A 72,089-nucleotide genomic window follows, 5' to 3' on the forward strand; every position below is an offset into this window, starting at 1 on the left:
CACTCTTTTTGAATTTAAGTATTAGGGGATTTACACAGTGCATTATATTAGATATCATTTTGGGATTCCACTGCATTAATTAAGTCATTCACGTATGACCATTTCCATGAGATGTAGTCATAACTGACTAATTTCTCATGATTTTTGAATAGTTCACTTAGGACTCATTGCATCGGGTGATGCTCATAGGGTTGAAGAAGTGGGATTGAAACTAGTGAAAATGAACTGGCTCAAGCACGCTTAACTGTGGAGTTTTCCCCGCAATCAAGCCCACTTAGCTTGCTACCCCATTTGCAAAACCTTAGCAAGTATTGTGCCTCATGAACCATTCAAGTAGAGATCCATTCACTCTTTTTAAATTTAAGTATTAAGGGGTTTACGTAGTGCATTATATTAGATATCATTTTTGGATTCCATTGCATTAATTAAGTCATTCATGTATGACCTTTTCCATGAGAGGTAGTCGTAACTGACTAATTTCTCATGATTTTTGAATAGTTCACGTAGCACTCATTGCATCGAGTGATGCTCATAGGGGTGAAGAAGTGGGATTGAAACTAGTGAAAATGAATCACACAGTGTCAATCATCACTTTTGGGGCTTCCACCTGGTAACCAGGACTTCCCGAGAGGTCACCCATCCCAAATCACCTTTGGATCAAGCGTGCTTAACTGCGGAGTTTTCCCCACAATCCATCCCACTTGGCTTGCTACCCCATTTGCAAAACCTTAGAAAGCATTGTGCCTCATGAACCATTCAAGTAGAGATCCCTTGACTCTTTTTCAATTTAAGTATTAGGGGTTTACACAGTGTATTATATTAGATATCATTTTGGGATTCATATACTCTTAGAAATCATATACCTATAGGCAATTTGGAGGGATTTTGTCAGTAGCACTTTGTTGTGTTAGGAAATTATATATTACGGAGCAATGGAACACATAAAATATTGCAGAAATATAAACACAAAAAACGCACAAAACAAGAGAGACACAGATATACGTGGTTCACCCAGTTTGGGCTACGTCCACCCCGAACAGCCATTCCTTCCTTTCTATTATCCAGAAAAATGCAGAGACACAACCTACAGCAAATCTGCTGTAATATCCTCTGTTTTCTCTCACAGTCTCACCTCTCTCTTTCTCGCTCACACAGAATACACATCTATCACAAAGCCTCAAATACAATACCCTCATAGAAAGAGAGGGGTTGCCTTCTAGGGCAAAAAACCCTAAACAAACATAAGTTCTACCATCAGATCATCCGCCTAATGAACGGACCAGATTGACTAGAAATTACTATACTTTTAAAAGGCAATTTTACATTTATTTTTGGCTTCGGGGGCGCTGCCCCCGAGCCCCCGCCAGGGGACCACTAGCCCCCGGACCCCCCAGCCGGGGGGGGATGGGCCCGCCTGGACCCCCGCGGGGGGGACAAGTCCCCCCCGCATGGAGGGGTGTACAAAACTTCCTGGGGTATACATCCGGCTGAAACAAAGACCTCTGAATAATCATGCTCCACACACAACATGTTGTTGTATTTTGTTATATTTAAAGATTATTAGTGAGACATTGTGGTCAATCTTTTAATTCTAGTCATTTGATGGCTATAATTTTCATAATTTTGGTCTTCATATAATTTATTGGGTGGCATTTTTTTCATTACATATTTTTTGATGTAGGAATAAAGTGTGGGTTATATTATGGCAAGTGCAAAAGGATAGGGAAGCAAACTCAATAAAGATAGAGCAAGAAGAAGACAAGGTACCAAAGGTAAGAAACCTAGTGAATTGGGTAAAAACAACTCATCTTCTTCATCTTCTAATGTTCCTTTGAGAGTTGAAGTGAAGCTTGAAATACCCATGTTTGATGGACAAGTTAACATTGAAGTATTAAATAGTTAGTTGAAATAAATGGGAGTTTATTTTGGCCTTTATCAAATCCAAGAAATGTGGTAGATTTTTGTTGATTGGTTGAATATAATTAGACAGCTCTATTGTGTTCAAAGAGCTATGTGGTTGCATTGAAGCTAGGAAAGAATCTCATGCTTACAAAATTGGAGGACTTCAAGAAATTGATGACATTATACCTTTATCCCATACGATATGGAGAGAAACCACTCATGAAATGGTAGTACCTTAGGTAATAATATTGATAAGTGGTGCAAGAATGAACTTTTGAATTTAGGAGGCAAGACATTATGTTGGGTGTCCCTTTGAAAGTTCTAAGCACTAGCTAAGACACCTAACTATCTTCCAACATTTGTCCTTAGAAATAACTTGTTATGCATAGCTTGCAAAAATTGACACCAGTGATCAACTAATAACCTTCTCTTTTCCAAATAAATTTTTCTGCTGACTGTTATATCATGCTCCTTATAATAGCAGTCTCTAGTTATTGTCAACTCAAAAAGGTAAGCTGTTGAAACATCCATAAATGATATTTCAATGATACAATGAAGATGATGCTTGTAGTGAAGGATATGAATGCCCTAGACTAGATGTAAAGTAATATATATAAAGGGAAGCTTCATTGTAGTTAGCATATCTTGGAAAATTATATTTTTTTTTAATGCTCAGGCACCCATCATATATTCAACGTTAAGAGGACATCGTCATATTTTTGGAAAATGTAACTAGGTTTGGTCTTCATTAAATGTATTTGAGTCATATTGTAATGTACTTGTGAAAAGAATAAAGAAAATAATTATTATTATTATTATTGTGACTTATTAAATCATGGGTTTCATGCTTGGGTCACCATGTTTTAGGTTAAAGTCCCCATTGAGGACTTCTAGGATTTATTTTGAGTCAATAGACTCATTCTACTTTTAAAGAGACCCTTATTGGGATTTTGAATCATCTAAAAATGTTAAGTATTGTGTCAAATTTAATTTATGTATCCTCTACATCAAGTCTGCCTAAGGACATCAATTCAACCTCCCTTGAAGCCTATAAATAGAAGCAAGTTGAATTCATTAGGAGCACACTCTCTCACAAGAAAAATTGATATCTATTGAATTCAAAAGACGTGAGAAGTACAAGAATAAGGGGAAGGAATTGCGAGTTGGGTGGAGTCTAAGAAGAAGAAGAAAAATGAAATTTTGATGCCTCTCTCTCTTTGTTTCATGCCCTAGTTTGGGAGATCAAAGTCTTCCAAGTTTTGTTGATGCCGGAAGCTACTACATAGTCAAATTTGCTGGAACAAAGGTCAATTATTTGGGAGGCTGACTTGGTGTGGAGGGAAGGTTTGGTATTTTTCTAGGGTGATGAGTCTCAAAGAATACTATTGAAAGGAAGAGAATTTTAACTAGGTTTTCCCCTCGAGGGGGGTTTTCCCTTGGCATAGTGCCTATATCTAGTGTCCATTGGTTTATGTTCTTTTGCTTTGGCAATTGCTTGATGAAATAAAGACAGAAGATATAAAGAAAACTTAATAAGAAGTTAATAACATCACAAATAATTATCAAGTATCAGAAAATCTTTCTGCCTTTTTGATTTTCTAACACAGATATGTAACAGTGTACTAACATAACAAAGTTTAGGAGCTCTAACACTCTCGTCACAAAAACTTATTATAAAATCGATCATCTAACACTAAACCATTGGAAATATGACTCCAAACCAACGGTAAAAACCATCATACCCATTAGACTAGACTAATAAGGCATCAAATACGTGATGTCAATGTGTCGGATGTTGAAACTCATTTTTTGGATCTAGGGTGGTAGATATCTGATGTTTAGCCCATTGCATATCTAAAGCATGTTGGCATCACAAAATAAACCTCAAAGCATTGGATGATTAAAGAAAACTTTGGCCATATTAGGCATCGATTATTTGACATCAGTCCCATCAAATATTTGACACTTAATAAAGGGTTGACTACACGACAAAATCCCATCGATGAAAATTATGACTCCATTGTGTCATATAGCCAACAAACATAATTCAAATAGAAAAAAAATATACATCTTATTTTTTCCCCATTTGTACTAGTTGAAAAGAATCAAATAAATTAATCAACACCATGCATTAAAGGCGAGAGAATACAATCGATCTGGATTCGTATTAAGGACCACAAAGGTGTAATCAAAATCTTCGGAAAGCAAGTAAGAAGGTTGGGGTTTGAAACAAGGGTTTGTATTTAGATATATGATGAAAACCATGATGATCATACTTCCATCTATAGAAAACCAAATTGGCTTCTTACTCAAAAACTTGAATGAGGCCAACTATATCTCTGTTGCATTGGAGCTTACTCATGTATGTGTCCAATTCTACCTTGTACTCTGCTCCAATTTAATTTCCTTTATTTCTATTGAATTCGAAAAATGGTTTCACAAATTGGTTTGTCCCTTTAAACCATAGTGCAAATCTAATCTCCCATAGTTGTCTTTCTTTCATTTCCATTCAACACTGCAACTAGTTTTTTTTCTATTGATTGTGATCGGAATGTCCCATTGTTGAGGATTCATTAAGATAGTAAAGAAGTTGGTGAAGGAATATTTTAAAAAGTGGAAATTAGTTGTGAATAAATCATTCTTTAAGAACCATGTTTTGAACAAATGTTTTCCTTAAATGATATTTCCCTATAGTTGTCCACAGTTGCATGTAAATTGAAACTTTATTTCATAATAGTAAAAATTTAAAGCTAGATTGTTATTCATTTTTATCTATATAACATACAAAGATGTTTATAAAACTTTTAAATACGGATGGGATCCAAACCTCATTATGTGTGAATAGATAATAATCCAGGAACAATACAATTTTTTCCATCTATGTAGCATTATTACTCCCAACACAATATCCCCACACATTGTGTGTAAATGTGTATAAATATGTGTGTGTTTATGGTCTCTTTGAAAATATCCTTCCTCAAATAAATTGATAGTTAGCTGCATCCATTGAAGGCTAGAGAAGAGAATTGATTTGGATCCATATACAAGAGCAAAGAGGTGTATTCACAATTTTTGCAAAAAGAGAAAAAGGGTCAGGATTACAAAGAATTGTTTCTATTGAGATATACTACAATCACCATGATGAAAAAAATTCCATTGTGTCAAATTTAATTTATGTATCCTCTACATCAAGTCTGCCTAAGTAAATCAATTTGACCTCCCTTGAAGCCTATAAATAGAAGCAAGTCGAATTCATTAGGAGCACACTCTCTCACAAAAAAATTTGATATCTCTTGAATTCAGAAGACATGAGAAGTACAAGAATAAGGGGAAGGAAGTGCGAGTTGGGTGGAGTCTAAGAAGAAGAAGAAAAATGAAATTTTGGTGCCTCTCTCTCTTTGTTTCATGCCCTAGTTTGGGAGATCAAAGTCTTCCAAGTTTTGTTGATGTCGGAAGCTACTACATAGTCAAAGTTGCTGGAACAAAGGTCAATTATTTGGGAGGCTGACTTGGTGTGGAGGGAAGGTTTGGTATTTTTCTAGGGTGATGAGTCTCAAAGAATACTATTGAAAGGAAGAGAATTTTAAATAGGTTTTCCCCTCGAGGGGGTTTTTTCCTTGGCATAGTGCCTATATCTAGTGTCCATTGGTTTATGTTCTTTTGCTTTGGCAATTGCTTGATGAAATAAAGACAAAAGATATAAAGATAACTTAATATGAAGTTAATAACATCACAAATAATTATCAAGTATCATAAAATCTTTCTGCCTTTTTGATTTTCTAACACGGATATCTAACGGTGTACTAACAGAACAAAGTATTGGAGCTCTAACACTCTCGTCACAAAAACTTGTTATAAAATCGATAATCTAACACTAAACCATTGGAAATATGACTCCAAAGCAACAGTAAAAACCATCAGACCCATTAGACTAGACTAATAAGGCATCAAATACGTGATGTCAAAGTGTCGGATGTTGAAACTCATTTTTTGGATCTAGGGTGGCATATATCCGATGTTTAGCCCATTTCATATCTAAAGCATGTTAGCATCACAAAATAAACCTCAAAGCATTGGATGGTTAAAGAAAAATTTGGCCATATTTGGCATCGATTATTCGACATCAATCCCATCAAATATTTGACACTTAATAAAGGGTTGACTATACGACAAAATCCCATCGATGAAAATTATGACTCCATTGTGTCATATAGCCAACTAACATAATTCAAATAGAAAACAAATATACATCTTATTTTTTCCCCATTTGTACTAGTTGAAAAGAATCAAATAAATTATTCAACTCCATGCATTAAAGGCGAGAGAATACAATCGATCTGGATTCGTATTAAGGACCACAAAGGTGTAATCAAAATCTTCGGAAAGCAAGGAAGAAGGTTGGGGTTTGAAAGAAGGGTTTGTATTTAGATATATGATGAAAACCATGATGATCATACTTCCATCTATAGAAAGCCAAATTGACTTCTTACTAAAAAACTTGAATGAGGCCAACTATATCTCTGTTGCATTGGAGCTTACTCATGTATGTGTCCAATTCTACCTTGTACTCTTATCCAATTTAATTTCCTTTATTTCTATTGAATTCGAAAAATAGTTTCACAAATTGGTTTGTCCCTTTAAACCATAGTGCGAATGTAATCTCCCATAGTTGTCTTTCTTTCATTTCCATTCAAAACTGCAACCGGTTTTTTTTTCTATTGATTGTGATTGGTATGTCTCATTGTTGAGAATTCATTAAGATAGTAAAGAAGTTGGTGAAGGAATATTGTAAAAAGTGGAAACTAGTTGTGAATAAATCATTCTTAAAAGAACCATGTTTTGAACAAATGTTTTCCTTAAATGATATTTCCCTACAGTTGTCCACAGTTGCATGTAAATTAAAACTTTATTTCATAATAGTCAAAATTTAAAGCTAGATTGTTATTCATTTTTATCTATATAACATACACAGAAGTTTATAAAACTTTTAAATAAGGATGGGACCCAAACCTCATTATGTGTGAATAGATAATAATCTGAACAATACAATTTTTTCCATCTGTGTAGCATTATTACTCCCAACACAATATCCCCACATGTTGTGTGTAAATGTGTATAAATATGTGTGTGTTTATGGTCTCTTTGAAAATATCCTTCCTCAAATAAATTGATAGTTAGTTGTGCATCCATTGAAGGCCAGAGAAGAGAATTGATTTGGATCCATATACAAGAGCAAAGAGGTGTATTCACAATTTTTGCAAAAAGAGAAAAAGGGTCAGGATTACAAAGAATTGTTTCTATTGAGATATACTACAATCACCATGATGAAAAAAAGTCCAACCTTGTCAATCCAATTTGGCCACTTTCTCAATATCTTGAATGAGGCCAACTATCTATCATTTTCCAACAAGCTTACTCATCTATGTGTATAATTCTATTATATCTCTTCCCCAATTTAATTTTTTAATTCCATTGATACATTAGAGTATTTTCACAAATTTATACAACCCTTTATACCATATCCTTGAGCTACAATCCAATGATTGCCTCAGATTAGCCAAGAAAAGAAGCTTAGGCTTGCATTTTAGTGAAGCAGTAAAATTTTGGTTTGCTTAACAAAAAGGCACTCCCAGCCTTCATTTCAAGGAAAAATTGAATGATTCAACTTGGAGAGTATTTTTTTACTCAAAGTAACATTAATAAATTAAAGTTATCTAATTTAGTGATCGGAAGATCGAAATTAATGTAAATGAAAGTGTTATAGCAATTGTACTTCACTTTGTCCCCCAAAATGTGTTAATAGTTTGCAAACAATAGAAACTTACTAGAATCAAATTAGTGTGTAAAATTACTAATTAAATAGTATACAATTTGAATCTACCATCTTGGCCAAGAAATGAAGCATGAGTGTGCATTTTAGTGAACCAAGGAAATTTTGGCCTACTTCACAAAAATGCACGCCCAACCTTCATTCCAAGGCCAAATTGAATTATTCAACTTGGAGAGTATTTTTTTGCTCATAAGTAACATTAATACAATTAATTTTTTCTAATTTAGTGACCTTAAGGTTTAAGTTAATCTAAATGAAAGTGTTGCAGCAATCGTAGTTCACGATGTCCCCCAAAAAGTGTCACCAATTTGTGAATAGCAGACACTTACTGGAAGAACATTAGTGTGTAGAATTACTAATTAGATAGTATACAATTTGAATCAATCATATTTTCCAATAAATGAATCTTGGGTGTGCATTTTCGTGAAGCAAGGTGATTGTGTCCTTCTTCACTAAAATGCATGCCCAACCTTCATTTCAAGGTCAAATTGAATGATTCACTTTGGAGAGTATTTATTTAGTCATAAGTAACATTTATACTATTAATTTTTTCTAATTTAGTGATCTAAGGGTCAAAGTTAATGTAAATGAATGTTTTGTAGCAATTGTAGTTCAAGGTGTCCCCCCAAAGTGTTAACAATTTGTGAAAAACAGAAAATTACTGGAAGAAAATTAGTGTGTAAAATTACTAATTAAATAGTATACAATATAAATCAATCATATTGGCCAAAAAATGAAGCATGGGCGTGTATTTTAGTGAACAAAGTAAATTTTGGCTTTCTTCACAAAAATGCATGTCCAAACTTCATTTCAAGGCCAAATTGAATGATTCAACTTGAACAATATTTTTCTACTCATAAATAACATTATTATGATTAGCGTTTTCTAATTTAGTGAATTGAAGGTCGAAGTTAATGCAAATGAAACTTTTGCAGCAATCACACTTCACAGTGTCCCCCCAAATGTGTCAATAGTTTGTGAACAATAGAAAATTATTGGAAGCAAGTTAGTGTGTAAAATTACTAATTAAATAATATATAATTTGAATCAAACATATTGGCCAAGAAATGGGACCTCTACATGCATTTTAGTGAAGCAAGGAAATTTTGGCCCGCTTCAAAAAATTGCATGCCCAACCTTCATTTCAAGGCCAAATTGAATGATTCAACTTGGAGAGTATTTTTTTTATTCATAAGAATTAGAGTTTTCTAATTTACTGAATTGAAGGTAAAAGTTAATGTAAATGAAATTGTTGTAGCAATCATAGTTCATAATGTCCCCCCAAATACGTCAACAATTTGTGAAAATCAAAAACTTACTAGAAGAAAAATAGTGTGTAAATTTACTAATTAAATAGTTCACAATTTGAATCAATCAAATTTGCCATGAAATGAGTCATGGGCATGCATTTTAGTGAATCAAGGAAATATTGGCTTGCTTCACAAAATGCACTCTCAACCTTCATTTCAAGGCCAAATTGAATGATTCAACTTGGAGAGTATTTTTTAACTCGTAAGTAGCACTAATACAATTAAATTTTTCTATTTTAGTGATCTGGAGGTTGAAGTTAATGTAAATGAAAGTGTTGCAGCAATGCAATTTACGGTGTTGTTGGTCAAGAAAAAGGTATATTTTCTCCTCAATAATTGCTTTATTTTCTGTTTATCCTTACATGATTATCTTTGTTTATAGATTGAAATAAATGAAATAATAGTTAAAGTTGGATGAAAGCACTTGGTAACAAATTAGATAAATCTCACATAAGAAACTGACTTTTCACTATCCTTGTGTGTAGAAGACGTGGATTGGTCAATAGTTGTTCACTTAATAGAACAACACCTCATTGTAAAAGGGAAAGAAAACGTCTAAGGCAAGTAAGGCAATGAGAGACCAGGCAGACCAATACTATTTCATGAGAGAAGCAGATTATGTATTGTGAAATCCTCAGGATCCCTTGATCCTAAGGATTTGCTTTTATCTAGTTTACTCTTTTATTGTTATATATAAGGATGAAAGGCAAACAAAAATCGGTTTAGACTTATGTAATCTATAATTATGCTTTTGAGACATATAATACTATTATCTTAGTGACCCTGTAATTTGGTTACTTATGTTAATGAGGAAAGACTGTGTCTGATCTTCACTTATATGTTGAATATTCCATAGTGGAGACTTCTAGTGACTCTAGGCCCGGTCAAGAGAAGTTCTACTGCTTTCTTATGTTATAATCTTTCCATTGAATCTTTATTGGTTGTTAATGTTCAGTTAATATCATTTCACTTATTGTGAGGATTAACAATTCCAATTCACACCGTTGTTCATTTCAATTCATACTTAGCCGTGTGATGTATCTGAGTAATGATTTCATTGGATTGGTTATATTAGTTTCAGTACTATATTGTTGTTCATTCTGAGTTATGTTATCGTAGATCTTAGAGATAGTATTAATTGATTTCTATAATCCGCTTACAGAGAACAATTGTTGTTTAGAAATCATTTATTGTATTTACTTGCTTGTTGTTCAATTCTTAGTTGTCGTTCAATTAGGAACTATCATTCAATCGATATTGTTGTTCAATTAGGATTTGTCGTTCAATTCTGATTTTCTATAGATTAACTTTGTTGTTAATTTGGTACAGTTCTCCTTCTTGATCAAGTGAGTTAGCTTTAATTCTATTCGAAGGTTGACAAGCGTGATTTTTTGCATTCGCATTAAAATTCTTTTGATTTTTGAATAAGTTAGATAGAATTGAAGAGTGTGTTAAGAGTTCTCTCAGAGTCATTTCTTCCCTAGTTATTTCTTTAAGAGTTGTGTGAATTGAGCTCAAGATATAGTTATTAGTGATTCAAATGATTTACCATTAGCTAACCTCTGAAGTCACTGCATAGATTGTGCTGACACTCTTGAGATAAAAAGACTTACCTTGGGTTGACAATTAATGTAGGAATTAAGATTGCCTGTAAAAAGACATATTAGTGCACCAACATTTTGGCATCATTGCCGAGGAGAGTTTTTGAAGTGATTTCCTTTTTATATTGCTATGAAAGAATTGGGTTTTAAAAATGGAAGGTAAGAACTTGTGTACATAGCAAGTAAAGTGATTTCTTACCAGCCCACTTTTTAGAAAAATCTTAGAGGTTAAATAGGAAGTGTTATTTATGAATGACTAGGAATAGAAAGATAGAAAAAGAGTAGAACCCCCCACCTAAATCTGCAAAACCCAAAGGATCGGTGAACCTTGGGAGAACGACCTTTATAGACGAAATTGTAAGAAAAGCAGAGTCTCAAGCATCAGTAGGATTCCAGGCAGTATCTGGAAAAAGTTCTACTATTATCCCTCAAGCAACAGGCTCACCATCTGTAGCTTACACTGAGATTCAAAGCAAAGTTGGAGGATCAGAACAAAGCCTTCAAGCTACAATAATTTTACATTCTGATCCTCTACAAGAGGGAAAATTTGTAACTTAAGAGAAGGAGAAGGAGAAACCAGTGGGACTGCTAAGGCAGAACCACAGCTATTCGAATAGGGAACTCTTGTGATCCCAGATCTATGTAGTGCTGCAAAGCCAACTCGGGTTGCTAATCCTCCACTTACTCAAAAAGCACCCACTAAAATCCTCGAAAGTTATTGGCACATCTTTGACCAAATGGTAGATCAACCACCTCAAGGTCAAACCTTGACATTGGAGTATCCCATAGTCAACCAAGTGGCCAATGCCCCCATGAAGGCTATTCCTCTACAGAGCATCCCAACTTTCCATGGGATGATCACAGAGGATCCCAATGCTTTCCTGTTTGAGTTTGATGTCCTCTATAGATGGTATGACTACACCACTGACCCCCAAAAGCTAAAGTTGTTCCCTTCCACTCTGAAAGGAGCAACCTTAAGATGGTTCATGGGTCTGGGTGGGTGAACTATTAATTCTTGGGACGATATGAAAACCTCCTTCCTCAAAAGATACTAGGACTTTTGTAAGACTAGGGAACTGAAAGATGAAATTTTTAAGATGATTGCAAAAGATAATGAAACACTAGAAGAATATGTAGAATAGTTTAATTATAATTTGCAGAGGTCTCCACACACTACCTTACCGAAAGAAGTCCTAAGAGCTATCTTAATTAAAGGAATGAAAGAGGAATGGGTAGAAACTCTAAATTTAATGGGAAAAGGAGATATTTCTCAAGAATATTATGATGAAATCATTCGCTTGTGTATCAGGTGTTCACGAGGAAGCACATGTATAGGAACAAGAAGCTGATATCCCATGAGTAGAGGAAGCAAACTACACAATGGAGGTGTAACATAGATGGAAATTGGTAACCTCCTGGAATATTTTAAGATAGACATCCTAGGCACTCTCACAACACAGTTGGACATCTTACAGGCTAAATAAAAACAAGCCTTAGCAGAACAAAACTTGGCCATCTTTTGTCCATGTTGTCGAAAGAAGCACAACCAATGGGAATGCCCATTAGACATGGTGCAAATGTGTGCTATATGTACTAAAGAGCACACCACTGAAAAATGTCCATCATTGTCAGGGCTAAAATAAATATTCAAGGAAGAAGAAGAATAAACAGAGCTGGTATATCAGATGAACTGGTGTCGACAGTGGCAGGCCAAACCTATAGGTATGTCACAAGACACATCCTAGTTCTTTCATTCTTCATAGTTTAATCAACAACAAAATCTTGGGGCAACTGTTAGGGCTAATCACCCTACCCAAATTGGAAAACCCATCCATTCCCTATGACATCCTAGCCAACGCAATATTTTTTGGGTAATGACTGGCCAAATTCTCCTTTTACTCCTATTTGGCAGGGCAATCCATATCAATCCCAATGGCTTGCCTCCACCTCTCAAAATATGAATTGGTCTACAAATTGGTAGAAACATCTAGGGATATCTAACACACCTATGGGGATAGGTCCTCAGCCTCAACCTACACTATTAGCTCCATATACATTACAGAAAAATCATCAACCTCTTCTACAGCTTCAATTGCCAGCTCAACTGAATTTGATCCTAATAACAGACCGGTCCAGTTGGTGTAGATTATTGAAAGCTCAGATTATGAGATTGAGCAGAAAGAATGTAATGAACTTAGATTGAGGTCAAGATGTATCATCACCCCTGAGGAAAATAAGGATCAACCTTCAATCAAAATTGAAAACCCACCTATACATATACAACCACCTATAATTAATACCAAACTAAAACAAGGAGCAGAGACAGATTAGCATGAAGACCTTGAAAAACTTACAATCACTTCTCCCCTTTCCCTGAAAGGTTAACGATACCCAAACCTATTGTTTACCCAGATTTTGATCTTGTAGGGGAACTAAAAAATCTTTGTATTAAAATCCCTCTCCTCCAGGCCATTCAAGACATACCAATCTATGCTAAAACAATTAAAGAGCTATGTGTAAAGAAACTTGCGGAGAAAGTAAAAACCTCACCCACCATTCACATTGTAGGGACCTTATCTGATTTACTCTTGGGAGGGAAAACTCCAATATAGTATGAAGACCCTGGAAATCCCATAGCGACATTTCATATATATGGCCGCTCTTTTCCCAATACTCTAGTTGATCTGGGTGCAGCCATTAATATTTTAACAACAGAAACCTGTCAAGCACTTGGTATTACAGCCCTGGAACCAACCACCACTTTATTAGAACTTGTTGATCATTCAATGGTAAGGCCAGAAGGAACCTTACAAGATATTATAGTTTCTGTTGATTCGTGGGAATATCCAGTAGATTTTCTTGTCATAAACCCAAAGAGTCGATTAGATGGGCACCCTCTGATTCTGGGCCAACCTTGGCTTGCGAAAACTGATGCTGATATTGGCTACCAAGAAGGCAGCATGACTATTGTAAAGGGGGATGGTGTAAAAAATATTGTGTTGTGTCCTCCTACCAAGCCATGTCTACCCATTGTAAAAATATGTAAACAACCACCAGCATACCTAGAGGAAAGCATCCATTCACCACTCATAGTAGCAGAGGCACTGGAATTTAAAGATCAGACTGAAGACAACATTATCAATAATTATATAAATCAACTTGCTATTGTGAGCAATGTAAAGTGTCAAACGCTAAAAGCAATCCTAGATAATGAAGCCATGGAAGATCCTATGAAGGATACCGATGATCAACATATTCAGAAGACTAGTGTTCATAATAAAAAACTTGTTGAGATCGAAAACTGGAAAAATTCTAAATATTAATGATGGTCTGGATAGTGATCAGTAGAAAAAGCTCATACAGGTCCTGCAGAAATATAATGGGGATTTTTGCATGCGATTATCCTGATATGAAAGGAATAGACCCATAGCTATGTACACACCACATCTATACTGAGAAGCATGCTCGACCCATCTGGTAGCCTCAACGAAGATTGAATCTGCATCTCAAGGACGTTGTGAAAGAAGAGTTACAGAAATTGTTGGATATAAACTTTATTTATCCTATCTCAGGCAGTAAATGGGTCTCTCCATTGGTGGTCGTCCCTAAGAAAAATGGGAAGTGGTTTATCTGTGTAGACTACCTGGAGTTGAACAAGGTGACACAAAAATATCATTTGACCCTCCCATTCATCAATGATGTCCTTGATAGTTTGGTAGGGAAGCAATGATTTTCCTTCTTATATGGTTTTGGTGGCCACAATCAGATTCAGATCACCCCTGAATGCCAGCACAAAACAACCTTCACCTATCCCTAGGGTACATTCGCGTACAGAGCATTACCATTTGGCTTGTGTAACGCCTAGCTATATTCTAGAGAACTATACTTAATATCTTTGTTGATTTAATAAATGAAGGACTTAAGGTGTATATGGATGATTTTACTCCATATGGGGATGACTTCGACCAAGCATTGCAAACATTAGAAAAAGTCTTAGAACGATGCATTGCTGCCAGGTTATGTTTAAGCAATGTCAAGTGCCACATGATGATGACCAAGGGTGTAATCTTGGGACACTATATCTCTGCAGTAGGAATACAAGTAGACCTAACAAAAATTTAGGTAATTCTTTAACTGCCTACCCCCTGCACTCAGACATAGTTACTTAGCTTCCTAGGATATGCAGGCTATTATCGTACGTTTATTAAAAAAAATTCAGAAATTGTTGCGCCTCTATATTCTTTGACAGGAAATATTGATTTCAGTTGGTCTGACAAATGTGACACAACTTTTACAGGTTTAAAGAAACTAGTCTCAACAACACTAGTATTACATGCACCAAACTGGGAGTTTCACTTTCACATATCCATGGATGCATCATATGTAGCTATAGGTGCTGTCCTTGGCTAGGAGGAGGACAAGAAACCTTATGTTATATATTATATTAGCAAAAAGCTCACTTCTGCAAAAATTAATTATACAATGACAGAAAAAAAAATTCTTAGATGTTATCTATGTAATAAACAAATTTAGACACTATATAACTAGCTACCTGGTCTTTCTATACTCTGATCACTCTGCCATTCGGTATCTAGCTAATAAGCCTTTCGCAAATGGTTGAATAACATGATGGCTATTTCTTTTGCAAGAGTTCGATATTACTATCAAGGATCGTTTGGGGAAGGAAAACCCGGTTGCTAACTTCCTATCACGAATCCTGAAGGTGAATGATCCATTGGTGGTAGACTACCAATCTCTGGATGAACATCTATTTGTTGTGGTAGTCAAGACGCCAGGGTACGCAGATGTGGCAAATTATCTGGCAGTCAGGGAGCTACCTAGGCATTTGACAGTATGAGAAAGGAAGTTGATCGTTTATCGCAGCAGCTAATTCTCTTGGATAGGTGGATATCTTTTTCACATAGGTGTTCACATGTGTATACGCAGATGCATCCGCAAGGATAAGATTTATGACATCTTGAAGGCTTGCCATGACAAGCCCTGCGGGGGACATTTTGCAGATCGAAGGACAGGGCATAAGGTATTACAGATGGGCTATTATTGGCCCACTATTTCTAAGGATGCTAAGAAATATGCCTAGGCTTGCGATAGCTGTCAAAGGATGGGAAAACCTAGCCAATCTGATGAAATGCCTCTACAACCCCAACTAGTCATAGAACCCTTCGAGAGGTGGGCATTAGACTTTGTTGGTCCATTCCATCCGCCATCCAATCAAAAGGCCTACATACTGGTTTCCATGGATTATGTGATGAAATGGGTGGAAACAATAGATTTACCAAGAGCCACAGAGGAAGCTGTGATTAACTTCCTTTTTTGACTATGTGTGTTGTGGGTTTCTGCGAGAAGTGATCACAGATGGGAGAGGGAAATTCATAGGACATAAGATTACTGCCACTCTCAGGAATCATCATATTACACATGAGATCACTTCCCCATATCACCCACAGGCAAACATGTAGGTCAAAAGAACCAATAAGGTCATTGAAGCAATTCTGACCAAGACAATTTCAACACACCAGCAAGACTGGGCTGCTGCCAGAGGCCCTGTGGGCCTATTGCACGACTTGGAGGAATAGTACTCGATACTCTCCATACCATCTCGTGTTTGAAAAAGAACCTATTTTTCCGATCGAATACTAAATAAAGACTCTAAAGATGGCCTAGGAAGTAGGGTTAGATCTAACAGAATCCCGGGCCAACTTACTCTAGTAGATTAACGAACTAGACGAGGCTCGACTGCTTGCTTTGCAACAAACTGCAATTATTCAGAACCAAAGGGAAAAATGGAATGATAGCCTTATCAAGAAGAAAACATTTCAAAAAGGGGATTGGGAACTTCTTTACGACTCCAGATTCCAAGGTTTCCCAGGTGAGTTGCAAACAAGATGGCTCGACCCTTATGAGATTCAAGAAGTACATAACAATGGTACTCTTACCTTCACTACCATTGACGGATCTGGCTATTCTTTTAAGGTGAATGGACACCGAGTACACCTCTATCACAAACCGCTCACTAAGGATTCTTTCTATGAGAAGGTATGCTAGGACCCCTCCATGCAAATCTTAGTTGCAAGAAGTGATGACCCAACAGCTTTTCTTTCAAAAAATTGAGATTTCATTAGAAACTGTAAATAATGTATATACTCTTTTTGATTGGTTGAAATTAAGAATATACATTACCATGTAAATATGAGAACTTTTATTGCTTTGTGTGCTTAATAAGTGTTATTCAATCGATTGAACAGTTGTTGTTCAATCAATTGAACAACGCTTTCATATTTTTGTTTTTGTTGTTCAAACAATTGAACGATTGTTGTGCTATCAATTGAACAACACATTTTCATTTTATTGATTTTGTTGTTCAAACGATTGAACAATTGTTGTTCAATCGATTGAACAACACTTTTGCATTTTGTTTTTGTTTTTCAAACGATTGAACGATTGTTGTTTAATCGATTGAACAACACATTTTCATTTTACTGATTTTGTTGTTCAAACGATTGAATGATTGTTGTTCAATCAATTGAAAAACACTTTTGTATTTCTGTTTTTGTTGTTAAAATGATTGAATGATTGTTGTTCAATCGATTGAACTGCATTTTTGCATTTTGACTTTTTTTGTTCAAACGATTGAACGGTTGATGTTCAATCAATTGAACAACACTTTTGTTTGCGATTTTTGTTGTTCAAAAGATTGAACGGTTATTGTTAAATCGATTGAACAACACTTTTGTTTGTGATTTTTGTTGTTCAAATGATTGAATGATTGTTGTTCAATCAATTGAACAACACTTTTGTTTGCGATTTTTGCTATTCAAATGATTGAACGATTGTTGTTCAATCGATTGAACAACACTTTTGTTTGCAATTTTTGTTGTTCAAACAATTAAACGATTGTTGTTCAATTGATTGAACAACACTTTTATTTGAAATTTTTGTTCAAATGATTGAAAGATTGTTGTTCAATCGATTGAACAAAACTTTTGTCTTTTTAATAGAATAAATCGTGAATTTTTCTTAACGGTCATGATGCCATATTTTTTTCTTTTCTCCTTTGTATTGTGAATAAACACCATTTGAATGGATTTGTGCTTGATATAAGAAAAAACAGTGATGATAATACCATTATGACCCATGAAGCCTTTTGATGGTTATCTTTATTCAAATGTTGATACGATGTATCTTTATAATGACTAACTAAACATCTCTTCTTTGGACACATCATAAAATGATTCATTATTTCAAACCATGTCGGCTTATGTTTTACACTGTCAATTAGATAAATCTCTTTGACATGATGATACAGGGGTAAGAGTATAAACTTTCATTGGCATCTTCTTACTTCTTACACCATCCCTAAATCTTAAGGAGAAAATGAGCCTCCCTCTTTTTAACAAGTAAAAATTCCAATAGAAAAATGGACATAATGAGATGTGAAAATGAATCAAACGTTATCTTAAAAAGGATAGGGTGTCTCATCACGAGCCAACCTACCATGATCATAAGGATCTAACACGTGACATTCTAATTTGGCTACCAAACCAAGGTAATGACCTTCTTCATGCTTAAAATTGTCAGAAGGGGAGGGGGTCTCATCACGAGCCAGCCTGATCACTTTGTTATATTCTAGTGAATGGCACTATAGTCATCTGGTCACCATGCCAGCATAGTGGTCTCTTTATGACAAGAAAAAGAAGAACCATCTACATTCTAAAAGGAGGGCTCTGGCTCTTTTGTGGGGTTAAAAAGCAACCCTTTCGATGCTATGAGCACCTACTAGCAGCAGTGGCTCTGCTTATGGCATTGAGGTATCATCTTACACTGCCAAATGTTTTGTAAGCTCTTATCACCTATGGATTTGTTTCTAAAGGTAATTTTCCATTTGAGCAACACTCTTACAAGCCGATCTGCATGGTAACTTATGTCATATATTCATTATATTCTAAATTTTCCAATCATTTTACGACTATCATTAATATATACTACTGATTATGCCTTTGTCATTAATACTGCTTACAGTGAAAATATTTTGACATACTGCATTAAAATCTATGTTTTAGTTTCTTTTCAACCATTTCACATCCGATGACGTGTTTTGTTTTAATTTCTTTATCGATTAACACACTGTTCTTGGGATTGGTTGTCAGCATTTATGTATTGTTAATGCTTTCACTTGCTTTTCACATGCTGAAAGGACATGGATGCCCTTTTCTTGTCAGAGGGGGGATGGCTTGTGTACGCATGTCTTGTGTGACAGTTATGGATAATTGTGTGATAATCATTTTTATTAACTTCCGGGGAAGGATTGCATGATGATTATGAATAAGTAATAATTAGCAAGTATTTCTGATTGGGGAAAGGATGGAACCCATTATGGCTGGAATGCAGACTCATGATCCTTCGTTAAGTGTGGTTGATGGGACCAATGAATTAACTAAATATGATACTAATTCCCAAACATCGTCATTTCTCTATTAATTGTTGTAACATTCTTTGTTGTTGTTCTGAATCGTTGAAGTATAAAACATTTACATACAAGAAAACTAGTTACATGTACATCAACCATGGGAGGAAGAGCTATTTGGAATGAACTGCTAGTGCTTATGGTATCAGATCAATCCCGTGCAATTCTCAAGCATGCAGGATGGCTACAATATCTGAATAGGTTGCAGGATTTTCATGAGGAGCTAACATTGGAATTTCTGCAGAATTTGCAGAATGGTAGCACCATAGTCAGAGGTAGAAGTATAACAATTTCTGAAGCGGTCATAGCCGAAGTCACTAGACTTTTGGTTGAAGGAACCAAATGGATAGAAAAACATGTCCTTTTTCACAATGCGATTGAAGTATTCCAGGATCCAGGAGAGCAACTAGTGTGAACAGGAAAAGGGATATATCCTTTGGTGTGAAGGCAGTCATGACAATAATTGGCCATCATCGTGCAAAGGTACATTACCTGCGACAGTCGACACAATGTGGTAAAGCCCCGCAAGCTGAAACTTCTAGCCATTTTAAAAGAGAAAATTTTAGTTAATTTGTTGTTTTATTTGAATTCCCTATTACATGATGTCACATGTCAAGTTAGGATAGCTAAGAACCCACACAAAGTAATCAGTCATCATTGATTGATTAAATTAATTATTATAACTAGACTAGCCCAACAGTAGTTAACCTAGGACAATGTTGTAAATCCTACTTTGGCTCCACCCCCAGAAAACACAGTAGCAGAGCAACAAGGGACAAGAACCCCAGGTCCAAGAAGGACCCTGAAAAGAGATAATTCCTTCATGCCCCTGAACCTACCAAAACATAGGCGCTCTATGCGAGTGAGAGCCCAGTGACGTATCCCAATTCAAGAAGATGAGACTAGACTATATCACACACCACCTGCAAGTCTGCAAAATTCCCCTTTGCAATACTATGAGGAGGAAGTGGCCAGGGTATTAGAAAACATGGGAATATTTGGAGAAGGTAAAGAACAATTTAGGAATGTTGAAGAACAGAATTATACCCCCAACAAGTCTGCCCCTCATGGTAGCCTTGGTCATGAGCAAACCCTGCCATTCATTGATTCTGTGGAAGAACAGAGGGAACCAATTCCTTTTGTGGAAAAACCCCTTGAAGTAGAGGTACATGAAGAAGAAGTCATTGAAGGAGGAAATTGGACAACAAACACCAGTCCAATGGACCCCCCAACTGAAGAAAATTCTGTAGATGAAACCCTGGGAGATGGAAATAAACTAGGTAATACTATTTTTTCTAAGTCCCCTAAGTACGAGGCCTACCTAGAAGAAGACCTGGAGAATCACAATTGTTCAGGAGACACCCTTATATTGGGATCTCCTAAAAGAGAAATCCATGATAAAGAGGAGCTAGAAGGTGAAGCTCCATCGGGAGATACAGTTCCAGATGGAACCCTCCCTGATGTTGACACATTACCACCTGTACAAGAACTAGCGGACAGTGCATTTAACCCATCATCAGTTGGAAGTCCCAAAATAAAGAAGTCCTATAGGGGTAGGCTCAGAAAAATGCTTAAGAAATATAGGAAACAGAAGCGAATAATTGGGCAGCTAAGGAAGTGGTTAAAGGAGGCCATCAGAGCTAGGAATTTGAAAGTAGAAAAAGACACCACAGGTACACAGACAAAACATTTTTCTAGAAAGGATGTTGAGACCCAAACTGAGGCTCTTTTGTCCTGTCTAAAGGAAACATAGACAGATCCATGCCTTTTAGAAGACACTAAAATGCAAACCGAGGACCCCTGTGTTTTCTCACGAGAGACCCAAATGGACCACCCTACCATGGATATTGTCGTTCAAACAGATGTTGAAGAGGACATTCCAATTGGTCATTTCATGATTCAATAGGAAACTAAAGCCAATGTTCAGAACGATCCCATGGAGACCCAGGAAGGAGAAACCCAAATAGAAGAGGCACCTACTTATATTCCTCCAATCAGGGAGGCATTTATTAGTAGACTGCAGAATGAACTACTGAAGGTTCAGTAGGAATTAGCTCAGTACAAGGAGGAGGTAGTGCCCCTAAGGATACATCAAGAATTAAAGAAAAAGTTTGAGGCACTAACCATAACTGAGGATGAGACCTTTGCTCAGTACAGGGCTAAACAAAAAAAGGTTGAGAAAGTAGGGGAGAAATTATAGAATGCTAAAGAGCGATTGGGAACTGTTTGCTCTCTTTATTCAAAGACCTTGTCATGTAGAGACCCTGCTACAAATTATGCCTTATTCCTCCCGGAAAGGTTCCTCCTGCTGAAAATCAAAGCTGCTAAGGTTGTCAAGCCTATGGAAATCAAAACTAGCCTAGATTTTGTCAAATGCTTTAGAGAATAGGACGAGAAGGTACACCACCTCCTCTATGAACTTTATATGCACAATTTCTTTCTAGAAGATGATAGGGACAACAACCCTGGCCCCTTTATAGGGGATGTATATCTCCAGGCATTTCTCTTTTTCACTACTAATCAACTCAAGTTCGCCAAGGCCCACAATACTCTTAGGATGCGTGAGGAAGGAATTGACCTATGGGTGAGAGGGGAACCAACCAAACCCCTGTAACTCTTGAGTAAACACAAGCAATTCATGAAGCGAGACTACGTTGTAAGCTAACTAGGGCCATTTCATACAAATGTTATTCAAGATGGAAAGGAGTACTTCCAAGAGATTAAGGAGGAAGCCTTATCTGTGGCTAGACAAAGGTGGGAAGCGTCCAGCATTGCTATTAGAAATCAAGAACTATTTGGATACTGGAACTTTAAAGTTGCCTCCTCTCGTTTCTATAAATACAGTAACATGATTTTGACTATAGGACCTAAATGGATAGGATGTCGGTATAGGACTCCAATCATATGGTATCCTCCAGATAAGTATCGGTTTTATTACATGTTGAAGATCAAGATGTTACCTAGGCTTTTGCTATATTAAAGAAGAAAAATGGCTTCAAAAATTATAAGGAGGAAGTATATCATGCCTACTCCCTAACTCAGCTACACATCAACTATTTAATTGCATGAGGAAATGCAACAAGGTAGGTTGAGGAGTAGGTTGGGTCAAGAAAAAGGTATATTTTTTCCTCAGTAATTGCTTTATTTCATATTTATCCTTGCACAATTATCTCTATTTATGGATTGAAATAAAGGAAATAACAGTTAAAGTTGGATGAAATCACTTGGTAACAAATTAGATAAATCTCGCACATGAAACTGAATTTTTACTATCCTTGTGTGTAGAAGACGCGAATTGGTCAACATCCGTTCACTTGACAAAGAAGCACCGGGCCGTAAAAGGAAAGACAATGTCTGAGGCAGGAAAGGTAGCGAGAGACCAGGCAAACCAATACTATTTCATGATAGAATCAGATTGTGTATTGCGAAATCCTCAATATCCCGTGATCCTGAGGATTCACTTTTATTTAGTTTACTCTTTTACTACTATATATAAGACTGAAAGGAAAACAAAAATCAGTCCAGACTTACGTAATCTATAATTATTCTTTTGAGACATATAATATTGTTATCTCAGTGACGTTGTAATCTGGTTACTTATGTTAATGAAGAAAGACTGTGTTTGATCTTCACTTATATTCTGAGTATTCCTTAGTGGAGACTTCTAGCGACTCTGGACCCAGTCAAGAGAAGTTCTACTGCTTTCTTATGTTCTAAAATTTCCATTAAATCTTTATTGACTGTTAATGTTCAGTTAATAACATTTTGCTTATTATGAGGATTGATGATTCCAATTCACACTGCCTTTTATTTCCATTCATACTTAGCCGTGTGATGTATCTGAGTAATGCTTTGATTAGATTGGCTATATTAGTTTCAGTAGTAGATTGTTGTTCATTCTGAGTTATGTTATCGTAGATCTTAGAGATATTATTAATTGATTTCCATAATCCGCTTATAGAGAACAATTGTCGTTTAGAAATCATTTATCGTATTTAATTTCTTGTTGTTCATTCTTAGTTGTCATTCAATTAGGAATTGTCCAATTGAGATTCTCGTTCAATTAGGATTTTCCGTTCAATTCTGATTCGCTATAGATTAACATTTATGTTCAGTTGTTACAGTTCTCTTTCTTGATCGAGTGAGTTAGCTTTAATTCTATTCGAAGGTTGCCAAGCGTGATTCTTTTCATTCACATTCAGATTCTTTTGATTTTGGAATAAGTGAGACAAAATTGTAGAGTGTGTTAAGAGTTCTCTAAGAGTCATACCTTCTCTAGTTATTTCTTTAAGAGTTGTGTGAATTGAGTTGAAGAGATAGTTATTAGTGATTGCAATGATTTACCATTAGCTAACCTTTGAAGTCACTACATAGATTGTGCTAACACTCTTGAAATAAAAAGACTTACCTTGGGTTGACAATTAATGTAGGAATTAAGATTGCCTATAAAAATACATCTTAGTGCACCAACAGGTGTCCCCCAAAAAGCGTCAATAGTTTGTGAACAACAAAAAATTACTGGAAGAAAAATAGTGTGTAAAATTACTAATTAAATAGTATACAATTTGAATCAATCAGATTGGCCAAGAAATGAAGCATGGGCATGTGTTTTAGTGAATTAAGGAAATTTTGGCCTACTTCACAAAATTGCATGCCCAACCTTCATTTCAAGTCCAAATTGAACGAATTAGCTTTGAGAGTATTTTTTACTCATAAGTAACATTAATACAATTAAATTTTAATAGTTTAGTGATCCTAAGGTCAAAGTTAATGTAAATGAAATTGTTGCAACTGTAGGTTTTAACCCCGTACAGAAATTACCTGCATACGAATTCTAAATCACAGAAAAATAAACAATGCGAGAGCATAACACATAAAACACATATACACAGAGATTTTCCCCTGGATCCCAAAATCGGGACTACCAGCTTTATTTTCCATTATATTCCTTTCAATGTTACAATACATATTTATACATGCCGAAGCATCCAATACCATGGACCGAAAATCATTGCGTCCAAAACCATGGACCAAAAACCATAGGTAGGTTCGCCCAACCTAATATAGGGTCCAAAAAACATTTTTCCCGGGGCGCTGCCCCAGACCCCATAGAGGGGGGCTACCCGCCCCCCTCAAACCCCCCGAACAGGGGGGGCTTCCGCCCCCCTTGTAATCCCCCACTACGCAATCAGCACAACAATGGGGGGGCTCCGCCCCCCCTCTAACCCCCCAGTTCACTACGTGGGTTAGTCATGGAAAGAATATAACACAACCCAACAATCTCCCACTTGTTGTTTTCTTTCCACAGGGGGCCACGGGAGAGTTTAGTCATTTTTCCAGCCCTGAAATGCCCATTATTTCTCTACACCAAGAGAACTTCTCAAAGCTCACAGATTTTGTCAATGCATCTGCAGTATTCTTCAAAGTGTCCACCTTTACCAGCAACACCTTTTTGTCTTCTATCATATCCCTCACAAAGTGATACTAAACATCAATGTGCTTTGTCTTTGAATGATAAGCAGGGTTCTTTGCCAAGAAAATTGCACTTTGGCTGTAACAGTCTATTCTTATAGCTCCCTGTACTAACCCCATACTTGAACACAATCTCTGCAACCAAACTGCTTCCTTGCTTGCATGAGTGGCTGCCATGTATTATGCCTCTGTAGTTGATCGTGCCACTACAGATTGTTTCTTACTCATCCAACTGACTGCACCTCCAAATAGGTTAGGCACATACCCACTTGTAGATCTTCTCTGATCCAAATCTCCAGCCCAGTCTGCATCAAAAAAGCCATGAATATCCAACACTCTGTCCAATCCTAGTCTTCCTTGGTAGCACAAACCATAATCACTAGTGCCATGCAAATACCTGAAAACCCGCTTCACTGCTGTCCAGTGCTCCTTCCCTGGTTTTGACATAAACCTGCTCAATACTCCCACTGCATGTGCAATGTCTGGTCTAGTACAAACCCTTGCATACATCAAGCTACCGACTGCACTCGCATATGGAACACGGGACATGTCCTCTTCCTCTTCTTGTGTCTTGGGACACTGTTCAGCAAATAACCTCACACCTACAGGAATAGGAACCTTCACCGGTTTACTATCCTGCATATTAAACCTCTACAGTATTGTCTCGACATACTTCCTCTGGTTTAACAAGAGCTTCCTCTTTGCCCTATCTCTTTTAATTTCCATGCCCAAAATATAGTTTGCAACACCAAGATCTTTCATGTCGAATTTGGAGGACAATTGGGTCTTCAAATCCTGGATAATTTCTTTGTCATTTCCAACCAGAAACATATCATCCACATACAAGACCAGATAAATAACACGGTCACCAATCAATTTAAAATACACACAGTGATCTGCTTTGCTTCTAGTGAAGCCAAGTCCCCATATAAATGTATCAAATTTCTGATACCACATCCTTGGTGACTGTTTTAACCCATACAGAGACTTCTTTAACTCGCATACCAGTTCTTTTTTACCCTTCACCGCAAAGCCTTCAGGTTGCTTCATGTAGATTTCCTCTTCCAAATCCCAGTGAAGGAATGTTGTCTTCACATCCATCTGTTCTACCTCAAAATCAAAAGCAGAAGCAACAACTAAAATTAACCTAATAGAAGTTACCTTAGCAACAAGAGAAAAAATATCACCAAAATCAATTCCCGGTACCTGGGAATAACCTTTTGCTACCAACCGAGCTTTGTATTTCTCCACCTTCCATTCTGCAATTGTCTTCCTTTTGAACACCCATTTGCTGCCAATGGGTTTCCTTCCAGCTGGCAACTCCACCAGATCCCAAACCTCATTTTTGTGCAAAGATGCCATTTCATCAACCATGGCCTCCTTCCAGAGTTTTCCATCCTCTGAATCTGCTACTTCCTTCACAGTTTTGGGATCATCATCAGTAACAGACAAAGCAAAATTTGAATAGAAAGCAGAAGGACTATACCTTTCTGGCTGCCTTCTTTCTCGAACTGATCTTCTCACAGTTGGAGTTTGTGGCTCTTCATCTTCTGATTCCTCCTCTGCTGTAGAGTCTGATTCTTCCTCCTTTAGCTCAAACTCTATCTTCTCAGGTTCCTTTGGTTGGACTTCATGTTTAATAACATATTTTACCTCTCTGAACACCACATCTCGGCTGTACAAAACCTTCCGTGTGACTAGGTTCCAAAGCTTATAACCCTTTAAACCATCCTTATACCCAATAAAGATGCACTTTTCAGATTTACTATCCAACTTGGTTCGTTTCTCCTTTGGAACATGTACATGTGCATCACATCCAAATACCCTCAGATGTGAAAGAGAGGGTTTCTTACCAGTCCATACTTCTTTTGGAGTCTTATCCTCCAACGCTGATGAAGGTGACCTGTTGACCAAGTAACATGCAGTATCCACTGCCTCTGCCCAGAATTCCTGTCCTAACCCGGCACCACTGAGCATGCTTCTTGCCCTTTCCATCAACGTCTTGTTCATTCTTTCTGTGACTCCATTTTTTTGGGGTGTATATGGAGTAGTCTTCTGCCGTGCTATACCACACTTCTTACAGAATTCTTAAAATTCCTTGCTGCAAAACCCCATTATCTGTCTTCAGCACCTTTATCTTCTTCTCTGTCTGATTTTCCACTAGAGCCTTAAATTCTTTAAACCTGTCAAAGACTTCAGATTTCTTCTTAAGGAAATATATCCATGTATTCCTTGGGAAGTCATCTATAAATGATACATAGTACACAGACTTACCTAGTGATGGAACTTTCACAGGTCCAAACACATCACTGTGCACAAGCTCTAATATCTGTTTCACCCTCTTAGCACCAGAGGGGAAATTCACCCGATTCCGCTTCCCATATACACAATTTTCACAGAAATAAAAATCCAGAGAGCTATTACTCATACCTTCTACCATACCTTTACCATGAAGTATTTGAAGGCCCTTCTCTCCAATATGTCCAAGCCTTTGATGCCACAGCATGGTCTTCTCTCCAGAGACCACTAGATTTTCAGCTCCACATTCAGGAACCACAGAACTATTGCACCCATCAACAATAGTGCTACCTTGTAGCTTGTACAGAGTTCTAGTCCGCACTCCCCACATCAATACCAGTTCTCCCCGAACCATCTTGCAGGTATCCTTCTCGAACACTGTTTTTACACCTGCATCATCCAACTTGCTTACAGAAATCAGATTTCTGGCCAATGCAGGAATATGAAGAACACCCGGAAGTGTTCTAACCCTTCCACCTTGCAACTTCAACTTTAATTTTCCATGACCAATGATTCTAGCCTTCCTATCATCTCCTAAGAAGACATCACCACCATCGTATTTCTCATACTCGCAGAACCACTCTCTATGGGGAGCGAAGTGAAAGGATGCACCTGAGTCAATCAACCATGCCTCATGATCTACATGTGTACTTGAAGAAGCCAAGTACACATCCCCACCTTCATTTGAGGTGGTTTTCGCCTCTGCAGAAGGAGCATCATCAGATCCCTTTCCTTTATCAGGAGCTTTAGATTTACAGTCCCTTTTGAAGTGTCCTTCCTTTCCGCATTTCCAGCACACCACCTTTACAGGTTTTCTTGGAGATTTAGATCTTCCACTCAATGACTTATTTTTGTTTCTATTCTGGGGCCGTCCTCGTACAGACAAGGCATCACCATTCTGGCTCTCCATATTTTTCCATCTCATCTCCTCCGTCAGCAAGGCTGAGACTATTTCATAAAATTGCAAAGCAATTGCATTGCTACCTATTGCAATAACCAGACTATCCCGCGAATCTGGTAGAGAACACAACAAACGGATGCACTTATCTTCATCTAAAATTTTAATATCAACAGAAGCTAACTGACTTACCATAGTATTAAATGCGTTCAGATGCTCTGTCACCGAGTCTCCATCTTTCATCCTCAGGTTATACAGCTTTTTCCGCAGGAACAGTTTATTCACCAGAGACTTAGATTGGTACAAAGTCCCTAACTTGTCCCACAAAGCCTTCATTGTAGCTTCCCCTAATACATTCAGCAATACTGAATCTGAGACACACAATCGTGTTGTGCTCTTTGCCTTCCAATCCAACTTCTTCCATTCTTCATTGGTCACTCCCGTTGGTTTAGTACCTGGATCTACCGTGATCCACTGATCTTTATCCACCAACAGAACCTCCATCTTGAGTTTCCACAACTCAAAACTCTGACCATTGAACTTCTCGATCTCTAACTTTCCGTTGCTCGCCATCTTCTTTCACCACCAGAATCGATCTCACATATCTCCCACTGAACAAGGTCTACCATAGGCCTGAGTGAAACCCCTCAGCAACAAATGCGTCCCCTTGAAGCAAAAACAGCTCGGATACCAAATGTAGGTTTTAACCCCATACAGAAATTACCTGCATACTAATTCTAAATCACAGAAAAATAAACAATGCGAGAGCATAACACATAAAACATATATACACAGAGATTTCCCCTGGATCCCAAAACCGGGACTACCAGCTTGATTTTTCATTATATTCCTTTCAATGTTACAATACATATTTATACATGCCGAAGCATCCAATACCATGGACCGAAAACCATTGCATCCAAAACCATGGACCGAAAACCATATGTAGGTTCGCCCAACCTAATATAGGGTCCAAAAAAAAATTTTCCCAGGGCGCTGCCCCGTACCCCGTAGAGGGGGGCTACCCGCCCCCCTCAAACTCCCCGGACAAGGGGGGCTGCCGCCCCCCCGCTACGCAATTGGCGCAACAAAGGGGGGGCTCCACTCCCCCTCTAACCCCCCGGTTCACTACATGGGTTAGTCATGGAAAGAATATAACACAACCCAATAGCAACAATCACAATTCACGGTGTCCCACCAAGGGTGTCAATAGTTTGTGTACAACAGAATCTCACTGGAAGAAAATTAGTGTGTAAAATTACTAATTAAATAGTATACAATTTGAGTCAATCAAATTGGCCAAGAAATAAAGCTAGGGCATGAATTTTAGTGAAGCAAGGCAATTTTGGTCTACTTCACACAAATGCACGCCCAGGCTCTAGTTCAAGGCCAAATTGAATTATTCAACTTCGATATAATTATTTTACTCATAAGTAACATTAATACAATTAAAGTTTTATAATTTATTGATCGAAATGTCAAAGTTAATGTAAATGAAAGTGTTACAATAATCGCAGTTCATGGTGTCCCACCAAAAGTGTAAATAGTTTGTGAACAACACAATATTACTGGAATCAAATTAGTGTGTGAAATTACTAATTAAATAGTATATAATTTGAATCAATCTTATTGGCCAAGAAATGAAGCTTGGGCATGCGTTTTAGTGAAGCAATGTAATTTTGGTATACTTCAAAAAAATTCACACCCATCCTTTATTTCAATTTCAAATTGAATGATTCAACTTGGATAGTATTTTTTTACTCATAAGTTAAGTAAAATCAATACAATTAATTTTTTCTAATTTAGTGATTTGAAGGTCAAAGTTATTGTAAGTGAATATGTTGCAGTAATCATAGTTCACGGTTTCACCCAAAGGTGTTAACAATTTTTTAATAGAAGAAACTTACTGGAAGCAAATTAGTGTGTAAAATGACTAATTAAATAGTATACTATTTGAATCAATCACATCGGCAAAGAAATGAACCCTGGGCATGCATTTCAGTGAAGCAAATAAATTACGGCCTGCTTCACAAAAATGCACTCTCATCCTTCATTTCAAGGCCAAATTGAAAGATTCAACTTGGAGAGTTTTTTTTTTACTCATTAATACAATTAAAATTTTCTAATTTAGTGATCAAAGGGTCAAAGTTAATGTAAATGAAAGTGTTGTAGCAATCATAGTTCACGATGTCCCCCCAAAAGTGTCAATAGTTTGTGAATAGTAGAAACTTATTGGAATCAATAATATTTGCCAAGAAATGAAGCTTGGGAGTGAATTTTAGTGAAGTACAACAATTTTGGCCCGCTTTGCAAAATTGTACGCCCAACCTTCATTTCAAGGCCAAATGGAATGATTCAACTTGGATAGTATTGTTTTACTCATAAGTAACACTAATACAATTAAAGTTTTTAATTTAGTGATCTGAAGGTTGAAGTTAATGTAAATGAAAGTGTTACAATAATCGTAGTTCACGGTGTCCCCCCAAAAGTATCAATAGTTTCTGAAGAGAAAAAACTTACTAGAAGTAAAATAGTGTGTAAAATTAGTAATTAAATAGTATACAATCTGAATCAATCATATTGGCCAAGAAATGAAGCATGGGCATGCAATATAGTGAAGCACAACAATTTGGGCATGCTTCACAGAAATGCACACCCAACGTTAATTTCAAGGGAAAATTGAATGATTCAACTTGGAGAGTATTTTTTTACTCATAAGTATCATTAATACAATTAATTTTTTCTAATTTAGTGATCTGAAGGTTGAAGTTAATGTAAATGAAAGTGTTTCAGCCATTGCAGTTCACGATGTCCCCCCAAAAGTATCAACAAATAACAAAAATATACTCGATGCAAATTATTATGTAAGATTGCTAATTAAATAGTATACAAATTGAATCAATCATATTGGCCAAGAAATGAAGCATGGGTGTGCATTTTAGTGAAGCAAGCCAGTTTTAGCCTACTTCGCAAAAATGCACTCCTAGCCTTCATTTCAAGGCAAAATTGAATGATTCAACTTGGAGAGTATTGTTTTAAGCATAAGTAACATTAATGAAAATAAATATTTATAATTTTTCAAATATATAATTTTGTTGTTCAAGAATACTCCAAATTTCATGTATTTCATAGGGTAAAAGTCAAGTTTTGTGTGCCTCAAATAAATGCACACCAGGACCTATAATTAATTGGTAGTGATATAACGATCATTCCATCCTATGGGTTTGTGAAATTGTACCTCAGTATTTTGGTGTAAAAACACCCTAATGGGTCTTAGTCTTGTGGTGTAACAACACCCTAATGCGCCTCATTGTTTTGGTGTAACAAAGCCCTAATGGGCCTCAATTCTTGGGTATGAAACATTTGGATTAATGATTATTGTTGGTCATCAACAATAATATTCTTTAGAGCTTGTAGAGGATTTGTACCATCCTAATTTACTATACGGTGGCCAACATTACATAAAAGTAGCCTTCCATAGGTTATGTACCTTGAAATTTTCTAAAGTTCCTGCCCTCCCCATTTTATCCATGAAACATTAGTTTTGGTGTACAAAACGAAAAATTACCTCACACGGGATAAAGACTAATTTAGAGACTTTGGAAATATTACCACATTGTTTCTGCTTCAAGAATGAGTAAGTTTATAGAAATGGTGTATTAATTTTGTAGCTTTGTAGGAAGGATGGACTTAAGGGGTTGGCTAAACAATGTGCTAGGAGTCCAATTGAAAACAAGTTGGGATTATAGAATCAACGCATTCAATCTTGGGATGACTTACTTGGCATAGACTCAAACGTTAAAGTTCCCTGAGCATATATCTTAATCTTAAGCATAGTGAATTGCAACTGCACACATTTGACATTTATTCAAGTCATTTAAAGTTGATACATCTCTCACATTTGATTGAATCATGTGCACTTTATTGACTTATTTAAAGGCATTGATCACTCATGAATTCACTTCTAAGATACATTTTCCATGTTTTCCATTGCATCTGTTTCAAGCATCTTTGAATGGATAACAAACCTTACATTTTTGGAATAGAATTTACAATTTATGGCAATGATTATTTTTTATACCTGAATTCATGGTTCCATAATAATATTTACAAATAATAATATATTCCTAGATCACCAAAAAATTTCTAAGGTTGAATACATAACTAACATGGTTTACTCAATCATAACATTTTAACACCATTTAAACTTTTCTCGTGACCTTTGTTAGTGTTCAACTCTAATGTATTGATATATACTACAATGACGATGGTGAAAAAACTTCCAACTTTGTCAATCCAAGTTGGCCTCTTTCTCAATATCTTGAATGAGGCCAACTATCTATAATTTTCCAATGATATTACTCATGTATGTGTATAGTTCTATTATTTCTCTTCCCCAAAATAATTTTTTACTTCCATTTCTTTCAACAAAGGATTTTCACAAATTGTTTCAACCCTTTATACCATATCCCTAATCTACTATCCAACCCTTAGTTATCTTGTCAATTTTAGAACTGAAATTTAATGGCTGAGAATAGGTGCTTACTGGTAATATTGCAATTCAAAAAAAAACATTTAAGTGGACAATGGGACGTATTAAAATGATAATGCATTGATGTTTTTATGAACATTTCATTTTTATGAAACTTTGTAACGTAATCAAAATCTATACTAGTAATGCAATAATTCTAACAACTGTAAATATTGTTGGAGAAACATTAAAAATAACTTGAGAATCTTATGAACCCCATTCTCATCATTGCATCTTGGGAGTCGGGTCTAATTAACAACCACCTTCTCAGAACTCAAGAAACTAAAGGGGGGTGTTACAATTTCATCATATATACTCATTGTTTTTTACTTTTTGGCATGAAAATTAGTGTTTTAGAAGCATATTTGTATGTTGTCACAACATATTTACATGATTCACAAGGTGAGAAATCAATCTTTGGTGTAATTTCATATTTTAGGTTTGATAATTATAGGTCATTTATAGGCTATATATTTCTTCAAATTTTCACTTCTAATTGAGTATTTTTCAGGTCCCAAAATTGTCATATTTAATACATCTTTTTTCCTCCATGATACCTTATTTTACCCCCCTTGTTTTACCAATTTGTGACACCTTTACCACGCACATCCTCACATTTTTTATGCAACAATGAAGAATTGCTTTTAATTTTATTTTAATCAAAATCTATTTGTTTATGTATGATTTCCAAATTTTATGAATCACTACTATGATTTATTCAGTTCTTGCAACAGTGGTATAGTTCCTGCTGTTAGAAATTATATATATTATGGAGCAATGGAACACATAAAATATTGCAGAAATATAAACACAGAAAATGCGCAAAACAAGAGAGACACAGATATACGTGGTTCACCCAGTTTGGGCTACGTCCACCCCGAACAGCCAGTCCTTTCTTTCTATTATCCAGCAAAATGAAGAGACACAACCTACAGAAAATTCGTTGTAATATCCTTTGTTTTCTCTCACAGTCTCACCTCTATGTTTCTCGCTCACAAAATACACATCTATCTCTCAGCCTCCAATACAATACCCTCATACAAAGAGAGGGGTTGCCTTCTAGGGCAAGAACCCTAAACTAAACATAAGTTCTACCGTCAGATCTTCTGCCTAATGAACGGCCCAGATTGACTAGAAATTACTATACTTTTACAAGGCAATTTTACATTTGCTTTTAGCTTCGGGGGCGCTGCCCCCAAGCCGCCACCGAGGGACCGCTGTTCCCTGGACCCCCCAGCCGGGGGGGGGGGATCGGCCCCCTGGGACCCCCGCGGGGGGGACAAGTCCCCCCCCCACACCCCCCCGCGTGGAGGGGTGTACAAACTTCCTGGGGTATACATCCGGCTGAAACAAAGACCTCTAAACAATCATGCTCCACACACAACAATCTCCCACTTGGAGAATGATTGTAGAAACTCCACCGCTGCTTCATTTGCTGGACAATGACTCCTCTTTGGACCTAGCTGTTTCTCATCTTCATCGTCATCCTTGAAGACCAATTGAAACTGAGCATATTCTCAGTTTCTCCCTGGTTACAACTTTTGTTAGCATATCTGCAGGATTCTAGGTAGTGTGTATCTTTTCCAGCTTCAACTCTCCATCTTCCAACACTGATCGTATGAAATGGTTCTTGAGCTGTATGTGTTTAGTCCTAGAATGAAATGTTGAGTTCTTTGCAAGATGAATGGCACTTTGACTATCACTGTATAACGTGCCCATATCATGCTCCTTACCCAATTCACCCATAAACCTTTGTAACCAAATCATTTCTTTACTAGCCTCTGTAGCAGCAACATACTCTGCTTCTGTTGTTGAAAGTGCAACAACACTTTGGATTTTTGAAACCCAACTGACAGCTGTTTCTCCAACAGTAAATACATATCCTGTAGTGCTCCTCCTGTTATCTCTGTCACCTGCCATATCTACATCAACATATCCTTGTAGGGAGATGTTTGAACCACCAAAGCATAATGCTTTATTTGTGGTACCTTTCAAATATCTGAGAATCCATTTCACTGCCATCCAATGTTCCTTTCATGGATTGTTCATGTACATGCTTACAACTCCCACTGCATGTGCAATATCAGGCATTGTGCAGACCATTGCATACATTAAGCTTCCAACTGCTGATGCATATGGAACTTTAGACATATAATCCATGTCTTCTTGGGTCTTTGGGCACATTTCCTTGCTAAGTTTGAAATGGCTAGCAAAAGGTGTACTAACTGGTTTTGCATTGTGCATGTTAAATCTTTTCAACACCTTTTGTATGTACTCATTCTGAGACAATGTTAATTTATGATTTTTCCTGTCTCTAGTTATTATCATACCAAGGATTTGTTTTGCAGCTCCCAAATCCTTCATTGCAAATGAATTTGCCAATTTTCTTTTGAGCACATTTATTTCCTGCATGTTAGATCCTGCAACAAGCATGTCATCTACATACAATAACAATATAATATAGCTGCCATCATTTAGCTTTTTCAAATAAACACAATGATCAGAGTGACATCTAGTATAACCTTGTTCAGACATAAACTTGTCAAATTTTAGATACCACTTCCTTGGAGCCTGTTTTAAGCCATACAAGCTCTTCTTCAACCTGCACACTAGTTTCTCCTTCCCTTTCACCTCATATCCTTGTGGCTGCTGCATATATATCTCTTCCTCCAAATCCCCATGGAGAAAGGCTGTCTTTACATCTAACTACTCAAGATGCAAATCTTCAGCTGCTACAAGACTTAAAATAGTTCTGATTGAAGTCATTTTAACAACAGGGGAAAATATTTCATCAAAATCAATACCTTTCTTCTGTGCAAACCCCTTCACCACAAGTCTAGCTTTGTACCTCTGTTTTCCTCCATCTTCTTCCTTCAGCTTGTAAACCCATTTATTCTTCAATGTAGTTTTTCCTGCAGGCAACCTGACTAAATCCCAAGTCTGGTTATGCATTAAGGAGTCCATCTCTTCTTCCATGGCTACCTCCCACTTCTTCCTGTTTTCAACCTGCATTGCTTCTTCACAACATTCGGATTCACCAGAATTAGTCAACAATAAATAATATAATGAAGGAGAGTATCGTTCAGGGGGTCTACTTATCCTGGTAGATCTTCTAACACCACTTTCAGGTGTTTGGGGTGCCTGTTGCTATTGTGGTGGTTGTTGTTGTTGATTATTATTATTTTCAGGCACCTTTACCTTTTCACTGATTTCATTAAGAACTGCATATTCCTTGTTTTCTTTTTCCTGTTTCTTTTCCTGCAGATGATTCTTATACAAGACCTTTTCATTGAATATTACATCTCTGCTCCTAATGATTTTGTGATTTTCGTAATCCTATAAGCGATAACCAAAATCATTAACACCATATCCAATAAAGGTACATTTCTTTGACTTTGCCTCAAGCTTTGTTCTATTTTCTTTATCAATATGGACAAAGGCCTCACAACCAAAAGGCTTTAAAAAAGAGTAGTTTACCTTTTTACTTGTCCATGCTTCCTCTGGAACACCACCATCCAAGGAACTTGAAGGCCCTCTATTTATTAGATAAACAGCAGTATCTACAGCATCTGCCCGAAACTGTAAAGGCAATCTTGCATGCAATCTCATGCACCTTGCATGCTCCATGATTGTTCTGTTCATCCTTTCTGACACACCATTTCCTTGTGGTGTTCTTGGAACTGTCTTCTCTCTCTGAATTCCATGCTCTGAACAATACCTATCAAACTCTTTGCTGCAATATTCACCTCCATTGTCTGATCTAAGACACTTCAATTTCTTTCCTGTCTCAATCTCAACCAAAGCTTTCTATTTCTTGAAAGTATCAAATACATCAGATTTATTCTTAATACAATAAATCCAAGTTTTTCTAGTTGCATCATCAATAAAAGTAACATAATAACGGGAGCCACCGAGAGATGATACCTGAGCAGGTCCCCATACATCTGTATGCACAAGCTCTAATTTTTCATTCTTCTTTTCTTTCCCAACTCTGAGAAATCTGACTCTCTTCTGTTTTCCATAAATGCAATTCTCACAGAAGTCCAAATCAACATTCTTCAAACTCGGCAACAAATTCCTTGAGTGAAGAATCTTCATCCCCTTTTCACTCATGTGTCCAAGCCTATGATGCCATAATGCTGCATCTGCTCCTTTGGAAGTTAAAGCATTAACAGAGTTAGAAATACCATTGCATAAATACAATGTACCAACCTTTTCTTCTTTTGCTATTACCAAGGCTCCTTTGGTGACCTTCCAAGCTTTATCTGTGAAAGTTGTCACACGAACTTCACCGCCTAGCTGCCCTGTTGAAATCAGATTTTTCTTTAGATCTGGAACATGCCTTACCTCCTTTAATAGCCATTGGTTTCCATTCTGTTGTTTTACAAGAACCTTACCCATTCCAATGATTTTACAGGGTTTATCATCACCCAGACGAACTTGTCCAAAATCTCCTTGAACATAGTCATGAAAGTATTTCTTATCAGGTGTGGCATGGAATGAAGCCCCTGAATCTACCACCCAGGAATCAGTAATATTTTCGAAAGAAAGAATCAAAGCATCTTGTAACACCTCACCTGTCACATTTGCTTCATGATTTTTTTCTTGCTATGCATCTCCTTCTTTTCCCTTCCGAGATCTACAGTCTTTCTTTAGGTGTCCTTTGTTTCCACATTTCCAGCACACTATCCCCGATCTCGACTTAGATATGCCTTTCCTTGATTTACTGCGATATCCTGAGCTCTTTCCTCTTTCCATTTTTCTTCCTCTAGACTCTGCACTCAAAGAATTTCCCGATGTCTCACCAGAGCTTTTCCGTCGCATTTCCTCACTAAGGATAGCACCGAAAACATCATCAAACTTTAAAGTACTAGATCCAGAAACGGAGTTACTAATGGCCATTACCAAACCATTCCAACTTTCTGGTAATGAGCACAAGAGTAACGGAGCTCTAACTTCATCATCAAAGTTTACCCCTACAGAACTTAACTGACTTGTAACTGTATTAAAATCATTTAAATGATTTGCAATAGATCCACCTTCCGACATATTCATATTAAATAACCGTTTCATGAGAAATACCTTGTTTGAGGCGGAGGGTTTTTCATATAGTTTCGACAATATCTGCATCAAACCCTCTGTCGTGGTTTCCTTTGAAATGTTGAAGGTGACTAACACAGCAAGGCACAACCGTATTGTTCCGAGTGCCTTTCTATAGAGAAGGTTCCATTCTTCGTCTTTCATACCCGTCGGCATCTTTGTTTTTCCGCCCAATGGTAGGTATAGATCTTTCTGATACAGATAATCTTCCATCTGCATCTTCCACAGCGAGAAGTTTTGGCTGTTAAATTTCTCGACCCTAAACTTACCATCTTCCGCCATTGCTCCCACTCGAACCAGGAAACCTTCTTTCCTACGAGTTTATTAGCCAAATAGACCTTCGGCTTTGATACCAGTTGTTAGAAATTATATATATTATGGAGCAATGGAACACATAAAATATTGCAGAAATAGAAACACAGAAAACGCACAAAACAAGAGAGACACAGATATACGTGGTTCACCCAGTTTGGGCTACGTCCACCCCGAACAACCAGTCCTTCCTTTCTATTATCCAGCAAAATGAAGAGACACAACCTACAGCAAATCTGCTGTAATATCCTTTGTTTTCTCTCATAGTTTCACCTCTCTGTTTCTCACTCACAGAATACACTTCTATCTCTCAGCCTCCAATACAATACCCTCATACAAAGAGAGGGGTTACCTTCTAGGGCAAAGAACCCTAAACTAAACATAAGTTCTACCGTCAGATCTTCTGCCTAATGAACAACCCAGATTGACTAGAAATTACTATACTTTTACAAGGCAATTTTACATTTGTTTTTAGCTTCGGGGGCGCTGCCCCCGAGCCCCCTCCAGGGGACCGCTGGCCTCCGGACCCCCCAGCCATGGGGGGATCGGCCCCCCCGGATCCCCACACCCCCCCGTGTGGAGGGGTGTACAAACTTCCTAGGGTATACATCCGGCTGAAACAAAGACCTCTGAACAATCATGCTCCACACACAACACCTGCACCCATTTAGGGTTTGACAGATTGGCGCACTTTTGGGAGAAAACTGGGAAATGATTTGCGTTCACAATGATTTTTTCATGCTCCCACATGAGTCAAGACACACCTAGATTGATTTCTAGAAGCTAATTAATGCTTTAGTCGAAATTTGCAGCAATTTTAAAATAACCAACTTCCTCCTCGATTTTCGTCTAATGGGGTCGAATCTGAAAATTTTGGGACATTATTTTTGTTCTGAGTATATAAAATTGAGTAATAGGCAGTTATTTTTCCTAAATTCTCAATGGTATGGGAGATACGAAAGGTTCTTTGGGGCCAATTTATTAAAAATGCACAATTTTCTAAATTTTTTTATTCATGCTTAGATTTTAAAAAAATGGGTTGTTACAACTTAAATTCGAAATGTCACATTTATAAAAATATTAATCATGGCCATGTGTTGGTGACAGGATTTTATTATAGTCTTGTATTGTTGTTTTGAACCTAGAGCAGATGGCCTTGGATGTAAAAGACTAAGCATATTTTAATACAATACTCATGTTAGGTTTCTTTTCTATCTTTTGGTGTATTCAATGAACAATGTCATTTTGTGATTTATGTTTTTCCTAAAGGGTGTGAGTTGGTTGGTTTGGGCCCAACCAACCCATCCCATCACCACTCATGTACATTTATCCTAATGTAGTAGCTTGTTGATTTATTAAGGTGTGTGTGTGATTTCTCATTAAGTGGTGTTTACTGTCAAGATTTCTTTTCAAACTTACTAATCCTTTGTGTATGGTTTATGCTTTTGTATTCTATAATATCTACAAAAATTATTAATATATATCTACTTTGTATTTGTTTCACACAAAAGATCTGGAAATCATGTGGTGAATGTTGCCAAAAAAAATTATGTGCCTCCCTCGCATGAGCTGTGACCATAAGTTATAACAGTCGCCTGTTATTTTTCTCTAAGGACAGTCATTATTACAAGTTGTGGTTTAAGGTTTGAATCATTCTTATTGAAGTATTGATATGGAGGTCAATTCAAATACGAGTTAGAATCACAACTCTAGAAATATTTACCTATATAAGATAATGTATTTCTAGACCTTTGAAACTTTGGTAACTTGGATCTTGAGTTACGTTACAAGACCTTTGGCTATTGTTATACACCTTTACATGTTTTTAGAAATTGGAAGGAATTATAACATGATTAAGGCCTAAGAAGCTGTGTATATAAGTTTTAATGCACTGAGTGACCTTGAACTATTTGAAACTTCTATTAATACAAACTCTATAATGTTCTCAGTTGACCTCTTTTGATAAGAAAAAAAGTTAACAAATTGTATCATTACAATTGCATAATTTTTATATCGGTGTTACTTAACCCACAGAGTTTGAAATCTTAAACATTCTAATCAGAGATTTATACTAATTACTTTCACTTATAACTATTGGTCAGCATTTCTTGACAAGAACAAGTATTTTATTAACAAATTAATATCGTTGAGGCCAAACATCTAGAGTCTTTTAAGTTATCTACAAGTCAATTCACTATTATGCACTTGTAATTGTTTTAGGTACTTATGCACCATATTCTTATGTTGCATTCATTTAATTGTAGGTGTTGACTTGTATTCCTTTTATGCTTATATCTTTTAAGAGTGATTATTTATTGAGTATTGGTTCATGCTCTTAGAATTACAAAGTGCTTTATGTTTGGTTTCCTTCTTACACTAGTTTTGATGAAATAGCATTTCTAGATCTGTCATTTATTTTGAGGTGAAGCATTCGTTGAGGGTATATATGGTTTTGATTATAGAAATGATATTTTTAATCATGTATGCAATAATTACGTTTGATGCATTTTATTGACACCTTAGACAATTTTGCATATATTTCCTTGTTTTCTTGATTAAGCAAAGGTTGAGTGAAGACATAATAAGAGTGCAAGATTGATATTAGTGTTTTATCATTCATTGTGTGCTTTGCTTGGCTTGAGGAGTAATTAGAATTGTCTTTTTCTTATCTCAATAAGAGAAAAAAAATAGGCTTTCTCAGTGAAATAAGGGGCTAGTGATCAAGTTTCTAGTTAATTAGTATTTAGGGTTTTTCTTACTAATAATTAGGTTTTTCTCCTTAATTCATCTTTTACATTTTAGTTATTGATAGTTAGGGCTTGGTTCCAATTGTTGGTAGACTACATGATTAATGTTTGCATTAATTAAGGTTTTTTTTCTAATGAATTCCTTTGATTGCAATATTGACTAGTGTTTACATGATATTAAAGGTGTGTGTAGATAACTTCTAGACAAATTTAAGTGTTGTTTTGTAAGTCCCTGAAGTCTTCCTGTGGTATTTCCAGTGCTTCAACTCGAATTCCAAGGACCTTGGATTGATATTAAATGTTGGTCCATTAATGTACCCCATACTACAACCAACCGTATTCAATTGAACATATTGAGTATTTTATATGTAACTATTTTTCACCAATTTTTCATAACTTCCATAACCATTAGGTAGGGACCTGTAGCTTCGACGTTATTTTTCTTGTGTATTAAAATATTTTTGAAGAATTTACAAAGTTTTATAATATATTGAAAGTTGTAGAATTTACAATCTATAAAGTTTCAATGTCTAATTTTTTAAAGCGTAATTATTTAAAGGGTTTTATCTCAATGGAAAAGCACTCGCTTTACAATCAAGAGGTTAGTGGTTTGATTCCATTGTGCACTAATACTCATATGGAATGGCAACGATAATTTTTTGGTGACAAAGGAAGAGAAACTAGAAGCAATATTGGAAGCAAAACTTGGTGTTACCTAAGAAGAAAAAACAAAATAAAATCAGGTATAAAACAAAGAAGTAATGATGGAAGCAATATTATAATCCAGACTTGGTGTTCCTTAAGAAGAAAACAAAGAATCCATTTAAGTAACAAATCAAAAAGCAATAATAGAAGAAATATTAGAAGCAATAAAAGATGATATAATGGAAGCCATATTAGAAGCTAAAGAAGATTCCATAATGGAAGAAAATCTATATGCAACAAGTGATTCCATATTGGAAGCAAAACTTGAAACAACAGTGACGTTATACTAGAAGCATAACTTAGTCTAAATTAGGAAGCCAAAAAATAATTTATTTTCAATGTCATACCAAGATAAAAATTGGAAGCAAAATTGGGAGAAAAACTAGAAGTACAAATGGACACAATAATGGAAGAAAGTTAAATAAAAGAAATAGTTCTCAGTGCTAAACCCAATGTTATTTCCCACGCTATTTCTAGCACTATTTTCGGTGCTATTTCTGGTGCTAAACTTGGATCTATTTCATTATCGACACTAAACCTGTTTTTATTTACGGTGCTATTTCTAGTGCTAAACCCAACCTTATTTTTAGTGCAAAAGTGAAATGCAACTTTTTGTTGGGTTTTGCGCCACCAATGGAACCCAATTAGGAGGCTCAAATATATTGATTTTCGATGTTATTTCTAGTGTTAATGGCCTGTTTTGTTGTAGTGTTCATAAAACCCAAGTCATGGTTGACAAATCTATGAATAACTCTTGTTATCCTGAAGAGGATTTTTTTGTCGCTGGAAGAAAACACTACAAGAAAAAAGGACATTGGTGAGGGGCGAAAAATGTCACCATAAGCTCATTGGTGACGGTCAAAAGAGCATTTGTCACCAAAAACTAAACGTCATCAAATGTGGCATCGCCAAAAGTATAGGTGTTGTAGTGACATACAAATTCCATCACCAATAATGATTTATAATGATAGATAGCGATCATCACCATTTCATATGAGCAATGGTGACAGACCATAACCTCTGTCACTAAAAATTGAACGTCACCAAAGGTGGCATCGCAAAAAGTATAGGTGTTGTAGTGACATTCAAAGTTCGTCACCAATAATGATTTATAATGATGGATAGTGACCATACCCATTTCATATGAGCAATGGTGATGAACCTGTTGTGGTAAAAACACAACACCCCCCATTATTAATGCGTCCACTTCGAATAATGGGGACCCTTTCTATAAAAATTTTGGCTAAGCACCTTTTTGGATTTTTATTTTAGTTAATTGCCCTACGCTTTCGTTAATTTTTAGTTTTCTTGGGATCCTTGTTTTGATTGCTTTGTTAGAATCGATTTTTTATAAGCTTCACATTGACGCTTGTTTGGTCTCATTTGGTCAACTGGTTTGAAAATGGCACTCCTTTGAAGTCTCATCATTTATCTAGCCTGGGTTAAAAATGTATAAAATGTACAATATTGCATTTTGTAAATAAATTAGTCCAATAAGACATTCATTTTAAATATTAATCTATAGCGAGTTCTTTTTACTGACATTTTTCCGTTTTTAGTTATGCAGCCAAATAATTAAGCATCGGAACTTAAGAAATTCACTCCAATTTCCAAATCAAATCTTAATCTCGAAAACCCAAATATTCAAGTGGTTGTAGTTTTATTTTTAGCTGTAGTTTAAAAACTTAAATTCATAAAAATAAAACCAAAATAAAAATTGATTTTTAATGTTAAATATTAAATTAATTAAATTAATTATTATTTAATATAATTAATTAAATTAAATTAATATTTAATATATAAAAATTATATCGCATCGTGAATTTTCAATCGCATCGGAGCTTTTTTATTAAACAAATTTTAAGAACCCCGATGGCCCGATGCGATATCGCATCGAGACTTTTGCATTGACACATTTCTAAAAACCTCATTACCCATCCCGATGCGAAGTGCCGATAAGCCTTCTCGACACCGATATGCCGATTGCGAAAAAGGAAAAATGCATTAACTTGTTTTGCGTTAATATAGTTTACAAAATTCACTCATACGTATGAGCAAATATGGGCATAAGACATTAATTCAAGTTTTAATAAAAAACTTGGTATTTAGGAATTAAGACTTCTGTGATCCATAACATTGTTTAGAAAATCTTCGGCAAAATCACATAACCAATCTTTTGTCAAAGATTGGTTATGTGATTTTGCCGAAGATTTTCTAAACAACTTGGTATTTATTTCAAAGTTTTTATCATACGTGAGTGAAAACAAATGTAGAGTAGGGTAGTTGTATGGGAATGGTAAGATTAATTAAATTAATATTTAATATTAAAATTAATATTTTATAATAATAAATTTTATATTTATTAATTTAATTAATATATAAAATTTAATTAAATTAATTAATCTAAAAATTAATTATTATTTAGATTAATTAGTTTATAAATAATTAATTATATTAATTAATTAGATTAATTTGTTAATTATATTAGTCAATAGTTAGTTAGATACTAATTAATAAATAGTTTACTAATAAATAGTTTAGTTTATAATTAGCAATTAAATTAGAATTAATTAGAGACTAATTTAGGATTAGTTTTTAATTACATTTTTTTTAGCCCAGCAACAAAATTTCCAGATTCATGCCAAATTTGACTCATCAACTTTGGAAGCGCATAGAATGAGTTTTACTTGGCCAAATGAGGCCCAGGACGGCTCATTGGAAAGAGAAAATCAAGGGGAATATTTCTGAGGAGATTTCATTGACAGATTTGGTCATTTATTGGGTCAAAAATCAGGCAGAAGATCAGGCTCCGAATTTTGAAAAACAAAATCAATTTTCTGAGTTATTTTCTTCAATATCATTTATCCAAAGCCTCTTCTAATTGCAGATCCATTGGCCAATGATATTCTTTGCCAATCAAATCATTCCAAGCATCAATACAGAGCTTATATTTTATTTTCAATTATTTATTTAAAATAGAATTTGATCGGGTTTGATTTAATTGCCAGAAATGATATTTTGATTGCATTTTAATTTATTTTGATTTCTTTTGCAGGAAAATAGTGGAAAAGATATGGAGAAAAGGATTTCAAGCAATGAGAATGCTCCAGCAATTGAAGATCAGAATTAGGAGCAAGTAAAATTATATTTGGCAGATTTCTCTTCAACAAACTCTCATCTCCAAAATTCCTTCACAAATATATAAATAACAGATTGCAGAATGTAAAAGGGGCTGCTCTCCTCTGCAATTTTAGACTTCTGAAAGCACTATTGTTATAGGAATTTAGAGTTGTAGGAGATAGGAGAGAAATCTCAGATCTGGGAATTATTGAGGATTTTCCTTTTGTAGTTTGAATTATACATGAAGGGCAAAGTTTGCACTATTGTGGCCTTAGCTTTGAAAGTAGAAGTTCAAGCAATGTAAAGGGCTGTTGGAGACCAAGGACAGAGAAATGGATGCAATAAATTGGTATTTCTAATACTACTATTTCAAATATCAGTTTTATTTTTATGGTAACAAGAATGTGTCATTTTGTTCATGTTTTGCACTATTGTTAAAATGAGTAATTTGTCTCAATCTTGTTATTATGTATCTCTGTTTTTATGGATTAATTTCTCATTTTTGAGTAACTACTTACTCATAAATTTGTCTTATAAAACTGATTTATTGAATAGTAATGTGCTGTGAATTATTTCCACATATTACTGTTTAATTATTAGATTTATTGATTTAATAATTAATATCATTTTTGTGAACTATTTCCTGAATGTTATTGATTTATTATTTCAGTTAAAAGGTCTCAATAGGATTTGTTTTGATATCTACAATATCAGTTAATTGAATTACTTCATTAACATGATATTCATTATAAGCAAAGCATGTTTAAATCCCAATATTTTAATTATCTTGCTCTTAGTTGGGTTAGATCTATATCTACCTAATTAAGATAGGATTAAGATTAGTTTCTTTTGTTTGCATCATAGAATAAGTTTGCATTTAGAGTAATTTTGCATTCTTTTAAGTCCTCTCCTCAAAGAGGCAAAACTTTAGTTGTGGCTTGGCTGAACCCAAATCAGCTTAAGGGTCATTCTCTTACTTGATCAGCAAGAAGAAGTGATCTGATGTCCCTGTCTATTGGTAGTTAAAGATACATTATAAACCAATAGCAATAGGGAGAAGGTAACTGGACCTAGATGAACAGTCGGAGCCACCACACCAAATGGAAAAGGAGCTGCTTTTAAGGTCCAGACCGGGTGGTTATCCCCCAATTTTGTTGCAGCGATTTTTGAGGCATCAACATTTTTGGCGCTAGAAGGAGGGCCTGAGATTTTTGTCTGTTGGAGTCTTTTCAATTTTAATTCTTTATTTATTGTAATGGCTCCTCTTGACCTTCCAATATGGAGTTGTATCCATGGACGTGCATCCTCCAATACTCCACCCGAAGTGGTAAGACTCTTGTCTCAGGCAAAGTTTAATGGTAAGAGAAATTCTTCTGCTTTTAATCATGTCTTTCAATTTATTCAAAATGTTTCAAAATATGATTTTCAAGGAATTGATGAAGGCATCTTATGTAGAATTTTTACTCTCACATTTGCGGCAAAAGCCAGAAGCTGGTGCAGAACTCTTCCAGTTGCTTCAATCCACGGCTGGGATCAATTTGTTGCAATTTTCATTTGTAAATTTGACGGCTATAATTATGAACAGGTATGCGAAGAAATTGAATATCTACGAAGGTTTAAAAATGAGTCTGTTAATGATTTTCATATTCGATTTCACTTGAATTGTTTAAGATTTAAGGACGAAGATAAACCTACGGAAGAAGAATCATTAGATTGGTTTAAATATAGTTGTTCTCTTCCAACCATTCCCAATCCATATGAAATTGATTCAAGCTTTGTTCCATCCCCTTCTAATATAAATGAGAATTCCAATACGGATGTGCAAATAAATGGTGATGAAGTGGTTTCACAAAGCTTGGAAAATATTTCCATTCAAATGCAAGAAGACAACAATAGCAATTTTGGAGAAAAAGCCGCCTTGAAATCTGAAAGCTACTTTGAAGTAAATTCGGAAAATCAAATCGCAAATCAGCAAGTACAAGCAGCAATCAAAGTAAATAAACTACAAACTGCTGTACAAATTTCTGAATTTCTCCATGATGAGAAAATGCCAAAATCAGAGAAGCAAAGCAGCGTTCTTCAAGCAAGCATATGCACACAAAGGAATGATCAGCAATCTGAAATTTACAATAAGCATAACACACAAGAGTTCTCAAACAGAGACAGTTTTAAATGCATTGTTTCAGGTTCACATTTTTCCCTTTATCCTGATATTTTTAATGATAGTAATTTTTCTCCTCTTAGTATCAATGATATTTCAGAAATTAAAGAGGATGATTTAAATGAATTACCATTAAAATTTTATCAAGATAAAGAAACAATAATTCATCATTCTTTTGCCACTAATGAACATGAGATTTTTGTTCCCCCTTGTTTTGATATATTGGATGAAATAAAAGGGAATTGTAGAGAATCTTATGAAGTCATTTATGATAATTACTCTGACATTGAAGATGTTGATTTTTATTCTTCTCAAGAGAATCCTCATGATAAAATTCAAATAACATCTGAGGATGAGGAACGCTTCAATTTAGGAATTGTCCCAACTAATCCTCATTTTAGAGCAGCAAATTATCTTCATGATTTCGCCATTCAAGAAATCATTCCAATTTATGATTCATATGAGGATCAAACTCCCATTCCTATTCATAATCATAATTCGTTTTCTATTTCACAAGTTGGAATTCAAAATTATTCAATTTCCATAATTCTGGCCATTCCTTGTGAAAATGAAATCATTTCAAAACAATCCCAGTTGTGCTGTAACATTAGTTGTACAAATAGTGACTTCATTTTAGTTTTTCTTTCACAGCTATTTTGTTTAAACTTAGATTTATTTTCTGATTTTATATTGCAGAATTTTCACACTTTTTGCTGGCATATCAAACACTCAATTGATGCCTTGCCCGATTGGGAAATTGAAATTTCATATTATAATCATGAGCATCAAAAGATATCAATATTTCAATTTCAATCAATGCTAATGTTTCATCAAAAGCTTCTATTTTTTCAAAGGCAATGTCAACAAGAGAATGTATTTTTGCAATCTGGCCAGCAATTCAATTCAATTAATAAATTGCCATTTTATTTGAAAAACTTCCATCCATTTTTCATTGACTCATTTGAAAATTGTTTGGAAATTTTTCCTTCAAGTAAAATTGTCGATGATTTAACATTTGTACATAACACTAACAATTTTTTTCAGGTCAAAGAATTTAAAAATTCATCTTCACAATCTGGCATGTTATCTCTTCCTTTGAATATTCCTCAATCCTTAATAGAAATCCATCCAGATTTTTATGATCCAATTGGTAGTCAATTAGAAAGGAAATTTCAGGAGAGAGAGATTTTAATTAAGTTCCTAACACTAACTGTACATTCTGATTTCATATTTAATTTTCTTAGTTTAATCATATTTGTATTTTTATTACTAACATTTGAACTGTACATAAACGCGGGAATAAAAATGAGAAAATGGCTACACTGGAAATATGACTATACCTAGTCATTCATGTATATGGTTAGAATAGGAGTAGAATTAATTTAGTTTGTTTGTTTTATGTAGTTAATTTATTTTCAGCAGTTCTGTAGATTAAAAATAAAACAAAACAATCAGCCATTCTCATTCATGTTCAGTAAAAACATTTTTCCCTATCAGAAAATTTTAATTCTGACTTTCTTTTAAATTGCTTACAGCAATACCTCTACTTTGCCTATCTCGAATAATGTCTTGATTAAATTTAATTAAAGTTGCACTTGGTATCGATTGCCTCAAAGCCACTTTCCTTCATTTCGGGATTTCCTTCTAAGATTTTCTTTTGAAATTTATATGGTAAGGATTTGAGGATTAAAAAGCTTCATGACCCCATTATCCCATCAAATGTATGACTGTCTATGATAAGCTTAATTCTAATTCCATCATTATTAGTCAGTCCAACCTTTCACGGTAATCATATGAAGTTCATATTATCTTCCTCGGAATTTGCTAAAAGCTGACCTTAAGGATGTCCATTTTGCCAAGTGCACACATTCAAATCTGTTTTGATATTTTTCCACAATTAGTGGCTTAATCTCATTCTAATCTTTAGTTTATTATCAGATGCTGTAAAATGCATCATTTTTATTTACTGAAGGCATCATTGAACAGTCACTATAAAAATACAGATTTTTTCTCAAGATTAATTCGAAATGGGCAGAAGTAATAAATTGTTGTTTCACTTCAAAAGGGAAGCATAGCTTAATATTTATTTCTGATAAATTTTATATTCCCTGGACATGAATAAACAGATTTTATTTTAGGCTGATTGCACATTTAGATTTAGAATAAATGATGAGATGATTTTGAACAAAGTCAAAATTTTGATAAATCGAAGGAAGAATTTGAAGATTCATAAGGTAAAATTTACAGACAAATTCCTTTCAGGTACGCATTTGCAAGTTCGTTCTCATCTCTTATTAGTTTCTCTTTTTCTTAGCTTATTTTTATTTCTGTTCGGTTTTATTTGCAGGTTTTTATTTCGTTTTCGAAACTTGAAGTAAGCAGTAAACCCATTTCAAATTTGCAATAGACTCAGGGAAATTTTATTTTTGATGCATTATAATTTAAGCATTTTTAATTTTGCTTTTATTCACTTAGAAAACACAATTAAAATTTCAAGGAATATCATAAGACCATTCGCATCATAAGATTTCATCGGAAGTAGTTCTTAGCATTTCTTTTGATCACAAATTGTTCATCAAAGACCTCCGATGTATTATCTTACTCATATGTCATATTGCATTTCGCATATCGAAGCTTTCCAAGTGAAGTATACTTCCATGAACATGAATCGCCGATCTCCGATAATCGAATTTATCGATATTGCGATAAACACATAATTCCGGACCCGATATGAAATTCAAATCAAATTCATAAAATATCGCGTCCGCTTAATCGCAATAATGGTAGGAGCGTAACTTTAAAAGGACCAATCTCTCGGATCCGATATGTTATCAAATTTTCATCATAAAATTATCGGGTCCACTCTTCATCGCAGATCGGCATATTGAGAATTGTTATATCGTGCGCTTAAGATTGTCGATCGTGATCGCCGATTAGTTATGTCATTCATCACATTGCCGATATCGCAATCGCTTCCTTGCAGTGTTATTTATGGCCGATGTCTCGGATCCGATATGTTATTGAAATTCCATCATAAAAGTTATCGGGTCCGCTCTTCATCGCATGTCGGCGTATCGAGAATGGTTACATCATGTGCTCAAGATTGCCGATTGTGCCGATTGCCGATCGTCGATTAGCTACGACATTCACCGCACATCGGCATCACAAGAATCATATCGTGTTATATCGGGTACCAAAAGTTTGCCAATCGCCGATATCGCAATCGCTTCGTCGCATTGTTATTTATGCTTACATCAAATCTCTGATTCTGCGATGTGCGATGCGCGATGTGGGAAGCACAGTGTAAATATGCCCCCACCCCCGATATAATATTTCTTTAATGATGCGATCGCTCTATCTCATAGTACAACTTCTCATCGCATATTTTCATATCGGCAATTCGTCATTGCAACCTTTGATGCAAGAACTTCCAATGCATGCCTCTAAGCCGTTAACATTTAATCAATATATGGCATAGCAATAAAATTGAAGTCTTGCAAATTAAACTAAAAGCATGATGAAGAAACATGTTGTGTGGATCATCCGATGAAGCGATGTGTTAAAACGAGCTTGGGTAATCAATATGGGAAAAAGGCAATTGATGACAAATTTGCAGCATACAAAAATCATTTCAATTTCTCATACATTTTAGTTTTAAATATATAATTCCATAATTAAAAATGGAATTCAAGACCTCTCTATCTTCATAGTTGAATTTTATTAACTTGGATTTGGTCTTGATTCTAGACAATTTATCAAATCATGGAGTTTATATGAAACTTATAATATTTTGAGGAATAGTCATTACTGCAAATTCTCATTCTCATCTCTGATGCATTTCTTTTGTTTCAATTCCCTTGAGCACTAAGCATTCTATTTTTACATTTTACTGCTTGCTTTAGTTTAAATAAAATAAATAATGATTTTGGGTTATAGGATTTTGGTTAGTGGGATTTCTTCATGTTTTTAATGATAATTAAAATAAGGAGTCAGCTAGTTTGGGGAAATTGATACCTTTCAGGTAAGATCAAAAGCAATTATCCAATGGTAAGATTCATGTGCCCATTTTCATTAATTTCCATTTCATCATTCTAGTTTCATTTTTTTTTTAAAATTATGCTGATATAAGACTCTGTTTTGCAGCTCTCCATTTAAAGCTTTCAATCCTCTGCCAGATCATATTTTCGAAAGTCCATACTCTTCTCCTAGCTTTATTTCAAGAAGCAGCGATAATCCTCATTGAAACAGCCACACCAGGAAGTTTTTGAACCTTTAGTTTGTTTCTTTAAGCATTCATTTTATTAGAAAATGATCAATATGATGCTTTGAAACAAGAAGATTAATATCATACAGAAAGTTTTCATTATGGCTGAATTTTAAAATCACTGATATCTAAAAAGCCTAAAGCATTCACAACTCTGCAAGGTATGTTTTTCTAAATCTCAACATAAGAAGGAATGATTACATGCTTATTTTGTTTTTCTTCATATTGTTGGAGACATTGATATAAACACTCTTGTTTGAGTTTATCTTGCGAGACTTAGATTTTCTTTTCCATTTTTAGAGATTTCTTTGTTTTTATTTTTGTTCGCTGATTTCTTTTCTCGTTTTAGCATAAAAATTCTTTTCCTTTGGATTTCAATTTTGATTTTGGTGAATTTGTCATTATTTATATGGAAGGCCTATTTGTTACTTAACAATGGTCAGAATACGTGGAGGAAAATTGTTAATAGTCATCTATTAGCTTTTTTTAAAATCTCTTAGTAAAGTTTGATTTTCTTATTATAGAGGTAAACATACTTAAGGAAGAGATTACCAATCAAGAGAAGTTGGCAAAGTATCATAAAATCTGAAAATTTCTTTTTCATCAAATTGTAATCAGTTTGAGATTTCAAAATTTTATTAAGATCTTTCAAAGTTTTATTATCAGTCAAGAAAAGTTATTTTTAACCAAGTAAAGACACGTTACAGCAAAGCACCTTTAACTCTGAAATTGTCATTCTTAACTCTAAAGGAGTCAATGATTCTCCCTGTCCCAAAGAGTCTTATTTTCTAGAGTATAGTCCAGAAATATATTTAAACTTAAAAGATAAGGGGTCTCACCATGAGCCTGCTTACCATGATCATAGGGGAAAAATAGGCTGACATTACCAATACTGCTAAACAAACCAGGGTAATGGCTTATGATTGCAAACAATTATAAGACAAGGGGTCTCATCACGAGCCAGCTTGTTCAGTCCAATTTTAACCAGTGAATGGCATTGTCAACTATCTGGCTACCATACTAGGACAATGGCTTTTAAGATTTAATAAAAAATTAAAAAAAAAAAAAAAAGTAATACATATATAAATGGATTTATCTCTAGGTCAATAATTCTTCTAAAGATGGGATTCTGAATCATTGATGATTGAAAAAGTAACCCTGCCGAGACTATAGATGTTTGCTGGCAGCAGTGGCTCTACTTGTGACAAATGAGTATATTCTAAAAGCTAAGCTGTAAAGTGACCCCTGCTTTATCTCTACAACTAATTAAGGACTGATGTAGAGTTTTGAAATATTTTAATGTATGAGGAATTTTAAGAAAATTATAATTAGATGATTCTTGCTTTTATTCAGACTAATGAACTTAGTCAAGCATTTCAAGCATAATTTTCTCTGCTTTAATTATTTTTACTTTAATTTTAGAAAAATCTCATTCATAACAAAAAGAGATAACTGGTTCTTCTCACGTGTGTCGCCAATTGTTGTGGTAAAAACACAACACCCCCCATTATTAATGCGTCCACTTCGAATAATGGGGACCCTTTCTATAAAAATTTTGGCTAAGCACCTTTTTGGATTTTTATTTTAGTTAATTGCCCTACGCTTTCGTTAATTTTTAGTTTTCTTGGGATCCTTGTTTTGATTGCTTTGTTAGAATCGATTTTTTATAAGCTTCACATTGACGCTTGTTTGGTCTCATTTGGTCAACTGGTTTGAAAATGGCACTCCTTTGAAGTCTCATCATTTATCTAGCCTGGGTTAAAAATGTATAAAATGTACAATATTGCATTTTGTAAATAAATTAGTCCAATAAGACATTCATTTTAAATATTAATCTATAGTGAGTTCTTTTTACTGACATTTTTTCGTTTTTAGTTATGCAGCCAAATAATTAAGCATCGGGACTTAAGAAATTCACTCCAATTTCCAAATCAAATCTTAATCTCGAAAACCCAAATATTCAAGTGGATGTAGTTTTATTTTTAGCTGTAGTTTAAAAACTTAAATTCATAAAAATAAAACCAAAATAAAAATTGATTTTTAATGTTAAATATTAAATTAATTAAATTAATTATTATTTAATATAATTAATTAAATTAAATTAATATTTAATATATAAAAATTATATCGCATCGTGAATTTTCAATCGCATCGGAGCTTTTTTATTAAACAAATTTTAAGAACCCCGATGGCCCGATGCGATATCGCATCGGGACTTTTGCATTGACACATTTCTAAAAACCTCATTACCCATCCCGATGCGAAGTGCCGATAAGCCTTCTCGACGCCGATATGCCGATTGCGAAAAAGGAAAAATGCATTAACTTGTTTTGCGTTAATATAGTTTACAAAATTCACTCATACGTATGAGCAAATATGGGCATAAGACATTAATTCAAGTTTTAATAAAAAACTTGGTATTTATTTCAAAGTTTTTATCATACGTGAGTGAAAACAAATGTAAAGTAGGGTAGTTGTATGGGAATGGTAGGATTAATTAAATTAATATTTAATATTAAAATTAATATTTTATAATAATACATTTTATATTTATTAATTAATTAATATATAAAATTTAATTAAATTAATTAATCTAAAATTTAATTATTATTTAGATTAATTAGTTTATAAATAATTAATTATATTAATTAATTAGATTAATTTGTTAATTATATTAGTCAATAGTTAGTTAGATACTAATTAATAAATAGTTTAGTTTATAAATAACAATTAAATTAGAATTAATTAGAGACTAATTTAGGATTAGTTTTTAATTACATTTTTTTTAGCCCAGCAACAGAATTTTGAGATTCATGCCAAATTTGACTCATCAACTTTGGAAGCCCATAGAATGAGTTTTACTTGGCCAAATGAGGCCCAGGACGGCTCATTGGAAAGAGAAAATCAAGGGGAATATTTCTGAGGAGATTTCATTGACAGATTTGGTCATTTATTGGGTCAAAAATCAGGCAGAAGATCAGGCTCCGAATTTTGAAAAACAAAATCAATTTTCTGAGTTATTTTCTTCAATATCATTTATCCAAAGCCTCTTCTAATTGCAGATCCATTGGCCAATGATATTCTTTGCCAATCAAATCATTCCAAGCATCAATACAGAGCTTATATTTTATTTTCAATTATTTATTTAAAATAGAATTTGATCGGGTTTGATTTAATTGCCAGAAATGATATTTTGATTGCATTTTAATTTATTTTGATTTCTTTTGCAGGAAAACAATGGAAAAGATATGGAGAAAAGGATCTCAAGCAATGAGAATGCTCCAGCAATTGAAGATCAGAATTAGGAGCAAGTAAAATTATATTTGGCAGATTTCTCTTCAACAAACTCTCCTCTCCAAAATTCCTTCACAAATATTATAAATAACAGATTGCAGAATGTAAAAGAGGCTGCTCTCCTCTGCAATTTTAGACTTCTGAAAGCACTATTGTTATAGGAATTTAGAGTTGTAGGAGAGAGGAGAGAAATCTCAGATCTGGGAATTATTGAGGATTTTCCTTTTGTAGTTTGAATTATACATGAAGGGCAAAGTTTGCACTATTGTGGCCTTAGCTTTGACAGTAGAAGTTCAAGCAATGTAAAGGGCTGTTGGAGACCAAGGACAGAGAAATGGATGCAATAAATTGGTATTTCTAATACTACTATTTCAAATATCAGTTTTATTTTTATGGTAACAAGAATGTGTCATTTTGTTCATGTTTTGCACTATTGTTAAAATGAGTAATTTGTCTCAATCTTGTTATTATGTATCTCTGTTTTTATGGATTAATTTCTCATTTTTGAGTAACTACTTACTCATAAATCTGTCTTATAAAACTGATTTATTGAATAGTAATGTGTTGTGAACTATTTCCACATATTACTGTTTAATTATTAGATTTATTGATTTAATAATTAATATCATTTTTGTGAACTATTTCCTGAATGTTATTGATTTATTATTTCAGTTAAAAGGTCTCAATAGGATTTGTTTTGATATCCACAATATCAGTTAATTGAATTACTTCATTAACATGATATTCATTATAAGCAAAGCATGTTTAAATCCCAATATTTTAATTATCTTGCTCTTAGTTGGGTTAGATCTATATCTACCTAATTAAGATAGGATTAAGATTAGTTTCTTTTGTTTGCATCATAGAATAAGTTTGCATTCTTTTAAGTCCTCTCCTCAAAGAGGCAAAACTTTAGTTGTGGCTTGGCTGAACCCAAATCAGCTTAAGGGTCATTCTCTTGCCTGATCAGCAAGAAGAAGTGATCTGATGTCCCTGTCTATTAGTAATTAAAGATACATTATAAACCAATAGCAATAGGGAGAAGGTAACTGGACCTAGATGAACAGTCGGAGCCACCACACCAAACGGAAAAGGAGCTGCTTTTAAGGTCCGGACCGGGTGGTTAACCCCCAATGTTGTTGCAACGATTTTCGAGGCATCAACAGAACCATAGCCTCGGTCACCAAAGGTGGCATCGCCAAAAGTATAGGTGTTATGGTGACATTCAAGGTCCATCACAAATATTGATTATAATGACGGATAGTGACCGTCATCATTTCATATGAACAGCAATGATTTATTGTGATGAATCTTTAATGGTCGTCACTATTGGTGCATATATATTGTGACGTTCGTTGACCGTAAACAAAAGCCGCATTGCTAGAAGTATAGGCATTGTGGCGACATTAAAGTTTCGTCATGAATAATGACTATAATGATGGACAATGACCATCACCATTTCATATCAACAACAACAATTTATGGTTACGTACCTTTGAGGGGTGTCACTATTGATGCGTATATATGATGGCATTCGTTGACCATCACCATTTCATATTTTTGGTGAGGGTTGGAAAATGTCACCAAAACTCATTGGTGATGGTTGAAAGAGCCTCCGTTACCAAAAATTGATCATCGCCATTTCATATGGATGTCAAGGCACGATGGAATCAAACCACCAACCTCCTGCTTGTAAATCAGGTGCTCTTCCATTGAGCTAGCACTCTTTAAAGAATTATACTTAAAAATTAGAACTTGAAACTTCAAAAATTGTAAATTCTACAACTTTGAATAAATTAAATTCTCGGCAATATTTTACTAAACAAGAAAAGCAACATCGAAGCTGCAGGTCCCTACCTAATGGTTATTGAAGTTATGAAAAGTGGGTGGAGGGAAAAATAGTTTTGTATAAGAGAATCAATATGTTCAGTTGATACTCAATTAGAAGTGAAACTCTGAAGACATTTATAACATATAAATGACCTATAACTAGCAAATGCACTAGATATTGCAAAGGAAATTTCATAAGTGGATCGAAGAAGAGGAGTCAGGGACTTGGAACCCTTGTACATCTTGGCATGCCTTAGCACTTGGCACACCTTAGCTTGTTTGACATGTCTCTGTACTATCTGGCACATGTTAGGATGCCCTAGCATTCCCTAACACACCTTAGCAGTCATGACCTCACAACTAGCATTACACTTTTCCATGACTTGGGAACCTTACATTCACTACAACACCTTGGCACTCCCTAGTTGTTATGCCCTCTGTTATCTTCCATAATGTCCCAGGCTGATGAGGAGATCGATGGAGGTAACCACATACCAAGCTTTTACTTTGGTAGCTAGCCCTACCAAACTAGAGAGGGCTTTCTCTATGAAATCATAGCCAAGAGATAATTGGAATGTAAAGTATTTTAGGTTATATATCTAGGCTCAGACAGGTTTATGGAAAATTTAGGGACTTGGAACTCTGTCTACCAGTGTCTTGTCTGGCAGGGACTTTGTCAAGGAGGCAGGGACTTGGAACTCTATCTAGGATAAAGCACCTAATATGCATGACGGAAGCTCCCTAGAATAGAGTACCTCCTACCTAGAAGAGTGTCCCCTACTCAGAATATAGAACCCTTCTCTACTATGCACTTTTCTTAAAGATAAATCTGTCCATAAAATAGTACTAAGAAAAACACCTAAATTAAGAAAAGTGAGCATCTAAGTCAAACTATAAAAGTATACTAAATATGGCTCTATATAAGTTTGGGAAACACGAGACAAGCATGCTTGCATACAAAAACCATAATATGCCTAAAATCGATGTGATTCTTTCATAATTTTTATACCCTCACAACAAAACTGGAATCTATAACATGTACCCCAAGGCTATATGCATCGGCTGAAGGTGTAGATTGAAAGGATCTGCTGAGATGAATTACTATTGAAGGAGAAACACCTTCAAAACAACAGATGAAGTCTATTGTGAATTCAACCCATTTGCACACAGACCAAGGCTTCTATTGGGTACACTCTCTACTGAATGGAAACTGCAATGTCTTGTAGTGCTACTAAAGAAAAACACCTTTAGTGCAACACGAATAAAATTCTAACAGATATTGTCACTGTGGCCTCAGTTGTAGATGATCTCATCAATATAGGTAATAACTTCAATAATTGAAAAACTAAAACGTGAGATGCATAGATCATTTGAAATGACATATTTGGGCATACTTTATTATTATTTTGGAGTGTTATTATAGAAAATGCAAGGTAGCATGTTGTGTCTTTATGTCATAGGCCAAGGATGCGAAGAAATACATAAAATATTAAATAGCATGGTATAAGTCAATTGCATTTTCTTTTGAAATGCGAATGGAATTCTCCTTGTTCGAGTTCTAATCTAGTGGGTATAACTTTAAATAAGAAATTGATAATTGTGGGGTTGTAATTGTCTCACAATTCATGAAAAGTCCAAAATTTGTTCACTAGAAAGAAGCAGAGCGAGTCGTCAGGTTTATGGAAGGGAACACCTTATTTGCAGGAAGATAACTTGAAATTAGTCGGGCATATTATTTCTCATCTTCTTGTACGTGTGTGCTTTGAAAAGATAAACACATCCAAAGACTCAATAACAGCTCTAATAAAGTTTATAGATGTGAAGACCTTCTGAGAAAACCCATTGCTTAATGAAAATTGAGTGAGAAATATGTCGAATGATTCAATCTTTCACTCAGTCATAAAAAGGAAGTTGGGGTATCCAACATATTCCCAACAAACCGACTCCAACCATAATGTGAAAGGCAAGTTAACTGTGAAACATCTTTCCCACTTTGTAGTATTGTTGCCTCTTGAATTCCAAAAGGTATCCAGCTACTTAGATCCACAAAACTCATGCCAAGTAAACTCTGCATGATACAATTGTGACATGCAAGCTCGACACATGCTCTAGTTTCCCTCTAAAAGAGGGTAAGTCAAAATATTATGAAAATATTAACTGTAATTTGATCGTACACTATTGAGGTATTGAATGGAATAAACAATATACTATCAGTGCACTAATGATGAACTCAAAATAAACGAATTTCTTATTGTTACAATAGCACCATTCTTGGGATTCTCGGATAAAGCACCTAACCTGCATGGAAAAAGCTTCCTAGAATAGAGTACCTCTTACCTAGAAGTGTGTCCCCTGCTCAAAATATAGTATCCTTCTCTACTATGCACTTTTCTTAAAGATAAATCTGTGCATAAAATAGAACTAAGAAAAACACCTAAATTAAGAAAAGTGATCATGTAAGTCAAACTATAAAAGCATACTAAATATGGCTCTATCTATGTTTGGGAAACACTAAACAAGCATGCTTGCATACAACAACCACAAGATTCCTAAAATTGATGCAATTCTTTTATCACTGCTACACCCTCATAGGAAAGCTATAATCTACAACATGTATCCCAAGGTTGCATGCATCTATTGAAGGTGCAGACCGAAAGGATCTACTGAGATGAAGTATTGTTGAAGAAGAAACACCTTCAAAACAATAAATAGAGTCTAATGTGCATTCAACCCATTTGCGCACAGGACAAGGTTGCTACTAGGTACACTTCTCCCCTAAATGGGAATATTGTTGCTCTACTGAAGGAGAAACACTTTCACAGCAATGCGGATAAAAGTGTAACATATATTGTCACTATGGTATCAGTTGTAGAAGGTCTCATCAATATAGGTAATGTTATCACTCAGAATTTTCTTTAGAATTTATCAGAGGAAGGAAGAAATCGAGGTAATAACAAACCAATATTTTAAGTATAGGCTCTAGTCAACCTATGACTCAAAGAGGGCTCTCTCTATATAATTTAGCTATCTTTTTTATTGGATTTTAGGCTAGTTATTAGTGTTCCTTGGGGTTTTTGTTTTGATTTGAAGGTTGGGTGGTGGAATTCTTAGGGCAGGTGGATAGAGCTAGGTCTTAAAGCCATTGGGATATGGATTCAACAAATGGATAGCAGAACTGGATCAATTCATTAAATGGAATGTTCACAGGGCAGGCTACCAGAGAAAAATGCAAATCTTTAGGCACAATGGGGGAAATAACTCCAACCAGGGTAAAAGGGCACTCAAGAATCCTTAGACCGGATCAGAATGGAGAACAAAGGATAATGATGAATAAAGGGAAATTAAGAATCCTTTGCTACAGATCACAAGAAGTCACCTAAACTAAGGAGAAATCAAGAATTCCTTAACTTAGATTTGTGAAGAAAACATATAATAATGCATAACAGTCAAGACAAAGTGCATTTAAACAATTTCTGAAATATCATTCCATGTTATAACATTTAAATTTTAGAGATACATAAATATTATGAAAAAACTTGAAGGAAAACAACATTGAACATGAGAGAATACTTATTTGTATTTTTCTTTACACATGAATCCTGTAAAATATCTGCTCTTTATTCCTTGATCCAATAAGACAATCCAGTCATTCATACAATATAATTTCTCATTCGAGAGAAATATCTATAGAAATGTTTTGGAATCCACACTACATACTTCGAATTGTGAAGTATTTATACAAAAAACGTATTACAAAATATCTCAAAACAACTTGACATTTATTCTAGGAAATACAAATATCTTCTAGCAAGAAGATAGAGATAGCTAATGAACTATTTCTTGTTGTCCCTTTAATTATGGTTGTGTTGGCCTTTATGGTTGAGTTGTATCCCTTTATGCTCGCTGATAGTTGTGGCATTTTCACGCTGGAGTCTTCTTTACTTGGATCTTTCATCTAATACTCTTTGACCCTGCTACTCTTTGACCCTATTGTGTTGTTTTTACTTGTTTCATCCTGTTGCCTTCATATTTACTGTGGGGTAACTTTTAGCTGTTAATTTATCATAGTAAATCTATTATTGTCTCCCACCATTCTACACTTGGTAATTTCACATTTACCATTCTCCTGTAGATCTCATCAACTTCAGTATACTTTGCAAAATTGGGCTTGGTGAGGAACAAATGTTTTACCTCATGCTCAAGGAAAAACAAGTTCTCAAATGTGTCGTATAATACTTTGCCCATTGGCAAGGCTTTAATGGATGAGGAACTGGCTTGATCCTTAGCCAATTTTCTAAGTCTATCCCCATAGTCTGACTGTGTCATGAGTTTGTCATTGATGACCATAGGACTAGGCAGACCTTTCTCCCTCAAAATATGAAATTTAGCCATGAACCTATCAATGGCTACCTGCATATTGTGGCACTTTTCTTCCAAATTAAGCATAAGGTTCCTTTTGGAAAGAACCTTCCTTATTTCTAAAATGGTGGTAGTTTTGTCTTCAATTTTCAGCTCCTGTAGCTCATATCTATTTTTGCTATTGAGGAAATGGATGAGTCTATTTGCATCCTCAGGCTTATTTCCAAATTCCTCCTTCACTTTCTAGATAGCTTCAGTAGCTATCTTTACTAGCTCTGTTTTCTCAAAAATAACTTGGATCGATGGCCAAATATCATTGACAGAGTTAATGATATTGGCCCATGGCATTTCTTTGGTTTTTCCAAGTGGCTTCTCAAGTGTTAAACCCTTTTCTAGGATTTTGATCCTCTCACCCATTCTCTGGGCCCTTTGTGTTTCTTCCTTCTACTTTAGTTGGGCAAGTTTGCAGTCATTTTATAGACTTTCCACCTTTTCCTTCAATATTTTCATCTCTGTAGATTGGATAGACATATCTTCCATGGATTTCACAAGTTCTATTGCTTTGTCCCCTGGTGCTCCTGCTGCTGTAGTAGATTCCATTGTTGTTGGGAAGGTTGTTGCAAGCGAAACTGTAGATGCCAGTGATGCTGCCAAGGTAGAAGGAACTGTTGTGGATACTGTGGGGATGACAATATTGGAATCTGTGGCCAAGTCACTTTGCTTCGATTGAATTAAAGTGGCTAACTCCTTCTCTGTCTCCTTGAGTTGATCATTCAGCTTCAGGACTAAGTCCATGAGTTCTTCATGTCTTTGCTAGGCTTCTAGAACCTCTATTATTTGTGGATGAACTAGTTGGGGTATCTTTAGCTATTTTTTCAATGCAACTATGTCATCGTTCTTCTTTTTAATAAGTTGTTCTACAGCTTTTATATCCTTGGGATCGTGTCCCAATTCAATTACTAAGTCCTCTAACGACTTGATCCTGGTGTCTTTGGCCTATGAGGAGGCCTTCTCTAACTAGAATTGAGCTGAGATATTGTTCAAAGAGTTCTGTAGTTGGTGGGTGGCTATGGCCTTTCCGGTCAAAGTGAAGTATATCATCTCCCCTATTTGCTTATGTAGCTCAATCTGGTCTATGGGATGGATATCCCTTGCTAGCACTTCAAAATCTATTTTCTTGAAATCTGAGGTTGTTCTTAGCTATTGAATTTTAGGCTTCACAAAGGCCATCTCTAGCCTCCACTCCTTAATGTCAAAGGCTGACATTAACCTTTGTTGATTGGTAGGGGTGAGTTTCAGGTATTGAGCATAAGTTTAGGCTTTGAGCTGCTCATTTTTAGCCTTGATTTTTATATATCTTTCCTTGATGTCTTGGTCTTTATCTGCAGGCATTCTGAAGGAAGATACTTCCACACTGAGTTTCCTTTCCAATACCTGTGTTTGTGAAGTGAAAGTCTTTTGTATGCCTCCAAATGGAGTGGTAGGCCTGCTTCTTTCTACTTCTGTATCGGTGATCTCAGCTGAGCCTTCAGTATATTCCTGCTCAGAGGTTGGATTTAGCCTTTGCCTATTATTTGATTCCTACTGTAAATTAGAGGCGGTCATCCCTCAGGTGGAAGCTCCTTCTCTGTTTCTTTTTTGGGCCTTCTCCTTGTTTTGAGGAGTCTGCATGACTGGAGGAGTGCTCATGGTAGTTTCTGTTTTTTCTGGTACCTGCAGAAAAGAGCTGTCATCAAGCTACTTTTCTAAATCAACAAGAGCATTCTCAATATCTACTCTGGTGCTATCCTAGTCTGCTAGGGTACCTTTCACCCATTCTGTTTGATTTTCATAAGCTTCTATCTCAGGTATGGGATGGTGAATTAAAGGTCCTAGCTTTACCTTTTGTCTTTTCTTTGTGATGAATTCCAAAGGATCGTATCTCTAGAAAAACGTCTTTGGAGCTTCATCCTTTGTAATATTAATTCTACCTCTTGGTCAGCCTCTCTATAGTTGCATATGAAGGGGCCTAGTTGGTCTTTTATTTTGAAATTGGCCTTCTTCTTGACATTGACAAAGTTTATTTCATTTGCATTTATAATTTTCCTATAGTATTCTAATGCAAACAACCTCATTGGGAGGTACCTTGGTAGCTTGTATGGTGCCAACATGCAACCATAAATCTTGATTTCTGTATGGTTCTGGTAAAGGTCCAATCACCAACTTTGGTCTGTTTAGATAATTGGAGGACTCTTTTTATTTCTGGACTGATCCTTGGAGGAGGGCTTCCAGTCAACACTGTCATGAATGGGTGTACAAATAAATCAATAAAATCACAGTAAGAGTATGGAGACTAGTATTGGTGGATTAATGGGGTCCAAAGAATGACTAACCTGGGCTAGCCCTTAGTGTCCAGCTTTTGAACGGTGAATGGGAACTTCTCTTATTGATAATATAGGAACATATGGTATATAACTGAGGAGTGCTTGAAAACCCTTTCATTTCCCATTCTTGTGAACGACTAATGCATTCTTCTAGCTATGAATGTGGCAAAGTCATAAATAGTTGCAGGAGGTTGTCTTGGGGTGTAGATGGACATGAAAGCTAGGATGATTTCATCAATGTACTCACTAGTGGAGTAACAAAAACACAAGATATCATGGATACAATATTTCGGCCCCAAGGAGAAAATATAGTTGCTACATATGGAGGGGGGCCTTTGGGGATGTACTTCTCTTCTATGATGAAGGTTTGGATCAATTGGGCCAATCTTGCAGAGTTTAATTTGGGATATAAGTCTAACAGGTCTCCAATTGAGAGGGGAGTTAGGGTTTGGCCCTAGTTGGAGCTGCAACATCTCATTGATGGACTCAGGAGTGATGGTGAAGAGGACTTTCTGGTCATGAGACATGATGGTTCTGTGACTGGGGATGTAACAAGCATAGCACATATGTACAATTTCAGGAAAAATGTGGACTTGGGGGAAATGGTATTTGCACAAACTTGACTTCCAAAGTCCAATTTCATCAGCATGGTTCAGGAACTTGTCCCTACTTTGGCAATGTATTTTTAGCAGAAGCTCTATAACAGTGGTATCTTTTATCTGGAAATCTCTATCAGCTAAGGGAAGGTGGTCCAAGTCCAAATGGGGCATGGAGATGGGTCTCACATCCATAGAAATAGGGGCCACCATTCTCAGTTCTTGTGGATTTAAGTAATGGGGGAGGGTAATTTGTAGTATTTAGGGCAACATTGTTTCACCAAGGTGTGCAATTTTTAATTATTTTTTATCTTAATTAAAAAAATCAACAGCTGGTTACTTTCAAAATTAACAGGGTATTTAGTGAATTTTTGTTTAAATACCTGGAACTAGGGTGAATTGGTTCTAAGTAGGGTGGCTAGCGACTGCAAGTGGTTGAATGGGCTTTGTATAGGCTGCAAGTCCGACTGGGTTGTTTGCAGTGTCTATGGAGTGAAATTGTACGTGGGTTGATGACTTCGATGTTTGCAGGTGTCGTGCATGCGTACAGAGGCTTGCAGATGAAATGTCAGTGAAAACAAACAATTTGGGGCGTTTTTGCTTTTATATGTAAAACGTTAGTTTTGGCAGGTATTGAGTGAATAGTGGTTGATTTGTCACATAGCGGGAGGGCGATAAATGGTTTATATCGCATTGCTTTTGAGCGTTGGGTGGTATTCGGGAGGGGCCGCTCGATTCCATTCATCGGATGACACGTAGCACCGAGGGCTGGGGAAGAAACCACTTTATCGAGTGGGTAAAGGGCAGACATCGGGTTGACCCGTTATGGACGAGGGTCGTTGGATGAATAGGGGGATGATCGCACGGTGATCGGGTGGGCAAACTGCATGGAGGATAGTGGGGGGCCTGGCGGGCACTTAATTACGGTGGTATGAGATTAATTTAGAGTTTAATCTCATCGGGGTGCTTTAATGCAGGATTAAGGGCTAAGGTAGGGTTATTTATTTTTTCAAGATATGGGTAGTAATATAGTTTATAATTAAACTAAGGGGTAGGGCTAATTTATACATGGAAATTAAATATATACGGAAATTGGGTTTTTCGGGGATTTTGTATATATTAATAAAAGTTAGTAATTAATATGAAAAATGGGTGGAAAAGGGGAAAACACTACGTACAATGCTTTTTTGTGAATTACTTGTTTCCACATATTTACATTAATACTTAGGGTAAAGCATTTTTGTGGGTTTATGATATGAAAGTGCTTTATATGGGGGGAAAATGCTTTTCCTAGGCAAAAAGTGTTTTACCCTTAGGAAAAGGAGTTTTATTAGGAAAATGGATGAACTGATGGGGGGGGTGAATTTTATGAGGGAAATCTAGTATTTGATATCCATAAGTCATTGAGCCGAGGGTCCGGTCCCTCCAAAAGTCAGAGAAATGCTCTGAGCCTCTTTGACTTAAAGGTTTTAAATACTTAGAACTTCATTATGGGAAATTAGTTAAGTACAGGGGTGAAATGAATGGGGGAAGTTAATTAATTGACTTTGAAATCCATTTACATGCTTGATTGTCCATTCATATTTGGAGCATATGATGAAAAATGATAAATATGCTTTTTGTCTAATCAATCATCATACTTTTGCAACCTTTCTTCTACTTACCCATCTACTCATTCTACCATTTTTTCTTCACTTTATTAGGGTGCATTTAAGCTAGAAAACCTTTACCAATATTTTCTTTTCTTTACATAGCAAACTATCTAAATCAAACCTTATTTCATCCAAGGGATCAGTTTACACAGTTCAACTCCTTTTATTTACTCTACCTATCTAATTATCTGCCAAGATTACACTATTTGGTCAGATTTTATTCTCTATCTATAGACATGAAATTGAAAACATGAAATAGCCAAGTTTAAACATTTTGACTATTCATGGATTGTGGCATAAGTAACAAGCTGCACACAATCATTCATTAAGCATAAAAAGTAAATAGTAGTGGCATTTTGACTTGCACACTTTCATGGTCTTTTTGTTTTCTTGGGGTTCATATTTTTCATTTTTTTGTGACCTATTTTCATTCTTTTTGTCCTTTGATTATTTTTTTAGGACATACCCTCTTTACATTTTTTAATTTTTTAATATGGAAAACATTTGCAGAAAGCAAAGGTATGTACAATATTACAAGGCTTAACCTTAGTCAATCCAAATTATGACTCCTATTGGTATAGGAACCTAACAGGTAACAACTTCAATAACTGAAAAACCAAAAGGTGAGCTACATAAATCATTTCAAATGATATATTTGGGCATATTTTATTATTTTTTAAGAGTGTTAGTATAGAAAATGCAAGGCAACTTGTTGCATCTTTACGTCACAGACCAAGGATGTGAATAAAGAAAAGATTAATATCATGGTACAAGTTTATTGCAGGTTATTTTGAAACAAGAATGGAGTTCTCCTTGTGCAGATTCTAATCTAGTGGGTTTATATTTAAATAAGAAATTTATAGTTATGGGGTTGGAATTGTCTCACGATTCATGGAAAGTCCCAAAGTTGTTCACTAGAAAGAAGTAGAGCGAGTCATCAGGTTTATGAATGGGAACACCCTATTCGCAAGGAGATAACTTCAAATTGGTCAGGCATAATATTTCTTGTCTTCTTGTACTTGCATGCTTTGAAAAGCTAACCACCTCCAAAGACTCAAGAACAACTCTAATAAAGTTTATAGGTGTGAAGAACTTCTAAGAAAACCCATTACTTAATGAAAATTGAACGAGGAATATGTCGAAGGATTCAATCTTTCACTCAATCATAAAAAGGAAGTTGGGCTATCCAGCATCTTGCCAACAAACCAACTCCAACCATAATGTGAAATCTAGGTTAACTATGAAACATCTTTCCCGCTTTGTAGTATTGTTGCCTCTAGAATTCCAATAGGTATCTTGCTGCTTAGATCCACAAAATTTGTCCCATGTAAACTCAGCATGGTACAATTGTGACGTGAAAGCTTAACACACACTCTAGTTTCCCTCTAAAAGAGGGTAAGTCAAAATATTATGATAGGCTTAACTATAATTTGATCATATATTTTTGAGGTATTGTATGGAATAAACAATATACTACCAATGCACTAATTAAGAACTCAAAATAAACAAATTTCTTGTTGCTACAATAGCACCACTCTTGGGACTCTCCAAGGAGCCACTAACTTATACACATTTGGAATCTTTACTTGGTCCGCAGAAAGATTATGCAATGGTAGTGATCACTCTTTTCCCTCCCATGTAAGGTCTATATAGAGTCAACAATAAATTGATTTGAAAGTGAGGTATATGCATGACAAATAGGAGTCTGACTCTTCAACTCTAATTTAGTGGAAAGGAAATATTCAACAGTGAATGCCTGATCTTCTATAGTGTAAATTTCTAGAGAAATGACTAGCCTAAATCTGTCCATTGTCCACATATCCCAAAAAACCATGTACGTCTGGATTCTAGTTGTGTTTGAGAGAGGGGAGATCACATAAATAATCCATTATCAAAAGAAAAATTTTAAGCACAACATTCTATGGAGATTTTCTTTTAAATTTTATTACATACCTTATAAAGTTTGAAAGGACATAACTGAAGCTTCCCTCTCCTTCCACACTTCATTAAATATGCCCCTTTTCCAATGCAGATGTGGCCTACAGAATCACAATCAGCAAACATAAAATGAAAAGTAAGTTTAATGAATTAAAGTAGATTTGTTATACCTCAAGCAAATGGAATCTAATAAATTGGATTCATTCTCTACAAAACATGATATAGCAAGATCTAATCACATTTTGAACTGAAACAAAGGTAAATTGGATTCATGCTCTGTAATAGATGATATAATGAGATCTAATCACATTTTCAACTCAAACAAAGGTAAGTTGAGTAAGCTCAAGCTCCAAAATGATGGCATCCAACTTCTGAGTGGCAGTTACTGTATATATCTAGCTAGAGGCTATAATATAAAGATATTTGTTATATGTGAAGATAAAAAAATAAAAGGAACGTGAAATTTTGACCATAAACTATAAGTTCCTTTCAAGGACTAGATCAAACCATAACATCATTATCAAGATAATCAACTCACCCATGCGAGTATGCTTCTAGTAGTTTCATGATAAAACTCAAACTCAGTAAACTCCAAACAACATAGATTAACCAACAATATAACTAAATGTGGGGAAACATCCATTGGGATTCCCTAGAGAGTTTTTCTTTAAAGGAATAAACATAGGATATCCTAAAGATAAATTTTGAGATGCTTACACTGTACACCCAGTAAAATCAACTCTATAGAGACAAACCATAAAAGAAGGAAAAATGCAGATGCTTTTACCTATGTTCCCTTGTGAGTGTGCTCCTCATGTGAGATTTTACCATGGAGATCACATTTTCCTTTGCACCTTCAACTTTTTGAACTTCATTTTCATGAGGTTTACTAAATGAACTTCCATTGTTTAGTTGATGATGTAAACTGTTACTTCTTTCAGATAATCTTATACCTAATATCTCATTAGAAATGCTAGGTATTGGCAGCCTATTATTTCCAACATCCCTACATGAGATCTCCTCTGTTATCCTTTCTGGATTTTCCAAATAGTTTGTAGTTGTAGGAATGTGTCTATCTTGACTATATCTAGTTCTTGATCATACATGGGTAGTTAAGATGCTTCCGCTCACAACAATTGACCTTGCATTTCCCATCAATTCTTATAAATCATTCTTTTATGACCAAAAGATGATCCCTACCATTTTCTTCCATCTTTATGAAAATTAGTTGGACCTATATTGTCTTCTCTTAATGTTAGAGTATGTTCCATCATTGCCCACGCCTGATCAACATCAGATTTAAATGTATAATTTTCCATCTCTAAAACAAGGGCTAAAATACTTCTCTGAGCTAATTCAAGAAAGAGAAGTGACTTTCTATTGGGTGTGGGTTGTACAATTTCATCAGTGCCCCAAATCTGTCAAGGGAAGAGCTAGGTGAAAACTGCTAAAAGCCTCTTCCTGGTGCAGACCAACTGTCATGTAAAGCCTATACACGCTCCTGAAGTATGTGCTGACCTAAGAGATCTTTTGTCCATACAATGGATAATTGGGATGTAGACCCAGATACTTCAGTTTGCCTAAGTGAATCCCTTGCTACATCTAGCAATCTAGGAGATGGATTTGGAGTGCTTCGTCGCAAAATCCTTCTGTGAATTGTTCTTACATGAGTTGGCCTTGTCTCTGTGAGAGGAGCAGAAGAAGAAGAAGGTGGTGATAAATTGAGCTCTAATTTTATTCTTTCTACAACCATCCCAACAGGAGAATCTTCCCCAAATCCTCTGATTCTTAAGCTTCATCCACATTGTCACAATCAAGCACAAAATCCCCAACATCTTCATCATGTGCATTGGATTGTCCAGGCATATATGTTTGATAGCCTTGAAAATACCAAACTCCTTTAGGGATAGTCGTTCCAAGGCCAACACAATATCTATGATATGTTGAATCATAGAAATCACACAATAATAAAATATCACCATCACCAGCCTCATTACAATCTAAGCAAACTATATTTACATAGGGATCAAGAAATCCCATCACTTCTTCTTCTAAAGGTTGATATACATGCCAAACAAAACCAAATAATATAAGAAAATCATCCTTCAAATGCAGAACCAATTGCTTAAACTTCAACCCTACATATGAAAATAAATAATCATGCTTTGCAGGAAAGATGGTAAGATAAAGGCAACAAAATATCTTTAAGAAATCCAACATGGTGTTGCGACTGGAAACTGATATCACCAACAAACACAAGGATTGATAGAATAAAAGGATGAAATAAAATGAATGAGACCCAGGGGAAATCAGATGTATATGCTTTTAAACATGAACCTATAAATTCAAAGAACCCTGATAAATAAAGATTACTGTTGCAAATAGAACATAAACTACTCCAAATAGTTATTGGGAAAATAACTAAATTCTAGCATTCAAACAAGGGCATAAACATGTTGTCAAATGGCAAAGTTGAAAGCAGTTAAAAACATCAGGGGCATGTTGCAAATCCAATTCCTATCATTGAAATCAAGAAAACTACCATTGGAATCTCAGGCTTGGATCCACTTCTCTATTGAATCTATTCATCTACTTGTCTACTCAATCTGTTATAACTGCACCAAATGGTGCCACATGATAAATAAATTGTAACTTCAACATATATTTTCAAACAAAGGCTATCTACTGGACATTGGAATGAGTGATGTAGGAGCATCCCTAGTCCATTAGTGTTCTTGCATCACCAAAAATGTGTTTAAATTCCAGCATCTTGTTCATGTTTAATCATCAATTTCTCCTTGTGAGACTTACATGAGCCCACATGATATCACTCTTAGTTTCATCGACTCCCACTTTAAACATGACATTTCTAAAAATAGTTGGAAGGAAAGGAAAGATACAGTGTACTTAGTTTATTCACCCATTACACTGGAACCACAATAAAAACAAGAGGAGTTGAGATGACGGATTGTTGCTACTCGAGAAATAAGATAAAAACAAAGAGATACTGAATTAACAGAAATATAGCAGGGTGCGATGGCATGGCATCACATATCTTGTTGTTTCCAAAAACATCTTGCTGAATGATGAAACATAAATCAACTCCAACAATAATTAAGACATTCATTGCAAAGGAGGAGATCACTGAGAAATAAATTTTAACATAGACCAGAAATCACTAGGCTAAAGTGGAAGAATTCATTGAGGAAAACAAATTAAGAGAAGCAACAGACTCTCTAGAAGAAGGAACCAAATTCCACAAATAAAATTGAGCACAATAATTGGGAAAGAAGATCCTTGGAGTATTTGAGGCATATCACTGGGAAATTGAGGAAGATCACTCCACTAAAAATGAAGGAGATTGTTAAGGAATAATCACTGAGCAACAAGAAGGGTAAATTCCTGGAAAGAAAACTAGCATGGAATCTGTGCCTAAACAAGAAACCGTGCAACCCATTGTTGTGTGAGAAATAAAGTATTTATTTTTATTCATCCTTTCTTAATCTCGTGCATGAGGATAAATTTTTTCTGCAGAGTGAATGTAATTGAGTAGCATCACTCTTATTTCACTGATTTACTTGAATGTTATAATACAAGTTCAATGATAAAATCCTCATGTGGAATTGTTTGGCTTCTGTTTAGTGACATACATTGATTGTGATTGACACCATCCATTGAGATGGGTAGTAAATTTTATTTCTTATCTAACTACAATAGATTAGTATGGATTTGTGTAGGTTTTGTGTTTTCCAGCTCCCATCAATTAGTATTAAAGAAGGAATAACCTGCAGTGAGGCAAATCCAACAAAGGAGGGAGAAAAAAATTTAGGCATTTCTTGTCTGTCAAGAAAAACCTAGCAGCACTAGGGTTTGTAGGGTTTCTCTGATTTTGGGAATGGGAGGGTTTAAGTTTATTGTATGTCTGCTTCTTCTGATTGATTTGTGTTCCTCCATATTTGTTGAATAGCATCCCCTTGTTTTAACTTATAACAATGCTCCCCTGCTCACTAGTATTCCTACTATGGGTGTTCATCTGATTTGGTATGGGAGATTCAGCCCTTCTCAGCATTCCATTGTGGTAGATTTTGTTTAGTCCTTGGAAGCCAGCAAGACCCTAGAGCCCTCTTTGTACAGCTAGTGTAAAACCACTTAGAGATACCATGGTCAGTCCAACAAGGCCATCGCCATGGCAAATACAAGGCTAGGAAAGCAGAAGTTGGATGTTGGTTATTCCCTCAGCATATCTCTAAAGCGGAGCCAAATTATAGCTCTAGTGCAAGGGGAAATTTCTTCCAAAGCTCTACTCGAGAATGAAAATGTTGTGTATTTGGTACTCACGTCTAATGATGTTACTATAGAGGGATTTTGTATTCTTCACAACTGCAATTTGTTGAGATTTTCAGTTTTATTAAAATAGGCAAAAAACTCAGTAGGTGACAACAATCTGATTGAGTTGCTATATTAGCTCTATTTTGTTGGGAGTGAGTGAATGCATCCTATATTTGATGTAGGAGGATTTATGAGGTAGTTAGATCCTCTTAGCTATAAAACAGGTGTCCATATGGATTGGGTGGTGAGCGTGAGAGTTTGTGAGGAACTGAATTATCTTGTAATCTCCTGTTTGATAATAAAATTTCGCCGATGCCTATGTTTGGTGAACGTAGCCTAGAATGGTTGGGTGAACCACGTAAAACTCCTGTGTCCCTTTTGTGATGTGTTTTATCTCCTGTTGCTTGTCTATTTTAACTAGCTATGCACTGATTGCTCCAACAAGTGGTATCAGAGCATGTTGGAGGCGTGTCGCTGAGTGAACCTGTGTGGCGGTGGTTTAATGCTGGACATCAAATTCGCTTGTTCCATCTACGTGGACACACCACAGAAATTATTGAGTGTTTAAAAGTGTTTCATATGGATTAAACATTGGTTGAGTGTTTAAAATTGCTGCGTGGATTAAACATACCTGCGGTGGATTAAAAAAAATACCTGCATATGCTAGCGTAAAGAACTTTGCTGAATGGACCTGCGTGTTAACGGTTGGATCCAACACTGCTGCGTGTTAACATTGCTGCATGTTGGGACTGCTGCGTAGGAGGATAGCGCTGCAACAGCGTGAAGCATAATACCATAACAGAGCAGTGTGGAAATTAACCCAAACTGGCGTGGTTGGAACCTACGTGCACATGCGTACTGTTTGCTGTTTATATTGCTGCGTATCGAAATAACATGTGTTATACTATATGTGCCTGTGTATTGAAATAACATGTGTTATACTATATGTGCCTGCGTATTGAAATAACATGTGTTATATCATTTGGGATTTT

Source organism: Pinus tabuliformis, chromosome 9 (assembly GCF_031772625.1).
Source record: "Pinus tabuliformis cultivar Carrire ecotype Pingquan chromosome 9, CPIR1, whole genome shotgun sequence".
NCBI lineage: Eukaryota > Viridiplantae > Streptophyta > Pinopsida > Pinales > Pinaceae > Pinus > Pinus tabuliformis.